The following is a 72,089-nucleotide window of genomic DNA, read 5'->3' as shown; positions in this document are numbered from 1 at the left end:
TCCCACAGAGCCCATTTAAACCAAATAATTCTAATATTTTGAACATGAGTGTTTTTTTGCTCTGAAATAATAAAACAGAACATTGTACTTAATCCCAGCTAAACCACATAAATCCATATTGGTGGCAAATAAAATCTGTTGGGTTTATATAATGTTTAAGTTTAACTGATTTTTTAGCAGTAGACTAATATGGTCATCCATATTATGGAAAGTGCCCTTATGCAGAAAACCCCAGGTCCCAAGCATTTTGCATAATAGATCTTATACCTGGGCTGGGGTTGAGACTTAACAAGCTCTAATAAGCCATAATAATTGTTAGCTATAAACATAGCAACTAGGATAAATATATTAATGCAAAGTAACTTTGTGACCTATTAGGCAACCTCTCTATACTGGGGTACTCTATACAAGGCCCCATATCAATTCAATTACTCAGTCATCAAGAAAGACATAACATTATTGGTTGGGACTTATTTGTTTATACCATCACTGCATACACTATTTTACCCTAAGGGGCACATTTACTAATCCACGAACGCTCCGAAGGCGTCTGAATGAGTTTTTTCATAATGATCGGTATTTTGTGATTTTTTCGTAAATTGACGCAACTTTTTCGTAGCCGTTACGATTTGCGCGAATTGTCGCGACTTTTTCGTAGCCGTCGCGCCGAGTACGAAAGTTTCGGATTCATTCAATCTTCAGTATCATGACTTTCCTTGGGCCGGGTTGGAGCTGCAGAGTGCCATTGAGCCCTATGGGAGACTTTCCTTGGGCCGGGTTGGAGCTGCAGAGTGCCATTGAGCCCTATGGGAGACTTTCCTTGGGCCAGGTTGGAGCTGCAGAGTGCCATTGAGCCCTATGGGAGGCTTTCCTTGGGCCGGGTTGGAGCTGCAGAGTGCCATTGAGTCCTATGGGAGGCTTCCAAAATCATGCAAAGTGTGAAAGTTTTGCCCGCCATTTACGAGCACTCAATACAAAAAAGTTGCAACAATATACGAGCAAATCGTAACGGCTACGAAAAAGTCACGACAATTCGAGCAAGTCCTAATGGTTATGAAAAAGTTGCGACAATTTACGAAAAAGTCGCAACGGCGACGAAAAAATCGCAAAAATACGAAAAAGACACAAAATTTTCTTTTTCAAATCTGAATTTTTCCCATTTGGATTTGTGGATTAGTAAATCAGCCCCTAAGTCTGTCGGGTTTTAAAAATAGACAGGTATGAGTTTTGTTATCTGGAAACCCATTTTCCAGAAAGCACCAAATTACAGAAAGGCCATCTACCATAGACTCCATTTTAATCAAATAATTCAGATTTTTAAAATTGATTTTCTTTTTCTCTGTAATAATAAAACAGTATCTTGAACTTGATCCAAACTAAGATATAATTAATCCTTATTGGAGGCAAAACAATTCGTTTGGGTTTAATGAATGTTTTAATGTTTTTTTTAGTAGACAGGGTATGGAGATCCAAATTATGGAAAGGCCCCTTATCCGGAAAACCCCATGTCCCAAGCATTCTGGATAATGGGTCCTACTGTACTAATAAAACAATAGGTTGCCCTTGGAGTGCTCTCTGATATATTTGACTACAGTATTCTTCTTCCAGTTTCTGTATAGTGGTGTAACAATGATCCATTATTGACTATTCTGTGACAGTTTGCTGCTTCAGAAACAATTGTCCCCTTTTTATACATAAATGTAAACTAATACAGATGAGAAAACTATGTAATAACAAAGTGCCAGACAGAAGGCATTGTATTGAGTTGCTGACCCCCATTTGATTGTCCAGGGGTTGTTGTCCTTTTTGTCATCAAAAATTAGCTTTTTCCTTGCTGAATTTCTTCCTTATGAGGATATTTATAGTTGTGTATTCCTTTTCAAGGAATATAATAGATAAAGGAATATATTAAAGAAATATGTACACCTACATAAGACCCTTATGCCCACTGAAGTGTTATGCTACATTCACAGTCCTATAATCCAAAACATAAAGTAGGCACTGGGTTTGGATTGAGTTCTGCAATGGTCTGGCAAAACAATGTTTAAATGGGGTCAGGATGTAAACTGAGAAGGCTGGGATTGAAGGTAAGAGGGAGACAAAAATCAGAAACATTAAATTACAAAACAAATGTCTCTGCCTGCAAAGGGTTTTTTTACCCATATGTAATTCATGCTTTTCCTGCTGTGTAAGAATGTTTCTTATAGGTCACTGGTTTCTTGTACGCCTCAGTCCTTAGGGCAATTATTGTGTGCTTAGGTTTCAGGCTACTCTTTTACTAGCATTTCCTAAAATGTTTTAAAGACAATTGGTTACTCATCATCATAAGGGAATTCATACATTCCAAGATTTGAATTTATAGTTCTTTACCTATGCCATTATACTGTATGTTAAACATAGTTACACAGTAAGTTAGTTTAAAAAAGACACCAGTCCATCAAGATCAACCTTTTATGCCTATATAAAACCTGCCTAAGTGCTAGTTGATCCAGAGGAAGGCAAAAAAAACCTTCTGACACCTCTCTAATTTGCCGCAGAAGGGGAAAAAATTCCTTCCTGACTCCAAGATGGCAATTGGACCAGTTACCTTTATCTGCCCAGCAGTGTCTGCACCCTCATGAAGGCTCTATAAAAATGCTCCTGTTGTGACTGTGCATTACAGTAACAAAGAATTAGTTAATCTTTATCTTTAAATCTCATCAATTTTACAAACTTAGGGTGGGGCTTTTGGGTATGGGTTCCTTATAGCCCTGGGCCAAGTCATACATTCCATGGTAGGCATAGGGTTTCTCTGGCAGGTTCCACAACTGTATTAAAGCTTGTCATTTCAGAAGTGTGTCAGCTGATACTGCCCTAAGAGAGAGTGTCTCTATTCACTATAGGTCACTTCCACCTGATCACTATTGATGTGAATAGTAATATACAGGAATAGAATTGGCCTATGACCTTTGTAAACCAAATATGAAGTTTAATATGCTCTGGTAAAGGTTATCAATAAGAAATTACAGTTTAGTTCCCCCTAAATTGAATTTTGTCTATAAATATAAAGCATTTGGATGCATGACCAGTATACACTGTTACACGCGTAAGTATTTATAATGAATATGTATGACATTCTAATCTGTAAATTGCAGAGGTCATAGAAGCAATTATTGGTGAAGCATAATGGGCACAGGCTGCCAGGCTAATTGGCCATGGACAGTGTCTGTATATACATTGGCACTGGAGCAATATTGTAGAGGTCCAAACCATTTTGCTTAAACCATTAAAGAATGCATTAATTTATTATGATTTCTTAAGAGAGCAATGCATCCCTAAAAATTACTTAGCATGCCATCAAGGACAAGGACCTACAAAATATATATTAAAATAAAGAATAAACGAAAATAGGAATTAATATAACATTTTTGTAGGACCCACTTACATAAAGCTCAGGCTAACTGCCACTTTTTACTGTAGCACTTCAGCACGTTTATGGAACACCTGGTTCAGCCATCCCAGCACTACTGGGCCACAGCACACCCACACTGACAATCTGTGGATTCTGGCAAATGCCAGAGGGGCTGCTGTAAGATGCCATTGACAGTCATTATTCAGTGAGCCGTGGGGGTTTGTTTGGGCCTCTTTACTTAAAATTCCAGGGCCTATTTTGAATCCTAATTAGGGCCTGGGCCACAGCAATGACACACCCCCCAGGGCCAGGGCCTTATTTATATATAGGTTTTTGGGGGCAGCCTATATATGTATTCATTTTTAAAATAAATAAAATATGACTCAAGCCTCTGCTGCAGATTTACAAAGAAAATCCGGCAGGGGGTAGGGGGTCGGGTTGTGTTGCAGAAATGGCATCACGCACACTCCCCGCGTAACATCATTGCCGCATGTGCATGCCTAGGGTAGCACCAGACCTAAAGCAGCTGCTGAGAGCTGCATCACTGCAAACCACTAAGGGGCACACTTACTTATCCACGAACGCTCTGAACGTTCGTTCGATCGGTCCAATCGTATTTTCCACAACTTTTGTTTGACATTTTCGTACTTTTAGCGCGAAAAAAATCAGTTTTGCCGATGTTTACAATCGGTCGATACGAAAATTTTGTGACTTTCGGATCACCAATACGATATTATCGTGACTAATACGTTTTTTTCATAAGCATTTTTGTGATATTTGCAATCTTCAGAAATTTTAGTTTCCAATGCGAATTTTTCCCATTCGGGATTCGAACTCGTGTTTTGATAAATCTGCCCCTAGGCCTTTCAACTTATTTTTTCGCTCCTCATGTCCGTCAAAGATATTGCATCAGGACAATCAGGCCTTTTACATGTCCACTACCAGGGGAATCCAACTAAAACTCAACCAAAGTGGTTGCTGCCCTCCAGTGCTTAAACCATAACATGCAAACTATAGTCTACCTTCTTACACTGCTCTTCAATAGGATGTAATGTTATGAGCAACAAATGTATGAAAAAAAAATGAATTTTATTTTCTTGTAGATCAATGCCGTCAAATTGTTTTGCTATTTCATATGTCTGGGGATCAGATGAATATAAAACATATGTCGTATGAAGAGGTCTGTGAAGATCTTGGGTGCACTACTGGTCATTAAAATCAGTTTGATAACCACATCCAGCCCATGGGCTCACCCTGTTTTATATGGTTTTATATGGCTGTACAGCCTGGAATTTGAAATACTGTCTTGCTAGGATCAGCCAGTTACCAGACAAAGATGTGCCCCCTGGTTACTTCGATCCAAGTTGCCTTTTTTCCACCCTACTTTCCTTTTTGCTAATCCTCTTTTTTGTTATTTTTGTTTTACCCTTTTGCACAGCTGCTCCTCTAACACATAATGTGCTTGGCTGGATACATCGGGGATGCTCTTACTTTTCTTATAAAGCTGCCCATGCACATATCATTATTTCGGGCAGTTTTGACAAACAAGCAGATATTTGATTTGGATCACATGGGACTACAGCAGAGCCATCAGCCGTCGCTGCCTTAGCCAACCCAAATTTTAATCAATATAACAATAAGCCCCAGTCTGGCCTCAACAGTGTAGTCGATTTTATAATTTTTTAGATTGCAGTGGTCAAGCAGTCGCTACCTCTTTGTGTTTATGACTGGGCAGCATGGAATGTTGTTAGCATATATGTGTCTAAAATAATGTGATACCTCTAATTATTATTATAGTATATTATAAGTCTTCACTATGTATAATGCTATCAGTCCAACAGCACACTATTATTTATCAACACTGGACAAAATTGCCCATGGGCAGTTACCCATGGCAACCACTCAAATTGTAGCATTCATTGTTCTACCTGCGGCTGGCTGAAAAAAAACCAATCACTAATTGGTTGCTATTGGTTACTGTCCAGGAGCAAATTTGCCCAGTGTTGATAAATGATCCATTGACAGTGTTTTCCTATTTAAGGTTACACATAAGGAATTATACATGTGTGAGGGATCCAACTGTATGTGTGGCAAGTGAGTGTGAAATTTAGTCTATAGTATGTTGTGTATACATGAGTATCATGCTGCGCTTTCTGCTATAAGAAACGGATTTATCAGTGCATATATGCATTTTTGGTAAATATACATATTGTCATTAGTTTTGGTATTTTTTTGCTCTGTAATATTTATTTAAGTTGAATACACTAGCAAATTATGGCTACCTAATAAAGTACCCTTAGGGGCACATTTACTAACCCACGAACGGGTTGAATGCGTCCGATTGCGTTTTTTTCGTAATAATCTGTATTTTGCGTTTTTTTCGGGAAAATTGTCGCAACTTTTTCGTTACCAATACGATTTGTGCAAAAAAACGCGAGTTTTTCGTAGCCATTCCGAAAGTTGCGCAAAATCTTGCGATTTTTCGTAGCGTTAAAACTAGCGTGAAAAGTCGCGATTTTTTCGTAGTGTTAAAACTTGCGCGAAACATCGCGCCTTTTAAGTTTTAACGCTACGGAAAAGGCGCGACTTTTCGCGCAAGTTTTACCGCTACGAAAAAAAAAGCAAGATTTTGCGCAACTTTCGGAATGGCTACGAAAAACTTGCGTTTTTTCGCGCAAATTGTATTGGTAACGAAAAAGTCGTAATAATTTCCGAAAAGTCGTAAAGTCGCCGAAAAAATCGCAAAAAATACGAAAAAGTCGCAAAATGTTCGTTTTCCAATCGGAATTTTTCCAATTCGGTTGGAATTCGTGTCTTAGTAAATCAGCCCCTTATTGTCAGTGCTAAGTGAGTGACAGGCAAATGTCACCTTCAGTTTACACCGACTTATACCTGCTCTAACTGCAGCCATAGGGACATCTTGCAAGGCAGTTTCTAAGGATAGAATGAGATTTTCACCTTTACATTAACTTTTAATATGTTATAGAATGGCCAGTTCTATTTTTCAACTGGTCTTCATTATTTATTTTTTATAGTTTTGAATGATGTGCCTTCTTCCTCTGTCTCTTTACAACTTTCACATGGGGGTCACTGACCCCAGCAGCCATAATTCTATTGCTCTGTAAGCAATTTAATTGTTATTGTTACTTTGTGTTACTTATTTTTCTATTCGGGTGCTCTCGTACAAATTTATCAGTGTTTTATTCAACCACTACGTGGTTGCTAAGGTAACAACCTAGCAACCAGATAACTGCTGAAATTCCAAGCCAGAGAGCTGCTAAACAAAAGGTGAAATAATTAAAAAAACACACAAATAATAAAAAATAAAGAGCAATTGTAAATTGTGTCAAAATAGCACTCTCTACATCAGGGGTAGGGAACCTATGGCTTGGGAGCCAGATGTGGCTCTTTTGATGGCTGCATCTGGCTCGCTGCCAAATCTTTAATAAAAAAAAATAACTGGGGGCGTGGCCTGCACTCGGCAGATAGAAGACGTGTTCTAAGCCTTAGAACACGTCTTCTATCCTCCGAGCACAAGCCACGCCCTCCTCCACATCGCATCCGGCATCCTTGGGACCCCCCTACCTTGACCCTGCGCTCGGCAGATAGAAGACGTGTTCTAAGCCTTAGAACATGTCTTCTATCCTCCGACTGCAGGTCATGCCCTCCTCTGCATCCGCATCCGGCATCCTTGTGACCCACCATACCTTGCCCCGCAGCATCTGCAGCCAAACATATTGTATGGAATTACACGGAATTACATTTTAAAATATGTGGTGTTTATAGCTCTCTCATCCAAAAAGGTTCCCGACCCTTCTCTACATCATACTAAAAGTTAACTAGAAGGTGAACAACCCCTATACACAAGCAGATTTTAATTGCAGATTCTGCTTCGAGTCGGCAGCTTTTCTGATTATGTATGGGGCACTCCTGTCCAATATCCAGCCAAAAATTGGCCAAATGATCATATCAGTACAATATCGCCCATTGGTGAGAATATTGGGGAAAGATCTGCTTGTTTAGCAACCTCATCAAATGAGGGGATCTTTCAATACAGGTATAGGACCCATTATCCAGAATGCTCGGGACCAATGGCATTCCGGATAAGGGGTCTTTCCGTAATTTGGATCTTAATACCTTAAGTCCACCAAAAAATCAATAAAACATTAATTAAACCCAAAAGGATTGTTTTGCATCCAATAAGGATTATTTATATCTTAGTTGGGATCAATTACAAGGTACTGTTTTATTTCTACATAGAAAAAGGAAATCAGTTTTAAAATTCTGAATTATTTGATTAAAATGGAGTCTATGGGAGCCTTTCCGTAATTCGGAGCTTCCTGGATAATGGGTTTCCGGATAAGGGGTCCGATACCTGTATAATGAAAGCTTTATGATGGGCCTGTTTGCACATATCTCGCAGCTGATCCATTATGCCTCATGCGAAATCACAATATGCCTTTCTGCCTGTCTGCACTTGCAAAAAAAACCTTTTCCTAATGCCATCCCAAGTACAAGGTCCCACTGCCTCTGGAACTGTCTATGATAGCTGGTCTTAACCCAGTCCCCAGGCCCACACAACAACTCTACTGATTCCTGTACCCTACATGGGTGCTTTGGGATTTTGGACTTCCTACATAAGCATTAAGTAAACATGATCTGTTAGTTTCACAGAATGTATATATCTTTATCTTCAAGTATTAAATGTTATCACTGAGCCTGATTTCAGCTATTCCTTTCCTTTCAGAATAACAGATTCTGTATTAACATTGTCCTTGCAATATGAAGGTGCAGCAAAGCCCTTCTTTCAAAAAGCCATTGTCTACTTTCATAATGCAGATAGGCTGTACCTGTTAGTATATTTCCATTGCAGTTTTGTTGTGCAAGCTATAGAGCAGGATTCCCCCAGGGTATTGCTGTAAGAGAAACAGCAGATGGTTCAGCCCTAAGGCAGATTCCCTTTCCCTTACTCATTCTCTGTAAATGACAAGAAATTTAATACATTTTCTCTCTTGTAAGCTTTAGCTTTTCAGCTCTCCGATGCTCTCATTGTGTGTATCTATATGGATTTATTATATTTATATGTACAGGATAGATAAAATCATTACATTCTATATAATAATCATAACTGAGAAACACAAATTACTAAGAAGTCTTGTGTAGTTTTATAAATCTATGGTATTAAAATCCATAGTTATCCTAATATATGATTATATTATCGTATTAGACATATTATGTAACATAATATGCTCAATATTCTATTCAATAGGACTGCTGGCATATGTATTCAACGTTGGTATAGTTTTGGTCCAATACAGGCCTATGGGCTTTCAGACTGTTCAGGAACTGGAAACCAATAACTGTACCACTGACTATGGGCACTGTAACATTTTGAACAATGTACACATACATTATAATTAAATGGCAAGTTACATATTTTCCAAGGCAGTCGACATTAAAAAGTTTACACTTAAACAATGTGCATAGTGGTGTATCATTTTGGGGCACACATCTGAGCCAAGGGGATTATCTATTTTTGTTATTGATAAAATTAGGATGCAATAACATCCACGTGGCATGGCATTTAATGTAGTTAATGTAGGGAAGATGTTAGGAAACAGTATTGCAGCATAATTCTCTGCCTGCTCCTCCCTACTACATGTATCATTGAACCCATGTAGCAGCTGACTGCTCCCCTCCAGCCAAGTCTCTGAATCCCACAATTCCTTGCATGTTCTGTTATGAAGGGACATATAACAAGGGTGTAAGGCGTTGCGGGAATGGAGTCTTGGCAAAACAGAGAACAGCGAAGGACAGAAGTATTTTGTTTCACTAGCAATTACTCTTACAAATAAATTAAATCAATTACATTTTGGAATTAATGTTTATCAAAATGTAAAATTTAGATAAAATGTTGATTAATCAAATATCTTTAATAAGGTTTGCTTCTTCAGGATTGTCATACAATTACGAGAAAGTGGAGCTCCCCATCTTGGAAAGTGTCTGAGACACACATGCTCAGTGCCCTCTGAGCAGCTGTAAAAGCAAAAGTAACACTAAAAAATTTTAAGTGAAAAAGCTATTCTACCCTGCACCAATAACTGCCCTATCCTGCAAACCCCTTAGTAATTTGAATGCTTTAAAAGAAAATACCTGTTAAAACTTGGCTTCCTGTCAATTGAACTAAGCCGATACGACATAGGAAGGAGCAGCAATCACTATGCGACGAGTCTAGCCTGACTCCTTCCTATACAGAAGGAAGGCTAGACTCGATCAATCGATCGTCGCATAGTTGATGATGCTCCTTCCTTCCCCGTATCGCCTTAGTTCAATTGACAGGAAGCCAAGTTTTAACAGGTATTTTCTTTTAAAGCATTCAAAATACTAAGGGGTTTGCAGGATAGGGCAGTTATTGGTGCAGGGTAGAATAGCTTTTTCACTTTAAAAAATGTTAGAGTTACTTTACCTTTAAGAAGCTAAGCTTAAGACCCTTAAGCTTAGCTTCTTAATTATGAAGCAGAAAAGTTTGTTTGTCATATAGGCTGATGCTACACGATTGATTATTAAATTCTGATGCTAATTGTACTGGTTTCTGAGCAACCATATAGTAATTATTTGTATTGATCACTAATAAGCCTTATATTGTGACATTTATATTTCATATATATACAGTATATTGTTCGTTAGACCCAAAACTTAGTGAGTGACAGCAGCACAGAGCATGTGCAGGGAATTAGCAGAACATAAGACGGGGAGCTACTGGGGGAATCTACAGGGGCACAGACCTTCCCTGCTAAAGGGCTGTGGTTGCCTTGGGCTGGTACAGAAGCACAAAACATAATGTACAACATTTCTGCCCTCCTTCTTCAGTTAGGCTTTAGTTCTCCTTTAAAATTTGAAAATCCACTTACTATAGTACTGAATTTTAAAAAGGTGTTACTAATGGGCAATTAATGTGAATATTTTATTTATTCCAGTATTTATATTTATTTTTTCCAGTAATTTATATTTATTATTTATTTATTTATTTATTTATTTATTTTACAAAAAATTCCCACAAGCCTACCAGGGAATTCTAAAGGTTATATATATATTTCCCCTGGTGATTTCAACTAAGGGTCAAATTTACTAAAATGCTAACTTTGCTCATTTTTTTTTCTAATTTTTAAATTATTTTTTACATTTGAATTAACTCATTTCCATGCATGTGTGACATTTACTAAAAAGTCAATAACAATAAGAAAAAACCCTGCACTACAGTTTTATTACAGGGTGCACAATGTGTATAGTGAAATATAATTTAATAATAATAATAATATAATTTACTAAAAAGTATGAACTGAAAAAGATGAAAAAACATGAAAAAGTGTGCACGAGAAAAAGGTCCCAGAAAAGTTGCAAAACTGCACCTTTTTCAAACTGTCACAACAAAACCTCTACTTTTACATATAGTCAAAAAACAGCATCAAAAATCCAAAAATCTCTAAAGTTTCAAAGCAAAGAAGGATCCTCCAGGGAAGGGGCATCTGCCATTGACTTCTACATGATCTCAGCAAGTTTTAGTTGGCAAATTGTCAGATTGTGATATTTAGCTGTTTTGTCACACAGTAAATCTCAAAAAATTTGCAGCTCTTTTTCTGTGACATTTAGCGCTAAAAAAATTGAAAAAAAAATCAGACCATTTGTAAGTGGCCCCCTAAGTATATTCTTTAACTAAGGTGCTGGGAAAATTAGAAATCACTATACACTCATTTGAATATTTTAGATATACCGTATATACTCGAGTATTCCATATTTCAACCTGTATGACAGCCCCCATTCATATATATATAACAGAACAGAGCAAATTAACCTACGTCATATAATTTACTGGGCTCTCATAGAGAAATATATTGATTTTCAACCCAACTTTTTTAAATAGTATATATTTTCCTTTAAATAGCAAATTGTGGCAAGACTGGTATATCTCGCTTCACTACTGGCACTAATAACAAGTCATTTACTGCATTCTTTTGCTTCTAGCATGTTTAAATTATTCATCAATTAATACATACCAGCCCTGACTTTTCTTCTGTGTAGTGTTACAGTAGAGATGTTAGTTAGCTCCAGGGGACACTTTGAAGGCAAGGTCAAGCCAAGCCACATCTATTACTCACATTTCATGAACTTGGACAAGTAAAAGAACTTTTTTTCAGAAGAAAAATAAAGAATAACCCCTGCACTTGAAATCAACCCAAATGACAAGGTATTTAGAGTGCTGATCAGAAGTTGGGCATTAGCCACATCAAAGGTGATGAGAAAACATGTTTAGTTTAAAACACATCAGTTAATAGAGGTTCTCCAGTAGAATCCTGCATTGAAATTCATTTTTCAAAAACACAGATTTTTTTTAAAATTTACACATGAGGCTAGCCATATATATCATTTCATGTGACCTGTGCTCTGATAAACTTCAGTCACACTTTACTGCTGAGCTGGGAGTTGGAGTGATATCACCCCCTCTCTCTCCCAGCAGCCGATCAGCAGAACAATGGGAAGGGAGCGAGATAGCAGCTCCCTGTAGATATCAGAATAGCCCTCAATAGTAAGAAATCCAAGTCCGGCTTGGGACTCCTCCAGTTACATGGGAGTAGGAGAAGCAATAGGTTACCTGAAAGCAGTTCTAATGTGTAGCGCTGGCTCCTTCTGAAAGCTCAGAATCAGGCACAATGCACTGAGATGGCGCCTACACACCAATATTACAACTAAAAAAATGGATTTGTTGGTTCAAGAATAACATTTTAAATGGTAGAGTGAATTATGTGCTATGTAAACAGTGTAATTTAGAAATAAAAAGTACATCATAAAAATCACGACATTTTCCCTTTAAGCTACTGACAAATGCATTGTATCTGTTATTATGGCATTACTTTACAGCATAAAAAATATAGAAACCAAATAATTCCCCCCAAAAAAATTAATAATATATTATTACCCTATTTGACCTGAACTTTGAGGTGTATCTAAAAGAAAAAATAGGCTTTAAGTCCAAGTGTATCTTGGAGTTCCAACATTTGATCAGGACCCCTTAGTTCATAGCACCGTTATAGTCATTCGAAAACAGCAGTGTATCAGCCATTCAGCCATCATTCCAAAAATGTCTAGGTCAGCAAATAGATTATAACCCCATAGCTCACTCTGTTTGGAATACTTTCAAAATCAAACTTTTTTTCAGACTGAGCACCCCCCACTGAATACCCCCAAGGTGTAGCCCCACAGATTTGAAACCACTACTTTACACACTCATGCGCCCACACATTTGCATCTGGTGCAAGACAAGTCTTCACCATCACACACTATAGTGGTAAGGCTGTAGGAGAGCACAGGATGCTAAAAATCACAAAGCATTGCACCATATTAAGTAATGAATGCCTCCCCTTTTTTTTAACTCTAGATAAATATATGCTTCGGTGGTCAGTACTACAGGTATGGGATCCCTTATCCAGAAACCCATTATCCAGAAAGCATGTCTCCTATAGACTCCATTTTAATAATTCAGAATTTTAAAACTGATTCCCTTTTTCTCTTTAATAATAAAACAGTACCTTGCAATTGATCCCAACTAAGATATAAATAATCCTTATTGGATGCAAAACAATCCTATTGGGTTTAATTAATGTTTTATTGATTTTTTAGTAGATTAAGGTATGGAGATCCAAATTATGCAAAGATCCCTTATCCGAAAAAACCCTTGGTCCCAAGCATTCTGGATATTGGGTCCTATACCTGTACTAGTTACCTTCAGTTTTTTATACAGGTATGGGAACCCTTATCCAGAAACCCGTTATCCAGAAAACTCCGAATTACAGAAAGGCCATCTCCCATAGACTCCATTATAAACAAATAATTCAGAATTTTAAAACTTATTTCCTTTTTCTCTGTAATAATAAAACACTACCTTGTAACTGATCCCAACTAAGATATAATTAATCCTTATTGGATGTAAAACAATCCTATTGGGTTTAATTAATGTTTTATTGTTTTTTTAGTAGACTTAAGGTATGGAGATCCAAATTACACAAAGTCCCCTTATCCAGAATACCACTGGTTCCGAGCATTCTGGATAATGGGTCCCATACCTGTATAAGGATAAAAGAAAATTCACTGGGAAACTTTGTGGTGACATTACTCATACAACCAAGCACTGAGTGTCAATGTTAATAATATGTGGAATCTGCAATTTAAAAAAAAAACTATTTGTTTAAACTTTGTGCCTCCCCCTAAAAGTGTTAGCATTTCCCATAAGAACCAGTTTATGCCCTAAACAGCATGCACACAGTTAGAAAGTTTGCCCGAGGAGATATTGAGCCAGAGGGGCAGAGGGCATGTGATTGCATTTATAATCACCTCAGATGCTTAAACACATTACATCTACCAGATTTATCATAAAAGAGGTGTAAAAACAAAGCAAAATGCTATTTTAAGGGTACCAGGCCATGGAAAAAATTGGGAATACATTTACAAATTCATCTAGAAGGGCTGCACAGATTGCAGTTAATTTAAGTGCAATCAGATTGTGGTTGGTACAGCCTAACAAATTGCATCCATTAGACATGTTCCTGATTTTGCAGACAACCTGGTAACGGTACTCAATTTAAAGAGTTTTGAAATGACTGGAAAAACACCTTATTAAATATGCTGTAAATTAACAATACATGTTTTATTATTTAGAAATACAGAAGCAAAAAAAGGTGCAGAATGCTTTAGATCAGGTCAGATTTAATAAGCACAATATACATTTAGAAGCAGTTCAGGGTGGTAAAAAACCAGTTCTATTTACTGAGGTCCATACAATTAAGCACCGCCACCCACGGAGTCCACTCAAAACCACCAAATGTGGGTCCCCCCAACCATTGAGGCAATCTAAGACTCGTACTGCACTCAGCTGTCAAAGGCACCCTGACCAGCAGTGTATGAACAGCAGCTGCCCTACAGAATTTCTGTGCACAACTGACATGCCTGCCCTGCCCCTGCATTATCTCTTTGGTGCATATGGCTATAGCAAATGCTCATACAGAACCACCTGCAGATTGGGAGGGCCACAGACCACCCACTTAAACGTCACCCTGTGTTAGAACTCAACGGGGGAAGAGTGTCAGACATTAAAGGAATACTGTCATGGGAACATGTTTCTTTCAAAACACATCAGTTAATAGAGCTTCTCCAGCAGAATCCTGCATTGAAATCCATTTTTCAAAAACACAGATTTTTTATTAAAAAATGAAATTTCACATGGGGCTAGAAATATTCTTCATTTCCCAGGGTGCCACAGCCATGTGACCTGTGCTCTGATAAACTTCAGTCACACTTTGCTGCTGAGCTGCAAGTTGGAGTGATATCACCCCACTCCTAGCAGCCGCTCAGCAGAACAATGGGAAGGTAGCAAGATAGCAGCCCCCAGTAGATATCAGAATAGCACTCAATAGTAAGAAATCCAAGTCCGGCTTGGGACTCCTCCAGTTACATGGAAGTAGGAGAAACAATAGTGTTGGAAAAGGTTTAGTATAGCTGCCATCTTAGCAGCATTAACAGTGTAATAGCAATCCTGCATAATCCTACCCAATCCAGCCCAGTGGAAGCATCGTTGGTAGGTATCATCCATCCCCAACCCCTAGGTTAATAATACAAACATATATCTTCCATGTTTATACCTTAATGTGGGTTCATAATTGTTTATGTGCAGTTATATCATGGCACATCTCTTCTTGCCCAGGCATCTAGGCCTTACCCCTCACTCAGATGCCTCTCATCTTTTATGTGTTTGTACATATATAAACCATAATGTTTTGTTTACTGTATTTGTCTACTGTATAGTAAATGCTGCATATTTCTCTTTCCCCAGTTTCACACCTTCCCCTTATTAATAAACTGAAGCCTATCAACCTGTCTCAGTGAGTTGATGAAGGGAGGAGTTTATCTGTATGTCGAACTACACACTGCCCCAGGGTAATACGTAGGGAGGACAGAACAAATAGGTTACCTGAAAGGAGTTCTAATGTGTAGTGCTGGCTCTATCTGAAAGCTCAGACTCAGGCACAATGCACTGAGATGGTGACTACACACCAATATTACAACTAAAAAACATACATTTGTTAGTTTAAGAATACAATTTTAAATAGTAGATTGAATTATTTGCTATGTAAACAGTGTCATTTAGAAATAAAAAGTATACCATAAAAATCATGACAGCATCCCTTTAAGAAATTTAGGAATCTTTTGCAAATTGGTATGAACATATCAGAAAATAATGCCTTTTGCATATTTTCTTTGAATCATCATTTTGTGGTGCTTTTTGCTGTCCCACAGTGACCACCTGACAGGAAATAATGCAGGCCGTAACAGGAAGAAGTAATAGACACGGCTCCATCCGCGCATTGGCTGATGTATCCTAGCATGAATGCCTTTGGTTTGTGTGTGAGCCCAGCGCTGCGCATGAGCAGGAACAGAATATATTTTATGCTTGGGACTTTTCCACATAAGAGTTCTTTTTGTAGTTTGGAACATTATACATTTAAGGCCATTTTAGTATGATTTAGAAAAGGTAATGTTGCTTATAAATAAATGTAGAGTGCGTTTATTTTTTCTTTTAGAGGATGAAGGAGTGTGTAAAGCAGCAATACTGTTTGTCTGACATTTCTCCTGTGACCACTTCAATTACTCCTTTCAACCCACCCCCCATTAAAGGTTCCCTGCATATAACTGATTAAAGCCAGACATCATCACACTTCTCACAGACCCTAAGCACAATAGAGGCCCTGGAAATCATCACAAAGTCTCTTTTTTTAAAGGACCTTAATGGACTGCAGCTTTTTCCTCATATAACCAGTTAATGGCCCTGACCTTTTTAGTGTGTTGTCGTGCAGGACTATATTTTTTTCTCCCAATCTTGAAAATGTAGTAGCTACTAGGGACAATGCCAGGCCTAGGCCTGATTTAAAGTGAATGGCCACAAAAAGTGGGGAAGCTTTTAGATTTCCACATAGTCATTTGTTCTGCTAGCTAACTAAGGTGCCAAAAAGTCAATCAGTCAACAAACCAATAGTGATTCTGCTTATAATCCATAATATTAATATTTGGAATTATTTTGGCAGAAATCGAAAAGTAGAATTACTACATTGATGAAAAAAAGGGAAAAAGGCGGCTATAAAATCTGAACGGCCAAATGGAGATTATTTACATAGGAAAAGAAATGCCCATTATTATAAGTTACTATATTCTGTATACTTTGGGATTTCCTTTCCCTTTTATATTAAAAATGCTGGTCGTTGTGCTTCCTGTGCAAAACAGGGCCCATGCTGCAACATGCTGCAGTATTAAGGTAAGCCTGGTACAAAGCTGTACACCTACTTTGAGCAAGGGGGTAAGGCACACAATTTAAATTACTGACGTCAGGCACATATTTTGCCCCAGCACTGGCACATTGGGTGCACCAAGGACTTGTGCAGCAAGTGCCATTTTCTTGAATTTTGGGAAAAAATGTTGCATTGTATTTGCACTCAACCTTATGAGTTGTACATGCAGTTCCATAGAGTGTTTGTTGCAGAAGAATAAACAACACAAAGAGCATATGTGTACATGAAAGTAACACAACACCAACATTCATGGGTTATAGAGCACAGCCCAATGTGTTTTATGTTTCACTCCCTGTGTACTCTCATGCTGCCGCTCAAGTGTGTCCAAAGAGTGCCTATGTGGATATAGCCTAAAGGATATAAGCATTTGGACTAATCTCTGGCATCTCAATAGCAGGGCCATCCTTAGTAGTGCAGGGCCTGAGGGCTCCATTATTTTCATAAAGTAGGGATGTCATACTTGCAGCCCCTCCAGCTGTTGTTGGATTACAAAACCCAGCCTCCCCCAAAAACAAGAATGCTTAACAAGAGCTACAAGGTGCAGTTTGGACATCCCTGATATTGTTACTGCACATATCATTTCTTATCATCCCAAAGACTATTTGTCTCACTGCTACTGCCACTTCCATTGCCTGTAGCCAAGGCAATTCTTTCCTCTCATTTTATACAGCTGCTGCTCTGAGGAGCCCCACTGGTAGTTGTCCCTGTTTTCCTCTCTATAAAGAGAGCTTAATAGCTGTACATTATGCTTATATTCCCCTTTCCACCTGTATGAGACTTAAGTGTATCATATCATCAATAATATCTGGCCCATGAACATAAAGACACAATAGATGCCACTTTCTAGGAATCTGTTAGCGTCCATGGGAAGAGTATTTTTGGCTGCGTTCTCTTGCGCTGGATCATCCATGCATTCCTGTGCAGGGGGATACAGGAAGAAATGCAGCCCTGTGTTTCCTATGTGATTAAACTCTTTGGGGTGCTGGCAAGTACCAAACAGGGGCTGTGTTTTCTCCAGCTTTCTTTCATGTTGGAACCCATGAATGACCAAGCGCAACAGAACGCAGGCAGAAACACTCATCTCTAAGAGCCCTTACACAAGGGATGCTCTTGTGTTTTTTTTTATTTAAGCAAAATATAAAAAATAAAGTAAAAAATAAAATTTGAGCAGTGATTTTGCTGCTTGCAGGGTATATAGTGTAATATTCACACTGGGTGCTGATATCAGTAATGTGTGCATATATAGTTGGGTGTCTCTGAGCACATACACTATGCTGCTGATGGCTGACTGCTCCTGACTGGCTCAAATCTGACAGACAAACATCAATCGGCCAAGTTTAAAATTCCGTCTGGAGCGGAAACCATACTGGCTCATTGATGAGTTTCTCCTCCCCAAGGCCTGTATCCCTGCCATTGTGATATGATCATTTGGTCCTATGGCCAAACCATTGAATCAGCCTGATATTGCCCACTTCAAGGTGGCCATATTGGTGACAGATTTGCTGGTTTTGGTAATCTTTTAATGTATGGCCACCTTTAAGGTTGCTCTATACATGGGAACACTTAAGCTGCTGATTGAGCCCATTCAGACCAAGTCACCAGCTTATCTACCTATGTGTGGGGCCCATGGATAGGTCTGCTCAACAGATATCTTGGCAAAATGGACAGATATAAGTTGGAAAGGTCTAAAAATCCCACCGGATGAGAAGTGCATGAGCACATTGATACAGTCTTCATCCAACAAGTCTACATAAGCACCAACTGTTGATCAGATCCTTGGTCATTTAATCTTTGCATTTATTTTCTATTAGTTTTAAATGATTAACATTCCTATTCTGATTCTTTCCAGCATCCAGCTGAAAATGCTGTTTGCCAGGAGTCACTGACCCCAGCAACCAATAAACAGATTGACTGTGAAGCTTCACTATTCTTTTTTTTCTGTTTCATACACTACTTGGTTGCTAAAATAGTTTATCGCTAGCAACCAAATAACTAGCTAGCAACCATGCCTTAGAGCTGCAACAGAAAAAAAATAATTATGCAAAAATTCTCTTGTCTACACTATACCAAAATTTCATTTTAAGCTAAACTACGTCTTTAAAGGGGTGGTTCACATTTAAGTTAACTTTAAGTATGTTATAGAATGGCCAATTCTAAGCAACTTTTCAATTGGTCTTCATTGTCTATTTTTTATAGTTTTTGAATTATTTGCCTTGTTTTTCTAAATCTTTCAGCTTTGAAATAGAGTTCACTGACCCCTGCAGCCAAAAACCTATTGCTCTGTGAGGCTACAGCTTATTTTTCTATTCAGGTTCCGCCCCCATTCATATACAGTCTCTCATTCAAACTGCTCCCTGGTTGCTAAGGTAATTTGGCCCTTAGCAACCAGATAGCTGCTGAAACTATAAACTAGAGAGCTGCTAAAAAAAAGTTAAATAAGTAACAAACTACAAATAATTAAAAATGAGGACCAATTGCAAATTGTCTCAGAATATCACTCCCTACATTATATTAAAAGCTAACTCAAAGGTGAACAGCCCATTTAAAGTGGTCCCTAATTTTCTTTTTTTTTCTCTGTTAGAAGGGGGCGGAGCTGTGATGCAGAAGGGGCAGATCAGGTGGAGACAGGGTAAGTAGGCAGGGTTAGAGAGCTGTTGGGCGGTAAAGGGAGAGATAGACTCTGGCTCTTATTTAACTGGTTAGGCTGGAAAAAAGGTTCAGGTGGCAATTGTAGGAACAGATCTGCTTCAGGTCTGTAACATGTTTAGAAGTCAGAGTCAGCAGTGCACAGACACATAATGCTTCTCCTAGAATATTTATTTTAACACACATTTATGCAGCGCTTTACAGAGATTTCACACATTTCCCTTCAGTCCCTGTCCCAGGGGAACTTACACTCTAATGTCCCTATCACATTCAATACAAACAAGGGGTAATTTCATCACAAACCAATTACTAAAAACTTTATAACCATTAAAAACTTTAAATGGATGCATGTTGTGGCCTGTAATTAGTGTTCCTGGTTGACCCATGTATGGCTGCCATAAGAGTTAAAAGGAGGAAAAAACAATATTCAGTGACGCAAAGCCTTGGCACAAACTGTGGGCCAAATTGACCAATTATTATGATAATGGTAACAGTGTCTAGCAGGCAGGGAGGAAGTCAATCACCCCAATGCTTTTACATTACTTAGTGTAGTTACAATAAAAGCAGAAAATAGAAGTTCTTCAATCTGTTTTGTGATTCTGCATGGTTGAACATTCGAAATGAGTTTGTGCATGGCCCCCGGGCACTGATTCAGACTTGATTGGGGTAAAGCAGCCTCCTTGTGCTTATTTTTCTACACGTCACCGTGGAAGTTCTATAGCCCAGGGAATGAAAATGGTGCTGTTCGGCTGCCAAACAATCGCACATGCCTTCATCAGGCAGGAGGTGATCGTTATCAACAAGTCGCACGACCTTAGCGCAGTGACAATGTCAGGTCAACTTGGGGAAGTGGAGAGAGCGACTCAGACACATCTAAATACAAATAATAAAAAAAAGAAACAAGCAACAATCCTTATAATTATCATCATCTGCTGCTTTCTCTCTCTTCTGGCAAAGAAACACTCCATCCATTTGCAGAAATCGCCCGAGGAAACGTTACATCAAAACTAATCACAACGATTAAAATCAGCTTTTCTGTGCAAGGGGAGAGTAATAAGCAAGTTGGAGACTGGAGCCACTCACACACACACACACTGGGAAAATAAAATCAGAAACAATACATGGCACATGTTAAATGTATATATATATATATATAGATGAGGGGCTTGTTGGAATAAGGAGATCGGGGATATTGTTGGCAGGGCTGGCTAATTTAATTTCATGTTTTTATGCTGAAGATTGATTTAGACTGGAGGTAGAGGCATGAGCTAATTGTATCCTGATCCTTTGCCTTGAGGGGTTTCAAAGCCCTGGAGCGACTATTCTCTGTATTTTGTTCTCTCTACCTTAGCCAAGCGATTGCATTTCTCTCTGGTGTAGTGAGCGGAGCAGATCGCTGGAAGAAATCGGCACGGAGCGAAAAGAGAAAAAAGGGGGATTTTCTAGAAAAGGAGAAAGAGGGAGAAGTAGAAGGCAGAGCCGCTCCGCGTTTCAGGTAAGAGCAGCCGCTATTATTCGCTATGGATGGGACGGCTGGGGAGTTTAGGGCGCAACTTGCTTTTACGCATGTGCCAGGTTCCTGCTAAATCTTTTCTCTTCCATCAGCAGCACTTCCTTGTCTCTCAGTCGCACACGGGGAAATGGCAGCGATAGGTGTCTGTGGGAAACGCTCGGAATGGAGCGATTCTATGCACAGGCGATGTGCTGAGTGCTGGTCTTTGTGCCTTGCGGTTCAGCCTTTAGAATCAGGCAGCCGGGTGCTTGGGGTCAATGAGCGCTGAATGAGCGCAGACAATGCCGGCGGGATGCGTGGGGCTTCTTACATTCGTGCGCAAAGCTGCGGAGCTGGCGCTATAACGCGCGATGTGGAAGGTATATGTTCACCGAGGTGTCCAATGGGGTTGCAACATCATACCTTTCACACTGGACACAATGAAAACCCACATGCATTTTTAGCGAATTAGAAATGATTCCAGATGCGCCCCGTGTAACCGAGTGGCTTGCCGCTGAGCTGTTACTAGTTGGGATGGCAGCTTGGCTGTTTCATAGGTTTAATCAGAAGCTAGCAACCCTGTGTTTGACCTGCAGCCTTCAGCTCCTATTGTGGCATTTATGTGAGAAATACAACAGTAAGAGCAGGAGTTTAGGCATCCCTTTACTTACAACTGTGTTTAATTCTCTGGCTTGGCACAAGCACTCCTTTCACCTCAAGTTTCTGCTGCTTATAATGAACGCCATTGTGGTGCTTACAATTGTGCCCTAGGGGGGCATGTTCTGTCATCTTAAAGGGAATTTCGTATCCTTCTTAATCACTTCCTTGCTGATCCTTTCATTTGCTCTAGTTGCCCCCCACCCAATTCTTCCTTCTGACAGGTTAAATGCAGTATTTTTTTCTGTCACTGTAGACAAGTAATCAGAACCTAGTATTTATGGCTGAGACTCTTGCAGTTACTGCCTGTGAACTGTAGGGGGCAGTGAGTGCCCATCAGCTGGAAAATACATCAGAGCTTTGCTTGTGCCCAGTCTGTCCTGGCATCTGTGAATAATCTTAGGAGGCCAAGAGTGCTGTGTGGAGCAGTTCATTTCTAACAATAGTATTATATATATAATATATACATATATTCCTAGCTAATAATGGTTCTAGTATATATATATATATATATATATATAACATTTGCTCATTGCTTCCTTCCTGCAGTTTTTCAGAGAAAATTGTATATTATTGTAATATATTGTAAATTTATTTTATATCATGAAAAATGTACAGTAAGTATTTGCACTGTAACAATTTGCATTTGTTTGTTCAAATAACTGGCCTGGTATACTCTTGGCACAGAAGAAAAGGAATAAAGAGCTTAGTGATTTCAGATAGATCCTTAACTTACATTGGAAGCATTCTCTTGACTTAAGGACTGCACTCTAAAATACAATTTGTAATAAGTGAGCATTACAGTTTACATTATTAGCATTTAACTCTTACATGTATATAAAGAGAAAGACAGAACAAGAGCAAGATTCAGTGAAAAAAGATGCCAAGTGCTGCTACAGCTTTCCAGAGGAATGTGTTGCCTTTGCAGCTGGCTCACTATGGCAGTGCTTAAAGAGGCATTTGCCCTCACATGGTGCCAGCGGCGGCTCTGCAGAACATTTACACAGAGAAATATTAAGACAAACAGAAGGGATGCATGACTAGCGATCTGAGTAGCGTATTCACATATGAGTAACGTAGTGATTTTTTACATAGTTTACCCCAGTTCCAACAAAGCAACCAATCAGAAGTTTTTTTTTTATCACAACAGACGCAACTACTTCTTGGTTAAGGATACAATTTTAATGCAAAGGGAACCATTAGTGAACCAATAATGTGTAAAAATGTTTTTCACACATCTTTTTGCCCTGAAAATTTAGAAAAAGTTTAACTTGAAGGCCAGCAAGCCACCTGCATTCTCATCAGATCATTTGGCCCACGGGCCAACATTTGGATCATTATAGGCAACTATGCAGGCCCGCTTGGGATGACCACATCAACTCTCTGATGTAGTGCCTGACTGACGCCATTTTCATATCTAATCAATATCTGGCTGATTTTTGGCCAGATATCTATCGGATAGACCATCATACCCATTGTAGCCAATACATAAGCAGATAAGCTGCCAACTCAGTCTGAAGGGGCTAAATCAGCAACTTAAATCTTCAGTGTATAGCCAGCTTAATACCCTCAGTCCACCCCTAGCCACCACTCTCAATACCTGTATGCTAAAATACCCCCAGTTATTACCTATAATGATAAAAGTATGACTTGAATGCTATGGACTAGGCTGGCACATATTCAAAGTAATATTCAGAGGTAACAAATGTACTAATAGGTTTTAGGCAAAAACACATTTTTTCAAGGGTCAACAGTTTGGTCCCACTCACAGACCTAAAATAAATGGCTGAAAGGAACCAAAGATGTCTTCTCAAATGCAAAATGTTCACCTTCTTAAAACAGAATGTATTTACATACCTCATGCTACACATAGCACTGCCTTTAAACCAAAAATTAAAGACTTTAACCTTCAGTTAAAGGAGAAGGAAAGATAAAACTAAGTAAGCTTTATCAGAAAAGTCTATGTAAATACAGCCACAAGCACTCACAGAAATGCTGCACTGACTCTAACAAAAGAAACACATTTCTTCTTTTGTGTATACATTATCTTCTGTGTCAGACTTCAGGGTATGGCATGAGTCTGCTCAGTTTGCTCTTCTCCCCCCTTCTCCTCTTCTGCTCCCCCTCCCATCATCTCTCTCCCCCCCTCCCAACTGTGCTGCGCAATCTGAAATACCAGCAGCCAGAGCTGCAGCACCAAAGCTACGGAGACCAAGCTAAAATGGCAGCTGCTATCTTAAATAAACAGGGGAAGCTTCTAGGGCTGTTTATTCAGGTATGTTAAAGTTTTCTACAGAATAAATATAGCGTTGTAACTTGTACTATTATGACTAATCTGTTGGCAATAAAATGCCAAAATTCCTTTAAGGGATTGTAGGCAAAGACATGCAAACGATTCCTTAATGTCCCTGTAGCCAACTATGCTTTGCAGCTATGCTGGTTTAATAGTTTGCAACTATGCTGGTTTAATAGTACAGTATAGCCTAATAGATCAGAACAATGTATACAAACTTGCAGACAACCTGTTTCTACCCTCATCAGTGTAAGATAATGAAACCTGGCTTCTGAGAGGGTTGAACCATGGATAAGTGTAGTAGAGAAACCATTCCGGTTATGGTGAGAGGGGTTAAAAGCAGCCAAAGAGCCCTTCTAAAATGTGAGACCTGCTTCAAAAGCCTTCATAAACATGCCTAATGTCAGAGAAAGCCACGATGGGCTACATTATTTTGCTGTTAGAAGGCAAGGCCTTAAGAGTGGGTGTCCCCACTCTGGGAGAAGAATGGACCCCTTATTTATGATGCTAACCAGTTTCCATGCTTTAGGCCCAGTGACACCAGCCTCCTCACGTTTTATAAAACCCACCGGGGGTTAGTTATGCTAGTAAGTATCTTATTGAATTTCAGACTGGCTAAATAATTTGAGGCCAATGTGGCAGCCTACTGGAATGGTCTGTCAGAAAAAACTAAGAATGTTCTAGTGTCTAGAAAAGTGCCTGAACAGCTAAAAGGCTTAATTACTCATAGAACTAAACTTGACATCTGCTTCCATGACTGTTCATAGTAGGCAAATGCAACTTTTACTGACCCTACAATTCTAAAGATTCTTGGTTCAGGATCCTGCTACACCACCTTCTTTCTTTCTATCTGAAGAACTTGTGCAGTTAGAAAGGGCACACCTCAGTGAGCAAGAAAATCAATGGTGAGTTTTTGCTGGCTTATATTTCTCTTAAAGGGGACATATAGGATAAATGGGAAAACCCTAATTTTGTAGGCAATTATGAATAATATACGGTGCTGGTTTCACTTTGTGCTAAAAATTCATCCTATCTGTAAAAATGGCCCCTTTATTGGAGCTCCCTATAGACCCTATCACTTCTCTGTCCGAGTTTGAAATGGAGAGTGGGCGTGTCCTAACGGTCCCTGCCAGAAGCACAGTAGGAGGGGGAGAGCCAATCACAGCCCTGCACTCACACAAGCAAAGACAGGCTTCAGTTCCCTATCAGGTCAGCCTAGCTGCTGATTGGTTCCTATCTTATAGTGCAGTGTACTGAGGGCCGCCGGCTCCCCTGCACATCCAGAGAATTCAGCCAGCAGGAAGTGGAACAGATGGGCAGGACTAGTGGGGTTTTTGTGGAATTTCTCAATAAATCAGTCAGAAACACAACTTTTTAAAGCACAATCCTTCTATATCTAGAGGAGTATAATTCACTGGTACATTCATAATTTTTATAGGATATGTCTCCTTTAAGGTAGTGAAGTTTACCTTGCCATAGTAGCCCAAAAAAACAGGGAATGCAGCCCCTGGTACTGAATCCTCAGAAAGCTGCTTTCAGCTTCTTATTCAAGTTTTGCTGCAAATGCAAAAAATTTTCATGGACACTGCCTTTGACAAGCATCAGAGCATACGAAGGGTTACCTATATCTACTGCATGTGGTGCCAACAGGCCATGCGTGACCTCAAGGTGGGCATATTGGTGACCTTACCATACCATTTTGTATGCCCACCTTAACACTTCCTTGAGTCTGGTGGTCCTAGATTTGACCTGACTCCGACTCCATAATACATCTTTAAACTGGTCTTCTAGTCAAATTTCCTTGTAAAGCCCATGTTTTTTCCAGCAGTGCCTTTCCTTCCCTTTAAGCTGTTGCCTGACAGTAGTTCCATATAAATATAGTCGGTATATATATACATACATATATATATGTCAGTATATAAATAATTTGCTGATGTATTTTTCAAGAAATCTGTCCTACCTCCCTTTCACCTATAGTACTTTTCTATTTAACACCTTCCTGGAACTTTTTGTTAAATATACTCCTTCATAGCCAATCTCCTTTTTGAGAAAAAAAACAATTCTTCAGCCCTATGTAGACTATAGAGGCTTGACAAAATAACAAGGGGCTTAAAGAGACCTTTAATTCCATTCAATTTTAGGAGGGCAATGATTGAAAGACAGCCTTCAACAACAGAGATGGGCACTGGGAAATATAATAACATTTGAAAGCATGTGAAAGCTGGCCAAATAGTGTAACTTCCCGATGGATTCTTGCCTCTGGGATGGTTATCCTATCCTAGAGGCAAGAATCCATTGGGAAGTTAGATTAGTGTGGCAACATCTAGTGGAAGGGTCATCACAAAATCTTTCAGGAGGTGCTAAGAGTTGTAGTATTTAATACATGAATGTCCATGACAGGTATATAATGAGTGCCCATACAGGTTTTTTGCACAGGGGTGCATCATGAAAAGACTGTAATCTTTAGCTGAAAAAGTGAAAATTTTGCTCTTAAAATTACTTGGGGCTAAAACGGCCATGGCCCATTCACATCTCTTCCGTGTATATGTGGTACCAAAATACAGGTAATCCCATTTCCTGCACTTTGCACCTTGTCCAGTCTTTGTCTTCAGGAACTACTAGAATGAGGTGGTAAGTGTTGCATTTCATTCAGCATGCAGTACTTCATATAGAAAGGAGAGAGAGGTGGACACCACATGGGGGAGGTGTTACACACATGGGGTGGTATAGGATTATTGTGGTTTGTGAGTGGTTTTCTGTGTTGGGCCACACTCCGGAGTACAGCATTTCAAAACAAACAAACAGTATAGCCAGATTAATGTATCTGTGGTCAGAAATGCTTTGCCCCCATATGGGCATCAAAGAGAGGTTAAAATGGAGAAAAATAAAAGCAACCAGAATCTAATTTGAAGGCAGTTTATCTTTAACTTGGCCCCAGGGGTTTTACTACCTCCTGTTTCAGGAATTGTTTGACACAGCTGAGTACTAATATGCTAGAGCTCCCACAATATTTTATGTCAGGATAAAACATGAAGAGAATTCTAATTTTCATAATAACACAGCAAATAAAAGGACAACACAGTGTGAGAATATCATTGCTTCATTAGCCTTAAAAAAGCTACTGCATAGTTCCTGTCAGATCCTGTCTGCTTCTTTTTACCACAGCAGGATGCAATGACATACACCAGTAATGTAGCAGTATAATAAGTAAGGTTCCAAATAAGTCATCCTACTGGCGCGGTAACTGATAAGGAGTTGGTTATATTCTAGGAATATGGGGAACCCAGTAGTAAATATTGACATAAATAGGAGTAATTTACGATCGCAAGTACAGTTGCGGTCCTCCAATTTTTGCCACAGTTTTTTGGAAAACCCCTTTCAGTAAAGGTACTTAAAATGAAAATGCTCTCCTTGCACTTCCCTATAGTTGTGCTTGTTGCCACTCAGTCCTTCCTGCCTTCCATTTGAATTGATTACTGCATCGCTTATTGACGCATGGGGACCCTGGAGTTACCAACGTTTGACCAGTCAGTAGCTCCGGGGTTCCCTTTGGGCCCAGCACCAATAACTGCAGCACAGTTGCACCTAAAGAATCGGGCACAATTGCATCCAATTTGCAGCAAAATGTGCATGCAAATAATAAAGCCTCTACTCTAAATAGTATTTATAACAAAGTAAATGTAAACAAATGACAAATTGAAGCCCCAAACAAATCAAAACCCGTACCAAATAAATATAAAGGTCTGGGTGTGAACACCCCAGACCTAGCGCAGTTGTGAAAAAACTCTAGGGGGCCCCAATGGAAATTTGTAATTAATGCAGAATCAGAAAAAGCTCACCAGAGTCCACAGTTGGTCCGGGTGCTCAGGGCCCCGAACCCGTAGCTGAAGGGAGAAGTTATATCATATACAGTTGAGCTTCAAACATCTCCGGACACGACATGCTGCTAAAACCAGGTCTTTATTGTTCCATCTAAAAACTAGACGCCTGACATGTTTCGTGCGCGAACGCACTTACTCATAGTATGAGTAAGTGCGTTCGCGCACGAAACATGTCAGGCGTCTAGTTTTTAGATGGAACAATAAAGACCTGGTTTTAGCAGCATGTCGTGTCCGGAGATGTTTGGAGCTCAACTGTAAAATGTGGATGCAGTTGTGTTTATTATGGTAGAACGGACACAATTCTGCCAATTTTGGCAAAAAACACTTTGTTGTTGGAAAAAAATGGCGACTGCACTCAGAATTGCAGTTTGCTCACTGCACTTAAATAAGGTAAATAAGCCCCAATATCTGGATGAAATGATTAAAGTATGTGAGGAATTCCCTCTACTGATACAAATCTAAGGAAACCATGTAGCTTTGAAAGGAGAAAATGCCACTAATAAGAATAATAAAAAGTGCAATGATTCCCCTTTAGTTCTCTTTTATGTTTCTTTGTAGATCTGAAATAACTCATGTATAGCAGTTGGGCTACCAAGAAATGCCCTCCCCTTTTCACAGAATGCCTTAATGTCCTATATATATTGCTATTGGGCGAATGTAGAGGATCTTTTGTTGTAATCTTTATGAGTTTTGTGGTCACAGCCTCATTGCATCCCCCACCTAATGGTTTAAAATTTAGTGGTGAGCACAGCTTTCCCTCTTTTGTTAATGAGCTACTTATTGCAAAGCTGTACAGCTGTGGGGAGGGGGATGTTTATACAGAGGGCTTCTCACTGAACTGCTAAATTGTTTGGATTGTGCATGTAGGCAGAGGATAAAGAATATGACTTCCTGTCTCAGGGATTGCACCATTTTCCCATGTTTACTTGTCTAAGCATTTCTCACAAAGACACCTGCTTTCAACATGCATATTCAATAGGAAAACATATTCCCATGAATGAAATTTCTTAATAAAATAACTAAATAAATAAATAATACAAACAGCTACACTTTTATGCATACATCATTCACGTCAGTCCCGTTCCGAGTAGAGTTTACAATCTAAGGTCCATATCACATTCAGCAAAAAATAGTTGACCGGCACAATGAGCCCTGACGAAGGGGTACGCGCCCCAAAACGTTGAATATACAAGCAGGGGATAAGCCTCGCTTGCATTACACTCATTGTGCCGGTCAACTATTTTTTGCTGGACTGTGCTGGGAGTGCCGACTCTCTGGGCTGTGCACCGAGTAAGAATTGTTGGAGGAGGTAAGGTTGTGCTGGGTGAACTTTATTTGTTGTATAGTAATTCACCTTCACACACACTAGTACCAGTTTTACAAGAAGCCAGTTAACCAGTTATATTTTTGTAGTGTCTAAAGGAAACCCATGCAAATAAAATAGAAATAAACTCCCAAAAGACTGACAGCCAAGGCATTAGTGCAGAAATGGATACGTAGTTTAGTAAGAATTAGCTGTGAAGCCAGTGTGTTGTATGTGGGGCACAGCATACTGAGAGATCAAACACTGAATTCTTGTCTCCAGGATTCTATTCTCCAGTCCTACTCATGGTTATTGGACTACATTACTTGGACCATGTCTAGCTTTCATTTGATTATTTCTCTAAATAGTATATAACCCAGGGGTGTCCAGAGAGTGAAATAGTGATCTACTGGTGGATTTTCATACAGCTGCACCAGATTATCCTTCAGGCTATGCATTTATTATTCAGATTTGTTTTAAAACATGTGAAAAGATATTGCAATATAGAAAAATAAGTAATAAAAATTAATAACAATAAAATTGTAGCTTCGTGGAGCAATAGGGTTTGGGGTGTTGGAGTTAGTGACCCCCATTTGAAAGTTGAAATTAGTCAGAAGAAAAAGGTAAATAATTTAAAAACTATCAAGATTAAATAATGAAGACCAATTGAAAAGCTGCTGATTTTTGGTTGAACAGCCAACCAAAATTCATGGTGAAAAAAGCAAAGTTCCAGTTGCTATGCACTTGCCGATGAAATACAGTGTTGGACCAAGAGGACGTATGACTGAAAACTGGGCATTTGAGAGAATGATTTTTTTAAACAACATCAATATCCCTTTAACATCTCATTTTATTAATATACTGTTATATATATACACACACACACACAGACTTATAATTTTAGATTTCTCCAGCCAGCTGCAGGTAAAACACTGAAAGCAATCATCTGATTGGTTGCAATGAGTTACAGCCCAGGTGCAAATTTGCCCAGTGTTTATAAATAACACCCACTTTCTAAAAATACAGTACACTTTCAATACTTTTACTATAATGTTTTACTTAAAGAAACAGGTGTCTGCCTAGTAGGAAAAAAGTTCTAGTTGCCGTTACTTTTTAAAGGAAACCTCTGGATAAAGGATATGTATTTTTTTTTACATTTTCCCCTATATTTTACTGGCATTATTTCTGTTTCTCTGAGTCTCCAAGCAACCAGAATGGTTATTTTGCCAGACTTGCATTTAGCAGAGCGTGTATTTGAGGTCTTGCAGCCTGAAGCTAAGCACTGAATATATTAGAGTGCATGTAATGGCACCGTCCCGGAGGGAGAATAAACTTTACACATACAATAACAATTACTATCAGAATTGGAACTACAAGTGCAATTACTGGACTGGCTATTTATCAGCCAATGGGGATGTTAGTGTTCAGCATGTGAAGGAGGAATCCATTAGATTTCATAAATCAGGGTAGAAAGCTCTTTTAACATAGAAAATATTTTGTATATAATATATTTCTAATGAAACCTGAGACAAATGATATTAAGTAACATTAATACCATCTTATCACATCCATAAACTGAATATCCCACTCATGTTTCAACAGCCATATTTCCCCATCCATAAAGCTTCATGGATCTTTTATAGCTTTTCATGGCTTCTCTCTATGGCTAAGTGAATAGAGTGACAGTTACTTGGAAACAACATTACATATATAAAGGCTTTAATGAAAGATGACAGTAATAAAGAGTGGAAGGGCTATTAAATATAAGCATATGAGAAATCCCCACAGAATTTGATGACCATATGAGGCAGAGTATGCATTACTCATGCATAGGGAGGCAGAAGGCACCCAATTGGTCAGGGAAATTTACCTGATGTAAATCATTTCTCTATATTAAGGACAAAACCAAGTTTCATAAAGTAGTTTGTAATCTGTATATAAGAGTATTTACTGGGGGCCATGGGGTGCACAGGGCCTAGTGGGAACCTTGAGTGGTGTTAAATTTGAGTTTCCTAAAATGATTTTGATGTGGGGTTCAATGGCTTCCAGATACACCACTGGGTTGTTTGTAGCTATACATACGTTAGCAGTTTGGATCCATTCCCTATGCTATTCACTGTTGTGCATGGCATGAAATGTGCCACTCTCAGTCAATATTAGACATCATTTCATCATTTCAGACATCAAGATCATGTCACCCATGATATTAAATGACTGTTGTCCAAACTAAGGTTTAGTATATCCTGTTAAATGGTGCCTAGTGATATAATTCATACAACTTACCGAAACTTGTTATAATAAACATACATGTTGTGTGTAAAATATGAGTATTACAAGTCACCTTGGGGTTACCTTGGAGTTCCATAACCTGTATAGAAGCACTCTGCCTTTGGACTTCTGCTCTTATATGGTCATAGAGCCCCTGGGTGACCAATATCCCTATATTTTACAACTTAAGGTACATTATTTACTATATATTTGCCATTCTCTAAAATCTCTGAATTACAAATATACAAAAAAAGGCACCTGTGGCCACCAATGGTGCTTTAAGGTACGGTCAGCATGAATATGACCCTTAAGTCGGCTCTGATGAACTATCCACAGGTACATGGAATTACTGCAAGCCCGAACCTGGCGGTAATCCTGGATTCCCTTAGAGAGATGTGTCAAATGCTGCAACTGCCTTAGGATGTTAATGCATCACACAGCGCACCAATAGTTGAATCCAAAACCACTGGAAATTACATCTATTGCCAAAACCAACACTATTTTGGTGCACCATTGGTGCATTACACACAAGTTGTGATAGATGCAACTTATGGGCACATTTACTAAAACAGTTCTCACTTTTTGGAATATTAAAATTAGAGCAAACTCGAGTCCACAAATGTTTTAAGATTACTAAAAAGTCTGAACTGAAAAAGACTACACAAGAATAGTCACAGAAGAATCAAAAGTTTCAAAGCAAAATAAGGATCTTTCAGGAAAGGGAAATCTGCCATTGACTTCTACACAATCTCAGCAAGTTTTAGCTGGCAAATTGTCGGATTCAGATTTTTAGCTGTTTGGCCACATAGTAATTCTTAACAAAGTTGCAAATTTTTTTCATTTTTTTTTTTACAAATGTCTTCCTCATTGACTTGACAAGGATGAAATGTCATTTTGTCAGAATAATGTTGGTGCTAGCATATAAGTATTGCTTTGTATAATTAGTGTGATTGCTTTTTGTATAATTAATGTTAGTGCTTATGGCCTCAATAGAACATTTTTGGATTGTCCTAAAAGTGCAAATGCCAGGACAGGGTTTGTGCCAAATGTATGTGAGCTGAAGTACCCTGGGAAATTTGTAACATCTTTATAATAGAAACATGCTTAAAGAAAACACTCTCCATTGCAAAATATTTGCACAGTAATCAAATGGACCACATTACAAAGCTCCAATTGCCCCTTAGGCATACAGTTTTTCCTTGCACTGCTCAGTGGTTCTTAGATGCTATGGCATGGCAAACTCTCATTGGTCAGATGCACAAGAGATTTTGGAGTAAATGCATGGTAGATTTAAACTCAGTATCAGTGTAAACCCTTAGGTATATTTTCTGTCCTTGGCTACAATATACAAGTTATAGTTCTTCATTGGTTATATAGGGCATCAGATACTGACAGAGTTTTACTGATTGTTAAAGTACTGAAAAAATCTACCACAGGGGTGTGAATTGCATCTGAGTGATTTTCTGTGGTCTAACCCCATCCCTATATACTACCTTCATGGCAATGTATTATTTAAAAATAGCTTAAATGTATATTTGTAGAGTTGCTTTTTATCTCAATTTAGAATACAATACAATAGATGCCATAGGCTTTCATATGCATAGATGGTTATCTTTCATAACAGGGATTTGCTATCCAACTTTTGCCATGTGAAGGCTCTTATCAAGTGTGTCATGTTTGTTTGCTAAATTATATTGAAAATTATTAGAACAAGGATCCATTGGGTGGGCTGGAGGGATAGAAGAGGGCAGGCAATTGCTTTCACTTTCCATTCCTCATATTCCCTCTCCCCTCCTCATTGCCTGTAATTGTGTAGCCTGTGCTTGGGCATCAGGCCCCCATTCTGGCGCATATACAAAGCTTGCTTTAATAACAGTGCCCACAAAATGGCGCCTGCCTACTTGCTCTGATTGTTAGTTCCAAGATTGAAGGAACAAGATTTATATAATTTTTATAGTGTAAGTAAAGTTTATTTTGCTCAACTAACATGATAGAATGGGATTTAAAATCATTTCTTAGAGTAAAAGGTCCCCTTAAGCATTTAAGATTTGCCAACTCTGAATTTAGTGGATCCCTCAGTGGCAATGATCATCAAAATTAACCAGTGATTCCAAATCTGTGGAACTGGTCCACTTGGAAAGGTTTGGATCAGTGGCGGGGCTCATTCTAATGGTCAGTAAATTGCCAGAAAAGCCTACTTGCTCCTCTAGATACACCTGAAAGCCTTGCTTGAAGATCTATAAGGCCAATTTGTGGCAAACAACTTTATTTGCAGTCTGTATATTCTTGTAACTATGGCTGATACACCACTGTTTGTCAACATCTGGGGGGGGGGGGGGTTGAAATTCAAAAGCCTGACACTTTATTTGTGTTTTGTGCATCACTGGTTATTGTATAGTAGCAGTCACTGAGATGCAAATTGTAGATGCGCTGAAGAGAAACATCTGGATTAATGAGACAGATATTCTTTTCATCATGTTTCCCTTATTAGCAGAGATATAAACAGTTCGATATGGGCAGATAAAGTCACAGAAACAAGAGAAAATATTTAATTGTAACTATTTGGAGGAGTGTAGGAAAACTGTGATTACATTTACCACATTTCTATAGGGTAGGCAGTGTCCTAAAATGATTAATGGGGTAGTATCATCAAAGCAAACATTTAATATGAAAATATGAAACTTGCTTAATAGAATCACTTAAACTTTCTGCTCTCTTCCTGTAATAATTAAATTATTCTTGTATGTCAACCAGATACCATGTAACAGATAAACATAAGGTTAGAAAAAAAATTATTCATATTATTTGGTGGTTTGTTTTGAATACAATGATACAAGTTATTTGTGAAATGTAAAATCCACTAGTCTGCTGCTGCTTCCTTATCTGCTGTAGAGTAATCTGAGATTGCAGATCATGTAGGAGTATTTGCTTTCTGTATTTGTGAATGAACAAGCCAGGATTGTTGTAATTTTGCCTTCATTTTTGCGCAAATGCAGTAAGCAGACAATGGGCTAGCTATAATAACACATACTATAATGTTTAACCTGGGGATCCATTCAAGTGCAACACAAATATTTACAGCTTACAAATACATAGGCAACTATATCATTTCACTCATGACAGAGCTCTGGGCAGTCAGGGGTGCACTCAAAACAATTTTTCAGAATCCTATTTTTCCTGGGGCAAAATTCTCTATTGTACAGTAAATTATAGTGTGATAACCAGTCTGATAATACTATGTAGGAGCTTATATGTACAACGTCATTTACAATTGATTATTACATTGACATTATACCTACTGTATGCTATCTGTTTGTTATATCCCTCATTGTAGGGTTTGAGGGAACTGAAAAAAAATCTGAAATGAAAAAGCACATGTGCAAAAAGTCACAGAAAAGTTGTGAAAGCTTTAGAATTTTTCGACTTGCATAAAAACTACGACTTTTTCAAACTGTCACACAAAAACTAGTGTCAAAAGTCCGAAATCTTCTAAAGTTTTGAAGCAAAGAAAGATCTTCCAAGAAAGGGAAGGGACATCAGCTATTGACTTCTACATGATCTACATAGCTGGAAAATTGTCGGATATTTTTGTTGCACAGTAAATCTTAGTAAATAACCCCTAAGGGCACTGTTTGGCTATCCATGCACCCCGTCAGATTATGTCATACCTCCTGGGCTACAAGCCCACAATATCTTTATATCTTTTGGCCTCTTTTGATCAAATTGACAATACAACAGAAGTCCTAGGGGATGTGGTACACAGTGGCTGCCTAGGCAAGGCTACAACCACTGCCTGAGCCAGAAGTTTGGTTAAATAAAGTTCATGAAAAATAAATGTACCCTCAGCTTTTAATATTTCCCCTAGGCAAATACATAAAGAAATGTTCAACATATGAAAGTATGATGGCCATTTAATGTGTGATTGATTCCTTCCATAAGTCCTGTGAGACTTCAGATCTCGGCCATAAAGACAGGGCTGCAGTATATTGTCAGTAAGAATGCAGAGACAGATGAATATTAGAAAATATACTACTGCATGCTTTTTAGAGTTTCATTATCCAAATTCAGAACAGAAATAATATAATAATATAGTGATGTAGTAAGACACAGTAAACAGTGTACTTAGAATAATTCTTCGCCATCTAATAGGATCTCTTACTGTATCTCCTATAAGAAAGAGTTAAAAGGATAAGTCAAAATCAGCCTAGCCCAATCCCTAACCCACCCTGATCCTGCCCCCAATACACCTAATAACCATTACCCTGAACCTGGGTCCCCTTGGAATTAAGGGCTCCAGGTGACTGCCCAGATCTCCCAAACAGTAGTGGATTTACAAGGCATCCACATCCACAAACATCTGTGCAGTTTCCTGGACCCCTTGGGGGGCCTAGCACCATTGTGGTGCTATATATATAGTCCAGAAAGCTTGTAGTATTCCATTTTTCTCTATAATAATAAAACAGTGCTTTGTACTTCATGGTAACCAAGATGCATTAACCCATATATTTGGAAAAACAATCCTATCCTCTTTTTTTGTAGCCTTAAAATATGGTGATCAAAATTAGGAAAATACCCCATATCTGAAAAACACCAGGTTCCAAGCATTTTAGATATGATACAATTCAATAAGATTGGACACAACTGCTCTGGAAACGTGTAAGGCAGGTTGCTGCAATTAGCGGTGCTTGCCATCAAATCCATGCCTGTCTCTGACTGTTTAGGTTCAAGCCCACTGCCTTTATTTACGCTGAAAAAGTTTGTGATTATACTGAGTGCGGATGCCTAACCTCTTTGCACCCCCGGTGAATAAAACTTTCCTTATCCTTTAAAACCCATTTAACTAAAAGTGATCTTTCCCAGAATTCCCTTTACTTTTTTAAAGAACAGGGAAATGTGGATTCACCAGTGTTATGCACCTCCACTGGACTGGTGCTCCATTTAGAAAAAAAAAAGTGCACCAGTTAGGGGAAATAACTAACAAAGTGCTGAGCCACCTACCACCTTACTTAATTCCAAACAACCCTTAGATTGGGCTTGCACAGGCACAGTAGAGTAAATATGTTGAGTAAAAATTTCCCTTTGCTGCTCACGTGCAAGTGTCAGGGATACCTGGAAAAGGTACATAAAATGGCAGTGCACTGTTTTTTTTTGTTCTTGGGTTGGTACAGTTATTTTTACATGGAAAACACTGATTGGTTCACTAGGGGGCCCCAGTTAATCCAACTTTGTCTTGGTACCTTATACTGTACATGGAATTTACTTGCCTTGCTACCAAGAGTCAAGTGTTTGATGATGATAAAAAAAAGTCCTCTTACAAAACCAGAAATGAAAATGAAACCAGAAATACTTCTGGAGGTAGATGTTTTTTTTTATTTTCATTGTGAACAAACACACTACAGATCCATTTTTTTATGGCAAAAGAAAGCAATTGTGTTATGTTGATTATTAACAACATGGCCACAGGTTGCGGTAGTTGCTAATAAGAGAATATGCAGTTGGTTCCACCAGGGCTACGGCAACTGCATCATGCATTTTCCCTCGCACATTATTTGGTAAAATATGCGCCCACAGTAGGCAGGGCACAACAAGCCATATAGCAGGCAATTAGGTTTGAAAATTTCCATGGCGCAAATTTGGCTATTTGTGATATTAGAAATATATTTTGTTATTTTTGGATCACTTTGCGAATCTCTGGTTTTGAAAATCTGACTTGGCAACCCAGTTGCAAAGTGAGTGTAAATACCAGTTATTATGGCCACCTTTTCTGAAAAAAATACTAGGCAGTAAAGGTGTGCAGCCCCCCCATGACATCACAGAAGGGGCAGGCACTCGTATATAAATAGGGGTGGGGGGCCAGGTGTGGGTTAGGTTACTGTGGGTAAGGGTTGAGTATTTTTCCTGCTCCTCACTAATGGGTAACCCAGGCAGAGTGTTCTATGTGAAGCATTAATAAACCTGTATATTTAGAAGATAACTATGCTTTGTAGCACAAATTTAAATTAAATGCCATATATTATTTATCTTGAGGGTGATTTTAAAATAAGATTTGTCCTCTTTAAAACAGTAATCAAGCATTGGCTATCGTGGTGCTGTGACCCCCATGGGGCCCATAGGGAATGCCACAAATTTTGTACCTTGGCCCAAGTGTCTGTACTTAAACTACTGGCATCTTGCATCATTTTTCCTGGCCAGGGGCATCAATATGCTGGCAAGTGGCAAACCTGGTATCAAGACAATAATCCCATTTAATTCTATACACAATGATGCTAACATATTTAGGTTTATAGAACGAAGAGCAGCACTGGATTCTTGAAATTCCTGTGCAGTTTTGTCAGTCCGAGTAGAACCACAGGGAGGGGGGAGCTTTGACTCTCTCTACTTCCTCACCTGTCCATCCACACACCAACAAGGTGCATCATTAGACAAAATTTTCAGTCTGGACAAGCCAAATGCATACCTCCCAGCTGCCCCATTTAAGCCCCATCCAGATGTCCCGGCTTTAAGTTTTAATGTCCCGCTTCTTTGGCATGTCCTTTAAGTACTTTTCCACTTTCTGCCCTCTTCACCCAAAAGCCTTAGTCTTAATTTGGTACTTTCTGCTGCGCTCTCCTATAAGTTTCCAGAGGAAGCTGCATAGCTGAGAAAGCAGTTGCATGGGGTGGCAGCTCATCTCTCAACTAATCCAGTTCTGATGTCTTTGTCACTAGTGCAAGCGGACATTGCCTTGTACCTCAAAATGTACTGTGTGTGTAAAATGGACATGGTACCAGGGGCCATGGGCGCAAAGTGGCCGCCACGCTTTGTGTAGCAGATCTTTTTGTCCCTCCTGATTCAAATGTTGGAAGGTACGCAAATGTGACCTGGCAGGATGGCCGGAAGCTGCCCACTATGACACATATGTCCAAATAGCAAGTTTTTATGACCAGCTTTAGAATAACCTGCACTGCACTGATTTCAGTGCAAGTCTGTATCAGGGGTCATTTATACACACTGAGCAAATTTGCACCTGGGCAGTAACTCATGGCAACCAATCAGAAGATCTTTGCTTTCAGTGTTCAACCAGCAGCTGGCTGGAAAAAACCTAACCGCTGATTGGGTGCTATGGGTTACTGGCATGGTGCAAATTTGCTACAAAATGAGCCCCACATGTGAGTTGTGTGTGCGATTGTGAGCAGTCCCACAGGCAGGACTCCATGGCAGACAAACCAACACTGCTGTGCGCCCATCACTCCTCTTGGTCTTGTTACACGGAAAGTTCTGCGGCCGGCTCACAGGGAGCACAAAACACTGGGGGAGGGACAAGATGCAATAACTTGTGCGAAGGTCCCATTCCCTTAATCACAAGAGCCCGCTACAATGGGAGAGTAAGCGGGGCAGAATTGAGTGCGTACCATGATTTGCTAGCAGCGACACAGACAAACCCCACAGTGTGTGACAATATACACATTGTAAGGCACAGTATAATCTGCCGGCTGCTTCTCCCCATTCCTTCATACAATATATTCGCCTTCCGACCGAGTCCAGTGTGCCTCCCAGTGTGCCTGTAGCAGCCGCCTCCCCCCGGGCACAGTCTCTAGAGCCGCCTCCCTGCCCTCCTCCTCAGCCCCCTCCTCCCGGTCTGTGAAGGTCATTACACCGAGCCAGTCGCGGTCCAATATAGCGCATGCGCCCAGGCCCAGGGACTGGCACAGTGAGAGAGAAAGGCGGCACACTCTCGTATCCTGAGCTGGGAGAGGGGCACAGAAAAGAAATATGGCGAGGATGCCAGTCACCGGGGACTGCACCCCGGGCACGGCCGATACAGACCACCTGCATGCGGCTCCTAGGGCCGCCCAGCACCGCCTGCAGCCGGGCAGCGCTGGAGAAGAGGAGGAGGAAGAGGAGGATGATGATGATGAGATCCAGGAGGTACAGATCACTGGGGAGGAGGAGGAGGACGACGACGACGACGAGCTGCTTCTGCTGGAGGATGAGGATGATCTGGAGGATGACATGCAGCTGGAATGGGACCCCGAGGAGGGCGCCTTGCTGGAGCCCCCCTACCCTCACACCCCATGCCACCCTGCCCAGCGCCCCGCACTCCCGGCCGGCCCCCGCTCCGCGATGGTGTTAGGCGAGGACGTGTTGCTGCAGCTGGGGAGTGCGGGGGGCGGCGGGGATGGAGGAGGAGGGTGCGTGGGGTCCCCATCGGAGCGGCCGGAGCGGGCCCGGCTGAGTGAGAATACCCGGCTGGCCACCCGCTATGCCGTGAGAATCTTCCGCGAGTACCTGAGCGAGAAGTCGCAGAGCCCGGACTTTGAGAGTATGGACAAGGAGGCGCTGTGCCGGGTACTGCGCTCTTTCTACGCGGAGGCGAGATCCAAGAGTGGGCAGCTCTACAGCAAGTCTTCCCTGATCAGCATCCGCTCCTCTCTCAACCGTTATCTCAATGAGCCCCCCTACTGCCGCACGCTGGACCTCACCAAGGACCCGGAGCTGCGCAGCGCTAACTTGACGCTAGCCGCTGTCATCCGCAAGTTGGAGGAGCAGGGGGCCGGGCCGGTGGTGCAGAAGCAGGCTATCACCAGGGCAGACCTGAGGAAACTCTACACTTCTTGTGTCTTCAGTTCCTCCACCCCATTTGGACTTCTTAACAAGGTCTGGTTTGAGACCTGCATGTACTTTTGCACCAGGGGTAGGGAGAATCAGAGGGAGCTGGAAGAGGATTCCTTTGGCCTGGCTATGGATGAGGATGGTCGCCGCTTTGTCTACTTTAAAGCACTGGGCCCCTACCACAAATCACGTTCTTCATCCTGGGGTAAGAAGCGTAGTTGCCCTGGAGGCAGCACAATGGAGAGCGATGAGGAGAACCTGCCCCGCATGTATGAAACTGGCACTGAATTCTGCCCATATGCCAGCTTTGTAAAGTATCTGTCCAAGCGCAACCCACTCTGTAAAGCATTCTTCCAAAGGCCAAGGGACCATGGTAGCGAATCTGATGTCACCTGGTATGAGAACAAAGCCATTGGCAAGAACTTATTGGGTACCAGAATGCAGATGTTGTCAAAAGCAGCCAAACTGTCTAAAACATATACCAACCATTGCATTGGCGCAGTCTCAGTGGCCACGCTCAACAGCATTGCTGGCATTGGCACAAAGCTTGGGCCTCCATATCTTACGGATAGCCTTAATGGATCTAGACATAGACCTGCAATGCCTGGAAATACTTTTATCCTGCCTAAACCTACAGGTGGCCTTTCAGAGGCCAAAACTGAAACCACCAAGCGGTCAATATATAATTCAGCCCACTCAATTTATGCCTCTGGTGACATGGGCAGCCCTCCTTCTCCCAAGCGGCTCTGCATCAGGCCTGCTGACCCATCGGACTGTGTGCATGTTGTCTCTGTCAAGAGTGACCCTCAGCCGTCCTGCCCAGAAACCAATGGCCACATGGTGCTTGCTGCCTCCCCTGCTGTCACGTCCCCCTCTGTGATGTCCCCAGTCCAGGTAACTAAAGGCAAAGCTATGTATGTGTTTCATACTGTGCTACATTTACTCACAGATTGAGTAAATCAGGTTTAAATCTAATCCAAAAATATCATGACATGTCCTTATTTTTACTTTCCTTGGAATGTATTTAGTAATTATAAAGTTTTTTTTAGTAAAACTGAAGTTTTTATTTTAAAATCTTATGCTGGGAATTACAGAATTCCCGTTGTGATTTTATTTTATTATTAATATAGACAGTAGCACAGAGTCCAAAGTGCAAATGCAGATTATTACAGTTCTGTAAGATACAGAAAACTACCTTTATAAGGATTAGTGCTAGGAGAGGGCAAGTGAGTACTCAGGTATATAGATTTACTGGAATTGTGGCAGTCGCTAGTGCCAGGCTGCAGAGTATCTTGTGGGTATGTGAGTACAATTTAACGCTTTAGAGCAAAGGCACATGGGATTGTTTGTCTGGCAAATTTTTAGTAGCCCAAAGACGCAGTCCAAAATGTCCTAAACTGCCTTGTGTGAGAATGGCATGGAAGTGCTTGTTTGACTGAGGGGGTTTGTTTATATGCTTGAACTGCCTGACTTAAAAGACAATAAAAGCCAAATATACTTTGGGTTCCAGTTAGTAATGTACCCCAAGTACTATAATCAGTGCTTCTTGTCTTCTCCAAAAAACCAACCAGAGAAGTTTTCATTAAATTGCAGCGGCACCACTTTCCCAGAGATCCCTTGCCCTGGCCTGTCTCAGGGACAGTAAAGTTACTTTTCTGCACATGCGCTGGCTTAGGATGTTACACTGTTTAAATGAGAAGCGCCAGACAGGGGGCCCAGCTCAACAATTAGAGAGTGTCTAACAAATTGGAACCCACAGTGAATTTGGCTTTTATCATCCTTTAAACAAGTACTTTTGGTTGTTTTTCATAGAGGGCAATGATACGCCATTTTGGCTTGAGTTACTTAAAAAAATGAAGGCAAAGGGCCCCAAATCTCCAAATGGCCCATTGCCCTTAGTCTTTTTAAAGACATGAATCACACTCACTGGGTTTGAGTCATGGTTCCAAGTAATACATTGGTTCAAGGTGTAACGTTACACTGAGTGGCGTTTGCGAGAAGTTGTCTGTATACTGCAACGGTGTAAACAATAGAAGCGGAGCGGCTATCATTGATCTTGCAGTGATACTTGATCTGTAGCAGCCATCAAAAAGAAGAGAAGGAAGCACTAACTGTCATATGATTACTGGCAAATAACATTTCAGTGTCCTTTCATTTTACCTGACATGCTTTTTATTGGTCTTTATCTGCTTTTTCAAAGTAACCCATATCAAATTTTAGTGCAGTTTGGCTCACTTTTTTCTGTCTATGTATCCCCCCTGTCACATAGGTATTATACAGTATAAGGGCAGTGGTACACGGGGAGATTAGTCGCCCCGCGACAAATCTTGGTGGGATGGCATACATGTCGCTGCGAAGTTCTGCAGTCGCCCAAACTTTCCTCCGAAGACAACTTCGGGTGACTGCAGGACATCACAGCGGCTCGTATGCCATCCCACCCACGATTTACATTCCAGCAGGTGGGATGGCATTGCGGGAGATTAGTCACCTGCGACAACGAAGATTTGTTGCAGGGCGACTAATCTCCCCATGTACCACTACCCTAAGGGCCGTGGCAGACGGGAGATTACAATCTCCCTTGTAGCGGGCGCCTAATCTCCCCGAAATGCCATCCCACTGGCTGAAATGTAAATCGCCGGTGAGATGGCATATGCGTTGCCAAAATCGCCAAAGTTTCTGGAGTTTAGTAGCCTTCAAAAAGTAGCTGCTACTAGTAGCCCAGTGTGTCTTCACCCCAAGTGACATTTTATACTAAGCTGCTCGTTTCTTATCGTTGTGGTGTTTTCGCTTTTCACATTACTGACCTTTTGTAGATTTATCTAATTTCATTTGGACCAACTGTCAGAGCTGGAATCAGAACCAAGGGCTGGATTAGTTAGGAAAATGTTTGCAAAAAGTACTGAGATAGTAATAGTAGTAATAGTTCTGGAAATGTGGACATGTATGGGAAAATACTGCTCCTAATTTGTCTAGGGAGCATGTGAACTATGGAACTTTGGTCTGGGCCCATTACCTTTGAAGTGGGCCGACTGGCATAGGAAGTGGAAACAGCATCTGAATATGGTAGCCCTTTAATCAAAAGTGGTAACTTTAAATTCTTGTGCAGATTGGTCTTCGAAAGTGAGTGAATAATATGAAAGTTTGGCTAATGAGCAAATCTACCTTAAAGGAACAGTAACACCAAAAAATTCAAGTGTATAAAAGAAATTCCAATATAATGTGCCCTGCACTGGTACAACTGGTGTGTTTGCCTCAGAAACACTACTATGGTTTATATAAAGAATGCAGCTGTGTAGCCATGGGGGCAGCCATTCAAAGGAGAAAAGGTACAGGCACTTAGCAGATAACAGATAAAACACTATTGTATTCTACAGAGCTTATCCATTATCTGCTATGTAACCTGTGCCTTTTCTCCTTTTTTCCAGCTTGAATGGCTGCCCCCATGTCTACATAGCAGCTTATTTATATAAACTATAGTAGTGTTACTGTAGCAAACACACAACTTTTACCAGTGCAGGGCAACAGTACATTATATTTAATTTACTTTAAAACTCTTTAATTTTTTGGTGTTACTGTTCCTTTAATGCATGCAATCAAACCCTTTTGTTTACCAGGAGACATTTAAGGCCAAGAGTGATCTTGGGATAAAGGTGTTCTTTAAGATAAATAATTTCCATTGACTTGCATTGCAATCAGACTCACGTTGAAACTATGCTGAGCAACAGTAAGTTCAGAGCCATATTTTGGCACTTTGTTTTGCTGTACAGATATGGGATCTGTTATATGGAAACCCGCTATCAAGAAAGCTCCTAATTATGGGTAGGCAATCTCTCTGTACTGCAGCTATATAAGTTGTGTTTTACTTTAATTTTGTTGCCACTTTTTCATATATCTGTTATATATCATGATATCATATATCATGTTTCAAATACTAAATATCAGACTGATTAAACCACATATATTTTGTGCCAAATCACCAGCAGGGATTTATGCATTGGTGCACAGTCAAAGAAATCTGTTGTATATTATTAAAACCCTGAATAAAGTCAATATGCATGTGCATACTTACTTTATTGTTTTCGCCTAAAAATTATTTCTCCTTTGGCTGCAGGGAATTTCTTTCCTGTGCATGGATTGACATTCACATGTTTTGTTTTTCTTGATAAACATTCTAAAACCTGTACTTGCAGAAATAGCATCTGTATTGCAGGTATAAATGATGTCTTCATTCTAAAGAAACAATAAATTTTTTCTTGTTTTTGTAAAGCTCAATGGACCTACATACACCTTTTTACAACATGAGCAAATAAAAGAATGTCACCTATTCTTTTCATTTAAAAAGCAGATTTCTTTGTTAAGTTTGTTATAAATAGTAACAAATCATTATTTTGGTTTTATATTCATTATCTTACCATTAATCTTACCATTAATTAGCTGAATCGGTTTAACTAAAGATCCTGAGCTCTGTATAAACAAGCTCTTCCCTTCACCCTTTGGTGTGACTGTTTTGGCTCACACATAAGCAAAATTGCATTATGAAAGGGAATTATGTATGTACTGGTAATCTAATAACGTACCTGCAAGTTGCAAACATGAAGTAGCTTCAGTTTCCCTGTTGATCCTGTTTAGCTGAAGAAATAAACTAATAGCATCTAAAGATTCTCTGCTTAAAACAATAGGCAAACAGGCCCCTGAATGTGAGGCTAAGTAGTTATTGTTATAATTATTTATTATGTCCTCTTTCACTGTGGGCGTTCTCGGATCACCGCAGCTGCCTTGTTGTTAGGGATAGTAACACTGACAAGATGGAACTTTTAATGTGAAAATAATAATGTATATTAAAAGCCTTAGAACCTCTTTGTCTACATCCTATATTTTAATTAGTGATAATATTTCCCCCTTCGAAGGGGCAACATTATTATGCGGACAGTATAATTCATGGTCACCAGTAATTGTGGAATTAGATAGCTGCAGCAGTGGCAGTCTTCATAAGAACTGCGCTTATAAAATGGAAAAAAATGTATTGCAGTAGCAATATTTCGGCTTAAAAGGAGACATTATCAAGCAAAAAAGTCAAATATATTGTTTTGATATTTGGACTACTTTATTCTGATGCCTCCAATATGAGGTGAAACGTGGCTGCTGCAATAAATATGTTTCCAGTTTCATAGTGAGTGGTGGTTCTGTAAAGGATTTCTATGTATGCACTACTATTTAGAGACCCTCTTATAAAGTGGACTTGGTGGTTTAATTCACACCTATTGATGGTACTGGTGTATAATTAAGCAGCAACCATTTGCCAGGGAATTCATTGTACTGAGGAGCTCAGTGATAATGTAGTACTATCACCTTTCCAGCTGGTCAGCTAGATCTGCCCCAGTCAAAGTGAAGTTATAGTGGACTGAAAACTTATAGGAGCAACAAGAGTTCAGTCATGTCCTAAGTTGGATCACTCTCTGCCAGGTTCCAAACCGTCTGGAAGCAACTTTATGAGTCTGGGCTTGGCAGAGGCTAGGAGAGCACTACCTGTCTGAATATGTAATGCCTACTGTAAAGTTTCATGCAGGAGGGGCAATTGTCTGTGGCTGTTTTTCATGGTTTGGGAAAGGGTCCCTGAGTCTAATGATGGAAATTCCATGCTGCTTCCTGAATTGAGGGAAGTATTGAGAAGGTCTTTTACTGTTTTCATGGAATTGCTTGGGATGGCAACGGAAGGACTTAACTGACCTTCAGAGAGCCTTGAGCTCATCCCAACTGGACATCTGTGAAATGAACTTAAACCTGAGCCGATCTGACTTTCCTTATGGCTACAGTTACAATACTTAAAGGGGTTGTTCACCTAAGAGTTAACTTTTAGTATGATCTAGAGCAGAGGCAGAAGAAGGCAAATAATTCAAAATAAATGAATGAAGACCAATTAAAAATTTGCCATTCTGTAACTTAAAGGTGAACAACCCTTTTAACCATGCCTTTAAGATGTTGGACAAGTTGTTTATGGCATAGTACACATGGAACATGAACAAATCATGTATTAAACACATCTCCCTAGAATGCAAGCCGACTGGAGAAAGCACAGGACTAAATTATTCCCTACTTTTTCCACCTTGCACAGGAATTTCTCTTCACCTCATCCAAAACCACCATATGGATAGAACTGAAGTGGGGTTTTTTCACTGGCACAAGTGCCACTTGGCTTAACATGGGTAGATACCATCTTCTATAGATAACTAGTAGGCCTTTCTGTGTCCAGTTTCCAGGCCAGTTGCCAACTGACAGGATTTATACAGTCTGTCACAAGAAACATTATTTTCATATATATGTGCATATAAGAGGTTCATGTAACACACTAATAAATGTATTTTCTCTCACACTATGGGTTTAGATGCTCAGTTCATTTGTTTGTAGTTGAACATGGACTAAATGAGGCAGCCGCTAAAGTTTCCAGGTGTCTTTAACGGCAGCACTGAAAGTGAGAGGATCAGGTTGCACTGTGTGCCTTCCCTCTGCAAATTGGCTTTCATGTGCTATGTCCATGCGTCTGATTGGTTCAGCTGCAGTCACATGGTAGTTCATTCGTTTACTGTTCACCTCATTTGACATCAGAGGTCAATGACTGAAGTTGTTGTTGTTCTTTTTTTTTTTCTCTTGACGTCAAATTCCTTCCCTCAGGCACCTCTTAAGCCTGAAGAAACTACAGCAAATCATTGGCCAATGGATCCTCTATGTGAACATCTTGTTATGAACATGTGCCTTTGTCTTCCTGTTTAACTCCTGCAAGGCAAAATGGTGAAGCCATTTCAATTGCAAAAATCCGGTACTCCAGGTATAAGGAGCATGAAACTTTGTAAATGGAATGTTGGAAATTCATGGCTTCCTCCTAAAATTCATTATATAGCTTATTTTGATCCCTCCTCCCCCACAAAAAAAATTCAAATACATTTTAAATACATTTATTTGTTAAATGTATTTGCAGCTACCAAATCTTAACAATGTGAAGCTTGTTCTGGGATAAACAAATAGTGTACTGCTTTTAAATGCAATTATAGGACTATTAATCAGATGGATTGTTTCAGGAGTCAGAACCAGCAGCAATTTATTCAGTCAGACAGACGCTGCTTTCAATGGCAATTACAGAACAAATGGTTATAGTTACACAGGAATAATTATTCCCACATCTTATGCCACTATTACTCACATGTGCTTTATTTCCATTATTTTTAAATGGAGACAGTTCCTGATGTTTTGCTGACACTTTTAATAAGGAACAAAACACCACATGTGCTACTGACATCTTGTTAAATTGTGTATTTTGTGGCCCAAATGCATGCTGGTTTTAAGCCTGAGTACCTGAAGAAATAGTTTGGCTTCTACTACTGTTAGGGTTATTGTTCCAAGACCTCCTAGGCATTAAAATCCTTCTGTCTGGTAAAGTATATGATCAGGTTCTGTATGTGCTCCATAATTGTTGCCATACGCACGTCTTCCAGCTGGGTAAGTGGCTTATTACAAGCTGGTCATACGTGTTATGATCTGCTTGTTTAGATAGGTTGCCACATGACTGGATCTCTGCCCAAATGACCACCCACACCCTGAGCATATCAGACCAGCAGTTGGCTCATTAAGCAGGTCCATGGAGACCCATCAAACAAGTACCATTTAATTGTGCACACACAGCCCCTGATGACTGGATTTTATCAGCCCATGTATAGCCAGGCGAATTTCACTTTGGCTGTAGATGTGCATGAGCAAGTAGCACTAATCCACTCGATTAACCTGTTTTTTAATAAATTAGAGTACTTTGTAGAAAATGAGGCCCATGAGGTTCTATAACAACCATTGTTGGCCCCAAACTGGTGGGAACTGGGTAACTGGTTAGTCCAAGTTTTCCACTTTGATTAAAGCACAGATTAAATAGACCTCCCCTGATTTTCATGTGTGTGAAAATGTATATATACATTTTATATATATATACTTGGTTCAAACAAAAACTTTTTTTATTGAAAAAGATCCATGGTTTTAAGCACTAACAGTGCTCTTCATGGAAAAATCTGAAGAAGTCCCTGAAGAAGAGCGCTGTTGTGTGTGTGTGGCACTCTTCTTTTCTTTTCTTTTTATTTTTGACCAGCACCTAGGGCAGTTGCCTTTCTGAATGGTGTGTTCCTGTTCCTCTAGTATATACAGTATATATAAGAGAGAGAGAGATACTGTGAATATATATATATATATATATATATATATATATACATACATATACATTTTAGCTTTAATTTTAAGCCCTGATAACTATTAATATCATTGGCTTGTTCCATTGAGGAGGTTAAAGCACTTCTTAGCACCATTGCTGCTCTGAGACACTAGGGCATTATGCCACAGATGTTTGTTTCCAGATTGCCATGGTGCCATCTGTGCCTTCTGCGCCCAGAACAAGTGCTTACCTATTCCCACTCTAACTCTTGGCATTAAATTCAGATATGTTCTATTGCTAAAATGCAACCAGTTCGACTGGGTTGTGCCACACAAATAAGATCAGTTGACACGCAAACAAAAAGGAAATGTGATACTTGGTGCCATTACTGAGCATTTGCTTGGCAGGCCTATAGCAAGGGGTGTGGATAATGTTCACCTCCTTCTGGGCAAACTCTCTCCTGCCTGCTTGGGTAGGTTTGTTCTAATGCATTACATGGATGTCTATGCTCACACCTATTTAATTTTATATATATATATATATATCTAACTAACCAGGCATTGTACTGTTGGGACCACCCGCCTGCTGCCTTGTAGGCAACACATTTCATTCATAGCAGGGACATCTCATTCCAGTTATTAATTGTGTTGTACTGTATGTTGCTGTGCTTTCTTCTGCTTCTCAGTCAATTTCTATGGACTGGAGTGACACCCAACAACATAGTATAGGCAGAGCTTTATAAAAAGTTCCATAAGCAAAGCCAGATTATACCCTTTCCCTCATGCCAGTGCCATATATAAAGGTAGCGTCAGTCGACACATTGAGCAATATTACAAAGTCTAACATGTACAATAACCTTTAGATCCTTCTTAATGAAAGGAGGTTTTAAGATTTTTTTACTTACAGCTAAAATGATTCACTGATATAAATATAAGCTTGTTAAATTAGCTTCAATGGTTTAATTAGCTGTGCCCCTCTACCTGTAAAGAAGGCCGCAAAGAAATCTTAAGCTCAGCATATAAACGAACCTGTTGTTTTCACTGTCCGTACACGTCTGATTGGAAGAACTTGAAGTACACTAATCATACAGATTCAGTAAACTGGCTCTTACATGTTATTTTCGCTATTACTCATACTTACCACAGACATTCTTATGCTGCGGTTTTGTGACTTTACTGCTCCAGGTCAGACATTTCATACGTAACTATTTTTGTGGCTAGTACCGTTCATCATCACTTTCCTTCCTTTGTGGCTTTGACTGTGTGTTGTTTATGGGGACAGTGAATTAGTAACCTCTGCAGTAATAGGAGGACACTTGGAGCAAAACAGTTGGATTAGGAATAAAAACACTATAGCAAAAGATATGCTAAAAGAGTAAGCCCTCTATGTAATAAAAGGTAATGTTGCCCTGGTACATTAACTCATAGCAGCCTATCAGATGGGAGCTTTTAATTAACTAACCACTAAATGATACCCGTGGCTATAGTTGTGTGTTACAAAATCCTATATATTTGCATTTTGGTAGAGATGGTAAAGATCAACCCTGTAAGGCTACGACCACACAGGTCAGATTCTTATTTTTCCATAGACCGAGAATAGGGTTGCCACCTCACCCCTTTAATACTGGCCACATATTGAATCCACATTCTGCATGGCTAATTGGCAATTGATTTAGATGTATGCTGCATGGCTGAACTGATTTATGTGCAGCCATGCAGCATGGACCTAAATTAATTGCTAAATACCCATGTAGATGTGGATTTAATATGTGGCTGGCATTACAGGGGAAAGGTGGCAACCCCAGTCGGGAATCATTACCTATGTTCCGATCCACCTACCCTGTAGGTTCACAGTCACAGAGTGGATTTCGGTGATCCTTGACTGTGTGCCTGCATCCATGCTGACACACTGGCCCCAGGTTCCGTGGCAGGGGTAGGCTGATCAGGGCATAAGGGCTAATTCTCGGCCTATGTTTATCCACCGGCTGAAAATCAGCCCTGTGTGGCTTTAGTTTTTGCCACTGTGCTGGTGGCTGTTTCCAAGAGTATGGGAAGTGAAACAGAGAGAGGAGACTGTAGAGTACGTATACTCATCAGATACTGGATGCCAACTTGGCTGTTCTTGACTATGTTAAGAGCCTTTTGGCCTATAGACAGGCCCAAAATGCTGGCCAAACTGAATAAGACGTATTCATAAATCAGTAAGTCCTGTTGAAAAATGCTGGAAAAGATCCACTCTTTGGCAGCCCGGCCATGCCAGGGGATCTAGCTATGAGTATCCAGTGTACGCCTACAGAAGAAATACATCTTAAGAATATATTGCATTCATTTTGCTCATGTAAATAACCTGCACAACTTCAGGCCTTCCTGTCCCCTACACCCTTGGCTCAATTTTGCTCCCCTTACCTCTCCAGCAATTGCATTTGTTCTGCTGGTAATCAAGAGAGTCTAAAGAAACAAATGCATCCCCAGGATATAGGTGCAGTAAAAAAAAAAGTGTCAGTATGCCATTGCGGCCTTTCTATTATGATCTTGTGGTCACAATAGGGTTAATAGTCATTATATTCAGTTACTAAATATTTTGTAGCTTTTAATATTTCGTTCAGCTGCTTGAATTTGCCGTTTGTTCAAGACACTTGCAAGTGGTTTATCAATGATAAATGCAATTTCTGACAAGTCAAATAAAAATACCATAGTGTGAATGATTCTTTTTTGGTAAGTCTTAGCCGGGCAATTGGACCGTGAGCCAGGAAATGTGGATTTCTAATGGATTGTATTGATTTTAGAGCTCAGAGCCAGGGGCTTTTGCCAATATATTTATGGACGATATACAGGATTTATGAACAGACAAAATGCCTGGCTATAATCATTTATTGATTGGAGTCTTTTGTTTTAGTACTAGGGAGTTTCACACAGCTCTTCAGAGATGAGGTACTGTTAGCACCCAGTGCTTAGATGAGTCTAGAAGTAGATGATTTGGTGCTGGCTATAATCATTTGATTGTAAATAAGGGGCAAATATATTGCTGTAATAAATTCTGTACAGTGGGACATTTTCTAAGCAAATGTAAACAATAGGCATGTCCAGGTAACTGGAACACCTTGCCTTTGCTTCAACAATCCTATTTATCCCTCTGTCTGAGCAACTGGCTTAGTTTGTACAACTGTACCGGACATAATAGTGGAGACCTACCACAGGTATGAGAAAAATACTACAAATTCACACATTCAAGTTGCTGCTAACATTGTCAGTGCTGGGATTGTGTCACTTCCAGCTCTCAGAGTTAAAATAACACTTGTGTATTTGATTCGCCTATTGAGTCAAGCTGCTCTGGGAACCCTGCAATGATAGCTACATTCAGGGTGGCAGTAGCTTCAGCATTCCACAGAGCCAATAGGCATACTTGCACACAATTCAGCACAGTCAGCACTTTAGAAACACAAGACTGAGGGAAGAGTTTTGACAGCTAGGAAAGATTTTGACCAATAACATTTTTTTTTAAATGATAAAGGTGTGTCAGTTCATCTGAATGTGTTTTGGCTTCTTTGAGCATTCTCATAAGGGGCTTCTTAGTGCTGTTCTACTGCAGTGCGAGCACTAACACCTGTTTAGATTCTTAATTTCTGACACAAATTGCATGTGGGAAAAACAAATTCAGGTCAACTGTTTTAATTTGTTCCTTTACACAAAATAAATTGTTAAATAGGAGAACTCTGTTGTTCTTTAAACAACTTATTAGTATTGTGCTTTAAAAAGAATAATACTGTAAGTAAGCAGCTATATTAATAAATAGTATGGATTAAAGTTGCATGTTGGTAACTATCCTAGTAAAATCATATATTTCACTTCATTAAAGCTGCAGTGAGACCCTTTTTCTTAATTAACTTGCACAGATGCTCTCGCCATGCCTTAGCTACTGGTTGGGGATTACTGGTATATAGTTTGCTGCCATGCTTCTTTTGTTTAATTGTTTAGACTCAATGTACTAAGGCTTAGTACATTGGGTCTAAACAGTTAAACAAAAGAAGCTTGGCAGCAAACAATATACCAGTGATCCCCAACCAGTGGCTCGGGAGCAGCATGTTGCTCACCACTCTATTTAATGTTGCTCCCAGTGGCCTTAAAGCAGGAGCCCATTTTTAAATTTCTGCCTTGGAGGCAAGTTTTGGAAGCACAGAGACACAGTTTTACTCCAAGCAGAGCCTCCTGTAGGCCTACAGTCTACATGGGGACACCAAATAGCCAATCACAGTCCTTATTTGGCACCCCCAAAGAACTTTTTTCATACCTCTTTGGCTCACCAAAACATTCTACATCTGCGTGTGGCTCACAAGTAAAAATGGTTGGGGATCTTTGCATTGTACCCTGCGTAGTAGGGACAGAGCAATGCACAGATCGAGAGGATGTGGCCATAACAAGGCTAGGAAAGGCCCAGTAGAGTTTTTGTTAAGTGATTATTTCTGGGGTCCAGTTGACTGGTGGGTGGCTGTAATAATTTTAATTAAGCTGAGTTATAGTGAAAGGTGCCATTTTACCTTAACAGCTCCCACCTATTGTCAAAATGTTATAATATTTGTAAAAAAAATGGTTGAGTCTGAATTATGTTTAGTGTAAGGGCCATTAAGGGAATAGGGGTAAAGTGAATGGTTTAAAGGGGGCATTCATTTTATGTTGATAAAGTGGTTAACTGTAGTATAGTTTAAAACTAGTCAGTGACTACCAGTATGACTAGGACTGACCAATGACTTCTCCGATAGATTTGTCAGATGGCTGTCATGCAGTTCCATAGATTACCTTTATTGAAAATCCGATGCCTTGGCTGACCCCAGGAGCTTTGACTTGTGGTAGATAGCAATAGTATCAGCCTGTGCATGGGGACACTTTTACTTTATTCACCATAGAAACTGTTTCTTAATAAATCTAAGTTTGTTGTACTTCACTCTCCAGCCTGACATGCCCGCTATGCCCTTGTCTCCTGACTTGTTTGTCCTACAGCTGGCTATAGTAACATAGCTGCCAAGTGAGAGCCTGGATGTACTGTTCTGTAAGGCAAATTATTGTGCATTTAATACGGTGGCTTCCTTCTTCCCCAGCACCCCAGCCATGCGAATGTGTAATTTGTAAGCACGTCAAATTGAGCTGATACTTGCTTGTTTGTGCCAAAACTCAAATGCTGCATATCAAGCTGTGCTGCCATTTTACCCCCAGCATCCCGAAATGATTCCTGGAGGGCCAGAATGTGCCTTTTACAGCTGGATTTATTTCTTATCTGAGATGTACAGAGAGCAGGAAGCATTTCCAAGACCCTCTCATTACTCCAATTAATGCCTGTTGTTCTGTAAGATTTATCTGCTTACACTCCAGGATCAGATGTAATTGTCTATGATCTACCCCTTGCCAGGGCGCCTTCAATGAACAACACTCACTTTTCTGTCACTTTGAAAAGCACATAATAATAATGTTAGTGACTTCTTTCCTGTTGGAGATGTATGTACACAACTACTCTCATAAACTAAAATTCATGGCTGAGAATTATTATTTGTAACTGTAACAACATCTTTTCTTCACTAGTCAATGGTCAATGAGCATGACTGGACTGTTACCTGGCACCCCCCATGGCATGGAAACTTCTAGTTATGGGGTATATTTATCATGCTGTGTAAAAAGTGGAGTGAAGCATTACTGGTGCTGTTGCCCAGGGCAACCAATTAGCAATTAGATTTCACAGTTAGGAAACCAAAGCAAAGCATCTTATTGGCTGCTATGAGCAACATCACCGGTAATGTTTTCCTCCACTTATTGCACAGCATGATAAATATACTCTATATATAGTCTCTACCAAAGCAGTCCCTTGTAGCCTTGAACGTACAGCAGACTAAACCTGTCATGTTTTCAGCCTACTAAAAACTGTAGGGCTTGAAGCACCCATTGTTTACATATGTGCCATTATCTTTACAGGATAGCAACAGTAACAATTAATTATGTCTTGTGGAAGAAGTAGAATGTTTTCTTTTAAGTAGACGTTAAGTAGACGTTCTTGTTTCATTACAGTGTTACAGTGCTATTGTCTCAGATACATTCGGCCATGTTTATCTTCTGTATGAACTAAGCCCCACTCAGTCTGTTTAATATTTAATGGAACCCTAGTTAATACCCATTAAATTCTAACTCAGAACTTTCTAAAAATGCTATTTGTGCTTATTTTCTGTAGTCACTTGTTCTTTTAAGGTGAACCAAAACTTGAGTAATAGAGGGCCCCCCTCAGTAAATAGAGCTTGTGCTGAACATATCTCTTGCCTATTGGTTTATGGTCTATGGTTTCTGTTATTTTTTATTCTAAACAAGACTATGACGCCAGTTTCACTTTACTACTTCCTGTCACTTCCTCTCCCAAAGAACCCCAGAGGAGCTGATAAAATCAATTACCAGTTCAGTGTGAAGCCCCTGATAATGAGCTGCTCAAAGGCTGCTGCTTATATAAGAGAGTAAATGAAAGGGGCGAAATTCAGTGAAAATAGGCCAACTTACAAATTAGTGCTTTATAATGGCAAAAATATATGAACTTTTTTAAATTAAAACAATTATCAGAATGTAATCTCAACACTATTTAATGTGCTTATTTTTAGCAAAGGTGTTTTTAGGTGTATACTATTCTGTCCCGTTGAAGATTAATTCTTTTTTGGGCTAAACTCCATGGGAGATTTTGTAGGAAGGTGTCAGATCAACAGATTGCATCCTACAAGTCAGATGTAGTTGCATGGATAAAAATATAATTGACCTGATCCAATAATCTGATGTGTAAATTACATGAAAGATATGCTTGTCGGAAGGGAACACTGAATGCTGCATTATCATCCAACAAGATAAAATCTGATGGTGTCTGACCGACTTTTTTTTCCCATCTGTCGGATGTAGATGCAGGAACAAAACACACCATTTGATTTCATCTGATCCAACTTTACATTACAACCTGTGGAGATCAGATTTTGTAGGATCTTACAAACTCTCATGCTGTTAAAAGACAACATCAAATAAAATCTGACCCACAAAATCTGATCAAAGTCTCCCATGGAGTTTAGCCCTTATTTCTTCTCTCCTTCATAAAGAGGCTTTAACATTTCTAGGTAGTTCAAGGCAGCATAAAATCATCATAATCATTGATTTATATAGCACCACCAAGTACATTCATTTATATCAAATGTTTTTTTTTACATTTGTAAATAAAGTAAGGTTTTGCTAAAAAAAAAAAACCCTCTCTCTTTTGCAGGATACACGACCCAATATGTCAAGACCTCTGATAACCAGATCCCCCGCATCTCCATTGAGCAATCAAGGCATTCCTACTCCTGCACAACTCACTAAGTCCAATGCACCAGTTCACATTGATGTTGGTGGACACATGTATACTAGCAGCCTGGCAACCCTCACTAAATACCCAGACTCCAGGTAAACACTGCAGATTGCATGCATGTTGTTAGCTCTCTGGCTCATCAGTATGAATGCACTAACAGTTCCTGCTAGTGTTCTCTCTTTATGCACCACCCTAGGATTTTGCCCAGTGTTGGCATTATAAAGACGGTAGCACCAGAAATGATTAATAATATTGTCCACTCCTCTCCTGAAATAGGGGATGGAACAAGGAGCCAAGTCAGCACCAAATCAGTTTGCAATTGATAGTACATTTGTCAAGAGAGCATCCCTGGCAAATCAGAAAGCATGATGACATTAAAGGGGAGAATAACAAGGTAGAAGCAGTGGTGTAGGCACCATAGAGCAGACTGCGTGAGTGGAGGGCCCAGGGAAGAGGGGGCCCAGACCATGGTGTCTGCTGTATGGTGCCACCTTGTATATGTGCACATACTTATATGTGATGGGGGGGGCACACATCTCATGTAATGGGGACCCCAACTTTATTTTGGCTGGGGGCCTTGGTGAGACATGTTATGCCACTGTATATGAAATATTAAATATACTTTATACTTTTGTGTCTGCTTTGTACATTATAGGGTATAATTATCAAAGGGTGAAACCACAATTGCCCACAAAACTGCCTGAGAAATACTGCTTCTACAAGTGAGGGAGGTTTATGGCTATTGCCTTCTCACCTTTTGATGCTGCCATATAATCCTGATAAGCTATTCAGACCTTAATGTTCCCCCTGCAATTAGAATTCCAATGAACCCAGGAAACCTATGGACAGTGGTGCAGGTGTTGCTGAGGCTGAGCAGTCCCCACTGCAGGAGCCAATTAAATGCTTCCATTAAACCCTGCGGCTACAATTTAACAGCTAATAGACTGCCCCTATCAAACACACAGTCCGTTTCACTTGCATAAATACAGGGGTAAAAGCTTTGCTTTAAATAGCATTCTAACAAAATCTCTTCATATTTTTAATTTTGCTACACGAGTAACATGCTCAGCTAACTGTTCCTCTCCTTCCTCGCCAAGCACTAATTAGCTGTTTATGGAAGCACACGTGGATCTATTTATATTTATTTCTCTGTCACAAAGCCTCAGTGTGAATTTAGTCAAAGGGGAATACACAGAGTAGATAAATAAGATTTATTTTCCCTTTCATTCCTAAAAATGATCATAAACCCAAAAGTTATTTTATCAGAGAACTGCCTATTTCTATAAATAAGATCTGCATGTTCTGCTTGCTACTTGTAATACAGAGATCAGTTATATAGATGATGGAAACCGTTACAAGCAATATATTTCATATCACAGAAACATGTGGCTAGCAGGGTCTATTTGATGTTTAAATGATTCAAATTACAGAAAGACCCCTTATCCAGAGAACCCCAGGCCCCAAGCATTCTGGAAAAGCGGTCCCATACCTGTAAATCCTTTATATTTCCTTTCAAGAGAAAAGAATAGTCGTATAGTAGCCCTTTAACCTTGATTAATTGCTTAGGAAGTTGTTTAGATGACTTAAGCTGGCCATACACTAAAAGATACTCTCGTTTGGCAAGGTCACCAAACAAGCGGATCTTTCCCCAATATTACCACCTTGAGGCGGGTGATATTGCATTAATCTAAGACAACGCAATTCCTTGCCCCGATGGGTTTTTAAAACTTGCCCGATCTGGCTGATTTTCAGGCAATTATAGGTTGGGGAGGCCTGTGTGAAAGCCCCATACACAGGCCGATAAGTTGCTGACTCCATTGGCAGCTTTTAACGGCCCATGTATGGCCACCTTTAGAGCAATCCTGTGTGTCCTTGCTGTTACTATACTTGGTATCTCTTAATTACTTACATAATGGGGCATATTTATTATAATGTGTAAGCCAACATTGCTGGTAATGTTGGCCATAGCAACCAGTCAGCAGTTAGATTTGAATGGTCACCTAGAAAACAAAAGCAAAGATCTGATTGGTTGCTTTGGCAACATCACTGGTCATGTTGGCTTACACACTATAATAAATATGCCAGAATGTGTTTTTGCTATATTGCCACTTGTATGTAAAAGGTATTGGATTCTGAAAATGTTAACACGGCCCCGTCATTGCTGGATCCATGTCTGTAAATAAAGGTTCCACACAAGCAGGGTAATGCCACGCCTGCCTCAGTAACATGGACGTGTTTGTGAGAAACTGCTGGCACCAGCTGAAATACGATGATTTGGCTGCCCTTATTATACAGGGCAGTTACTAAGCAACTTTTGGCACCTTCACAGACTTGCACAATGAAATGAATTCAGGTCTTTTCAGTTGCTTTATACCCCAGGAAACATTCAGGGTGTGTGAGTAGCTCAGAGGCATATATGGTGTGAATGTGATTTCTGTAGAGATTCCCAGAATTTCCATCTATAGAGATGTACGTACATGCCTGCCTACAAAAGCACTGCACTCTTAAAGCTGCCAATGCTGTGCTTTAGAACGCTTAGATTGTCAGTGCCCAGCATTGCCCATTTTTTCTTGTATCTCATTGCTCTTTTACTAGATTGAAGCACCCCAGAATGTAGATTGTTTGGTTTCCATTTGTATTCCTTAAAGGAGAAAGAAAGGTAAAAACTAAGTAAGCTTTATCAGAAAGGTCTATGTAAATACAGCCATAAGCACTCACAGAAACGCTGCACTGACTTCTCTATTAAAAGTTTTCTTGTGTCTGTAATTCATGTGCCAGAGACACACAGCTTTCTCTTTCTCCCCTCTCCTGCTCCCCCCTCCCTCAAGAATGCTAAGAACTCACTCCCCCTCCTTAGGAATGTGGATCTGAGCCAATCAGCAGGAAGCTGACTCATAGTCTAACTAACTGAGCATGTTCATTTGGTCTGGGTGTCTGTGCAGGAGTGAGGCATTATGGGAACTTTCTTTACACAGCTCATCGTGAATGTAGAATGCCTCCACTTTTACCTTCCACCCCTCAGGCATCTGTGAAGGCACATAAACATAAACAGATAAAAGGGGCAAAGGATTAATAAAGGCATTTTAAGCAGATGTTGCATCTCATATCTCATGATTCACCTAATGTCGCCTTACATGAATCAATCCACAATGGATACTGTACTGAGGACCATACATGGTATAAACGCAGGAAAAGAAGCTGCGGCTCCTCTTTACTTCCTCATCTGATGGACTTTTTGAATAGGTGGAGAACAATGAAGTTCTAAGGAAGCTCTGCCTTCCCAAAAAGAGACCAGCAATATATACATTTCTCCATTAAAAAGATGCTTACTGGTAGACTCTCTAAACAGAATTTTACCCTCCTCCACTGTCTGATGCCTGTGTGTTTCTTAAGTTGGCCATACGTAAGTCGATTGGGACAGAGAGCATATGAAGGACCACATTGTATGGCAAATACATGAAAGAGTAGGCAGTGAAGAGGGGCTATGTGTCTGATTGGCAACATACAATGGGTAAAGACAATGTAAACCCCCAGTATGAGAACTCTACTACTAATACTATGGAGTTAGCCGGCTGACTTATGTACAGTGTGTTTCTAGGCACGTGTGGTGCTGGAGAGATTGTCGTACACTGTGTTTTTATATATATATATATATATATATATATACGGTATATAATATATATAATAGAAAGAGTGCCGTACACACAGGGACTTGATACAAAAGAAAAAGTGTTTTTATCGAAAAATTCCAACAAACCCTGAGGAAGAGCACTGGTTGTGCTTGAAATGTTGGAATTTTTTCAATAAAAACACTTTTTCTTTTGTATCAAGTCCCTGTGTGTGCGGCACTCTTTCTATTATATTTTTGTTTTTGACCTGCACCAAGGGCATTTGGACTATTGGGTGTGCTCCTCCCTGTGTACTATCTATATATATATATATATATATATATATATCTATATATAATATATATATATATATATATATAGTACACAGGGAGGAGCACACCCTATAACTATTATACACAATGAAACCTCAATTTTGTATCCCCTGATTGTACTTTTTTTATACCTTTTTTGTGCTCCCACTAATGTCTAATGCATGATACATTTCCCTGATTTTATATTTTCACGGATTTTACATAATGTTTTTCTGGTCCCCTGAATTTCTATGCTACTGTATGTGGCAGGGGTTTTCTGGTTGGTAGGACCATTCTATTCAACCCCTTTTTTCATTAAAATATCTATATTTTGACAATTAGTTTTTTCCTGTGTTTGTGGCACCTCAGTATGTTTGCGCACAGGCAGTCGGCCGGCACGGCTTGTTCCTGTAGCTAATGACACACTGCAGAGGGGATAAAAGAGCGAGTCTCCTGTAGGTGCCTGAAGGCTCAGCCACAGAGCCAGCCAGTGTAGTGTCTGCTTGTCCTTATATGACTCCCGCATTCCTGACAGGCAGCTGCACAGCTCCAGGTTGAGGGATTCTGAGGTACGGCTGCTGTCACGTGGCTGCATATCTGTGATTTGCTGAACGTTCCACATTCCCACAGCGAGGGGGAGAGTGGCTGTACCTTCCCTGATACATTCCCAACATCTCACAGGCCCAAAATGCAACTATTGCTAATTAATACAACAGCCACAGGCAGGGGGTTTATCTATTTTTTATTTATTTTCTGGTATTTATATAGCGCTTGATACATTTCTGCAGCACACACCACAGAGATTATACATTATTCACATCAGTCCCTGCCCCAGAGGCGCTTGCAATCTAAGGTCACAGACTCTATGGTCAGAAGCCAGTTGACCATGAAACCACTGCAGTGCACCTACCTGTTAGCGCTGCAGCATAGTGATAAATACCATGCTCCCACTACGCTATTTGTGTCACGTTCCATGTTAAACTCTTCATGCCATTATAATATGAAGTGTACAACATTGTATTTTAATCCCCAGCCTTATATCTGACCTACCTACTCCTCTATGACCTGATTGCAACAAAACCCTGCCCTAAATGTGGCCACACAGAACGGATTTTGGTGCCAAAATGTGTGAGTATGCATTTCAGCCCCAAAATTTGCTCTGTGTACCTGCACTAGGGCTGATGCAGTGGCTCCAGGTGCAGGCACATGAAAAGACCGGTCAGAGCGTAGAGGCTGATTCTGCATTTATCTACAGGCCACAAATCCAGTAGCTTCACCCCAGCCACAAAGTACTTCAGCTGTTAATGTTTAGCAATTTTTAAACCAATCAAGATTTTAACTGCTTCACTGGAATACCCCTTAAGGGGTATAGAACAAAAACCGTTTGGATTATTTTTATTTTTGTGAAGATCCTTGTCATTTTTTCTTTCTTTTACTTTGCTAGCCATGAATTTAAAAAGTAGGGTTGCTACTGTAACCCCTTCTTGGCTGTAACCAAACCAACGGCACGGCTAGTGTAGGTTTAGAGCATGGGGTACATGCGTATAAATCCTTCAGGTTTGGCCTTCACCAAGTGGAAGTGACCAAACGGAGCTATGGTGTAGTGAAACTACCACCCACTGTAACTGTGTGCAGTGCAGAGTAACAAATGGGTGCCAGAAGGTTTGTGCAGTTGAACAATAGAATTGGTTTATTGTCAGAGACAATCAATATGCAGGATTATTGCAATATACTCACACAGAGGAGATATCAAGTAATTGCACAGAAGGTAGAAAAATATGGTGTCCACCCGTATAGCCCACCTCATCCGAGGGTGGGGAGGATAAGGACCATCAACCAGCACGCCCTCCCTGTGGAGAGTAGCCTGGCCAAGTATCTGTAGAAGGTGCTCTTTCTAATTTTTCCTGATCGTCACTACTCCTCATTCATGGGGTCCCTGTCCCCGACTTCACTAGAGCTAGATGCAGCCTCTAGGGTACTCACTTTACTGGGGCCCTGTTGATCCCAGGCTCAGTGGAACTTCCACCTGGGTCAGCAGATGCAGAGAAAGAGGAAGACCCACCGCCCTGGTAAGCACTAATCAGAGTGCCAAGGGAGTGGTCTCCCTGTTAACCAATAAAACACATATGCAAAACTATAAACTGATACATGGGACTTTGCCCAGTAACAGCACAGACTTAGGAAGTTGTAGGGTTTAAAGCCATAGGGACATGTTAACCTTATGGGTCCCTAAACTACCATTTTTGTTGTTGAGAGTCAGGACAGGGGGCAGACACAGGCAGCGTCAGGGGCAGAGCTGATGAGGTTGGGGGCGGGCTTATAATGTCAGGGGTGGGGCTGGGGGAAGGTATGAACTTATTTATACAGAGGCTTTTTCATACCTGATTTGCTTTTCCTTGCTCATTGGGACAAGGAAGAAGAATGGAACTTATGTTTAATTTTCAAATTTTGCTCATTAGTTAGTTAGGAAAACAAAATTGTAGATTTTTTCCAATTAAAACAATAAGCAAAATGTGTTTTTAGCACAAGCCCTGTTCATTGAACTCATGTTGAAAAGGGGTGTACTGTCCCTTTATCTTTTTTCATAAATACATATTTTAATCATTGGTCATCTGAATTAAGTTTGTATATGTTCATGGCCAAATAACTAGATTGCTTCAGGTTTTCCACAGCTAAAAGGGAAATTGAATGGGATTTTGAGACACTTGCATATTTTAGGGTATTTTAAGTAATGAGTAGGTGAAGGAGTTAAATGTCTGCCGTAATAGGCGTGAGAAGTTCAATATGTCATTTAGAAATGTCCTGTTCAAAAGTTGGTGTATTATTTGTCAAAATGGAACTGTACAATAAAATTTAAGGTGCATGAGCGAATGAATCTGAATGCCAGCAGAATGGGTTCTAAATAGAAACATCTGGCCCAAAATATGGGCTCCTACCAAACCAGAAGTAGTTCAAGTCTTGACTGTTATAGAAAATCAAGCAATCAGTGAGCCCCTCTATAGCAACTAAGAGCAAAATGAGTATTGTCTCTTTGCTAAGGATACATCATGTCCAGCCTATCCATGGTCTTTTCTTGCCATGGAATCCTTTGGTAGGAAGCCCTTTTTCCCCCACTTACACTTTTACTTCAGAATGACTAAATGGGGCAACATTTCTAAATGATTTTGCACCTATTTTTCACTTGGGGGTGTCTAACATTTTGGCACCCCCACGTGACTTAGCCTTTCCTTTTCCTTTAAGAGTTAATGTTGCCCAGTGTTTTACTCTTGGTTCAAAAATGCTGCCATGGTATCTATGATTTACAGTCTGTAGGCTGTTGACACACTGGACATTTTTACCACCATAGTATTCTACAGGGAAACCATGCAGTCAAAACATTCACCCCTCCTGCAGTTGCTTTCCATTCAAATAAACAGGAGATGGGCACCTTATATAATGGTGCTGTCACTATTGGGATTAACAGAGAACACTCTATTGGTGTTCCCAATAACAAGGGACAGGAGGTGGTGAAGGGCCCTATAAAGTTGTCTAGCATGAGGTCAGTGGGAATAACTTTTATTGTTTAATATTAATATATTAACACACATATAAAGCGCCAAAATAACCCACAGTGCAGTACAACAAAAGGGTGTATACATACATTAAAGGAACAGTAACACTAAAAAATAAAAATGTTTTAAAATAATTAAAATATAATGTACTGTTGCCCTGCACTGGTAAAAGTTGCGTGTTTGCTTCAGAAAGACTACTTTAGTTAATAGAAATAGCTGCTGTGTAGCCATGGGGGCAGCCATTTAAATTGAAAAAAGGAGAAAAGGCACAGGTTACATAAGAAGATACCAGATAAACTGTGTAGAATACAATGGGAATCTATGCTACTTATCTGTTATCTGCTTAGTAACCTGTGCCTTTTCTCCTTTTTTCAATTTAAATGGATGCCCCCATGGCTACACAGCAGGGTATTTATATAAATTGCAGTAGTGTTTATGAAGAAAGCACACAACTTTTACCAGTGCAGAGCAATAGTATATAATATATTAATTATTTTTATACACTTTCATTTTTTGGTGTTACTGTTCCTTTAAATCCAAAAGCTGATAAAAGAGGTAAGGAGGACCCTGCTCAATAAAGCTTACAATCTCACGGAATGGTTACGTCACACATTCAGATTCATAGACTCTGTAGCAAACAGGCTGGCCTGTTACTCCTTAACCAAAACTGTTAGTGCTGCTCATATACCGAGATTTGTCTCTATCTCTTCTTATTCTCAACAAAAACGTTCCAGTTAAAACAAAACTTGTGTGTCTGCTTACAGAATCGGGAGACTGTTCGACGGCACAGAGCCTATAGTTTTGGACAGTTTGAAACAGCACTATTTTATCGACAGAGATGGGCAAATGTTTCGTTACATTTTGAACTTTCTGAGAACATCCAAACTTCTCATTTCAGATGATTTTAAAGTAAGTACATCTTTTATAAACCTCCATTATAACTAGTTTATATATACGTATATATTTTAGATGGTGTTGGTTATAATATATATACATATATATTCAGAGTTTTTGCTAAATGTTGAATAATAAAAAGAACGTGTTCTGAGAAGTTGTAAGGAACTTGTATGAAAGTTGGGGATACCTTTGTAGTCTTGGCTTGTAGTCATGGAAGAAGATAAAAACGTAAAGATAAAGATCAAAACCTCTCTGCTATGAAGGCAATGTCACATGGACATCAGGATATCCTCTGCTTGCTGCAGGTTGTCCCACACCAGTTCCCATTGATGTAAATGAAAAGCAACTTAAAGCAAGTGGCTTGTCATCAAAAGTCAAAAGTTTTCAGTGTATTAATGTGTTTTTCTGCATCCATCAACTTTTTGCTAACTGCACAATCAGTCATTAGAATGCAGTAGCACAGGGATGTCCATATAGAAGTCTAAATGTCAGATGCCAGTTCTTGGCCTGCCCATTAGCTCTGTGTAATTGTTTGTATAATGTCATCCTTTCATTTAGCTCATTTATTGTCTAACAGAGCATTACTACATTATTTCTGACGGTACGTGCTACAGACTTTTTTTTAAAACTATCCCTGTTCCCTGTGCTTTCCTTTACATGGATTTATTCCCCAGCACTTTCATAAACATCAAAGGCATGTGAATGCATTATTATTTTATATTATTGTACACTATACTTTAATTGTATTAGGATTATTCTTTACTGTACGAAGAGGCCAAGTACTTCCAGCTACAGCCGATGCTCCTGGAACTGGAGAGATGGAAGCAGGATAAGGAGGCCGGGCGCTTCTCGAGGCCTTGCGAGTGCTTGGTGGTCAGAGTTGCACCGGACCTCGGCGAGAGGATTACTTTGAGCGGAGACAAGTCACTGATTGAGGAAGTTTTCCCAGAAATTGGGGATGTAATGTGTAATTCTGTCAATGCGGGCTGGAACCACGACTCTACACATGTCATTAGATTTCCTTTAAATGGCTACTGTCACCTCAACTCAGTTCAGGTAAGTTAGAGCTGCAAAGGAAGGAATCTGTGCATGATGTGTAGATGATTTGTGTACTTTTATCTGTGTCTACCCATATATACAGTATATGACTTGCCTTGAACAATTGCACTTATCTCTAAGGAACTGTTTCATTATATGTATATTGTATACAATATTTGCCAAGCCAAGTAGTTAAATATCCTTCCTTCTCTCATACAATCTTATTGTTATTATTACTTTTTATTACCTATCTTTCTATTCACGTCCTCTCTTATTCATATTCTGCTTTGTAGTTCTGCCCTAGACTTGTATTGGAATATTGTGTTCTCTCTTGGTTTTTTGCTTTTCCTTGCTATGTTTCTATTTCACTTCATTACTTGTATTCACACTTACTTTATTTAGCTCTCACTGATATAGACAGCAACACTTTTACCTATTTATATTTCCACCTTTTAGGGCTGATTTGCAAACATAAATCACACCATTGCAGTTACCAATAGCAACCGATATTTGCGTTAATATTCTCACTTGTAGAAAATGAATGTGCTGATGGGATCTGTGCATTTGTAGATGTGTATTTGGAGGCCCATGGACCTTCATGTAAACCACCTTGTACAGTAAAGGCCCATGGCCCACTATTATGCTGCAGATGTTGATATGCTCATTTACTAACCTTGGACCATTTTGCAGGTAGGCAGTAACCAATAGCAACCAATATGTGATAAGCAAATTTGACTGACTGTCATAGGTTACTGCACTAGTGCAAATTGCCCGTTGTTGGGAAGTTAGCAATACTTTATATACTACATGTACTTTCTTTTGTCAGGCTGGCAATTTGTGGATTTTGACAAATGCCAGAGGGGCTGTTTGAGATACCATAGACAGTGACTATTTATTGGCTGGTGGTGCGGGCTTTGTGGGTCTCTGTGTACTTGAAATACCAGGGCCTATTCTGAATTCCAGGCCCAGTACACTCTGTATCAGTAATGTGTTAAGATTGTACCAATAAGCAGCAAATCCAGGAAAGGAAATCATTACATGTTCTAATTTTGCTCTTTTCCAAATATAGACCCTTTTACGAGAAGTAATGATCTCTTCATCCCTTTTTTCCCCCCATCTAGGTCCTGGAAAGGTTGCAGCACCGGGGCTTTGAGATCGTAGGCTCCTGTGGCGGAGGAGTTGACTCTTCTCAGTTTAGTGAATATGTACTAAGGCGAGAACTGAAAAGGACATCTCGTGCATCTTCCGTAATAAGAATAAAGCAGGAGCCGCTAGACTGAATAAACACTTTTCTTATTCTAAACGGGACAGTTGACTTAAGGCACAGGTCCGGAATCCAAACTGATAACGACATTTCCATCATCTCAAGAGACTTAGATGTTACGACAAAGCAGCAGCATCAGGAACACACGGCAAGATGGCAACCTCACCATGGATGTTGAATTGTAGAAAGTAATATGTAAATTACAAAAGGGTACTGTGGAGACTACACATTAGCTAAATACATAACAAAATACATCAAATATACCATAATAAGATATATATGTTCATAGTTTTTATTCCATACATTCTAACCTCTTAGCCGCTGGGAAATCCTTCCACGTCTGAAGGGCTTAAGGCACAAGACAACCACTACATTTTCTATGTGCTTTGTTGGAAAACGAACATTGAAAATGGCAGTCCTGCAGCAATGTAACCTAAAGGCTGAGGTGGCTCTTGGCTTGCACTTATTCTCAAAGCCAGGGGTGTAATACCTTTTGCTAACAGTAGGGTCATCAAAGCGCTGCTCTCCTTCAGGTAGTGAAGGAGTATTAGAGGATACATATCACATTAGGATGACAATTTGTACTTTTTTTTATACCTGTATATTTCTGTCCGCCCTCTCTAAATTGCTTTGGAGGACTAATAGTATCTATAGATCTTTTGGTGATAGGGTTGTGAAGCCTCCTTTTCTAAACTGCCTCCTTACATTGTCCTTCCTTCCTCATAAGATCGTATAGCATTTGGTTCTTCAATAAAAATGCTGTCACTGGATTCCTGGAGACAGTGATTTTCCAAGTCTTGGTTTCTGTGGACATCCTTGCATCAAACTTGGGGGAGGGGGGGCATTGTTGATGAGTATCAATATTTTCAGCATATATGTATGGGCAGGGGGTTGAGCCCAGAGTATGGATTCAATTTTGATGCTGGCTGTAAATATCTAAATGTAGTGCTAACATGTCCAAGACCCCCTGGGGGCAATGGCCCGTAGACTGTTGCACCCAGCTGGTATTTTGTGGTAAATCACCAGCTAGGGCCGGAACTGGAATTACAAATTTAGTAGCAATGTAATTGCCCTCTACACTGACAGATTACCATTTATAAGGCCAGACCCGCCTACTCTCCACCCACTTCCCCTCCCCATGTGACACCCCCACTTGTTCTTCCGCCCCAAAGGCCGGTATAAGAGTAAAAAAAAAAAGTTAGCAACCCTATCTGTTGCCAGCCCTTTGGCACTGTGTTAGAATGCTGTACGCTAAAGTCTTGCCTGCGTCTGTATGGATGTGGGGAATATCCCACATCTTGAAAAAACTCCCAGTCTGTAGAAAAGTATCTTTTCCTGTTTACAGCAATGACTAAGCGTTAAGCAAATCAGCAGAAGTTACAGGGCCACATTCATGATACAAAATGATACTGTAATGTTTTAGCCTAAAGTATCAATGTATGTTGCTTTTATATTGACCTTTAGTAAACTCCCCCCTCATCTACAGAAATTGCTTGTATTGTTGGCATTAAAGTACCTGTACTGGATAGCTTGCTGCTGAACATGAGCCATCGATCCCCAAATCATTAGTCTGTGTCTAGGAGATTTCCCCCCTATTGGGTTCATTGTATGCAGGGTGAGCACCAGTAAGTGGCCATTGCACATCTGATGCTTCAGCTGTTATGTGACCTTGGCACTTACAGATCATATACATTAATATTACTGATGCAGTATACTTAGCATTGAAATGCTGGGCTGGCATAGACAGGTATGGCATACGTTATCCGGAAACCTGTTATCTAGAAAGCTCTGAATGATTGGAAGGCCATCTCCCATAGACCCCATTTCAATCATATAATTCAAATAGTTTTACATTTCCTTTTTTTTATGTAATAATAAAACAGTACCTGTACTTGATCCCAACAAAGATATAATTAATCCTTATTGGAGGCAAAACAATCCTACTGGGTTTATTTTTTTTTTTTTGTAGATTTAAGGTGTGGAGATCCAAATTATGGAAAGACCCCTCGTCCGAAAAACCCTCAAGGTCGCAAGCATTCTAGATAACCGGTCCTATAACTGTACTTCTGTGTAAAAACCATGAACTAACTGATCTTCTTACTGCAGTTATGCCTGTGCAATTCCATGTTTGTCCCTTTTGGGCTAGCAATGCCCCAGTAACATTAGGCTATGCACTTTTTAGGCTAATTACGATAATAATTATAACAGTAGGGCTATGAGAAGCAGTATGGAAGCCATACACCTAGTGAAAGATGGAGGCTAGGCTAATGTTACAGTTCTCTGCAGAAAGCTCCTAGTTGCCTAGGACAGTGAATTTTTCTAGCCTCCGTGGTGAAGGGTCAATAATGGTCAGTTTTTGCCACTCCTTTTAAAACCACACCCATATTACTACAAGCATTTTTAAGACCATACCCACATTAATTGAGGTAGCACACCAAAAAGACAAATGGCTGGTGCTCACTGCAGGGATATCACCCATCACTCAAAAGTGATGAAAAAAGTTCATTAAGTCATAATAAGCCACACCCTTAAATTCTCCTCCCCTGTGGATAGCACAGCAAACCTATTCCTATTAAAAAAAATGTCATTTGCAAAGTAATTTAGCACTTAGCAACCCCCAATACAGGGGCATTTTCAATCAAGAATGTATTGGACTGCTTTGAGCAGTTAAAAACATTCAGTTTTTTATAGGGTATTAATGCTTAGTACAGCTCAGCAGCAGCCCTGAACTCTAACACCCACTTAATTTCTTACACTCCTGTGCAAATCACATGTGGGAAGAATGGATTCATTTTCTGCACTGGAATAAAGCACTTACATGTAACACTCGAGTAATATTTTATGAAGAAGGGGGAAAAAGGAGTTGCCATTGCTAAAGTTCCATGCCCAATATTAAAGAATAGGAATTACCAGAGAAACACATTGGCCTATAAGTGACCTGAGAAACAGTAACTGAGCTATTTTCTGTGTTTTCTGACAAGAACATAATATTAGTAGGGAAGCATTTAATCCCAGATTAGACTGAAACCAAGCATTTTTTTTTTTTTTTTGCAGGATTTGAATTTGGCAGAAGCCTTAGTGGGGGGAAGCAAATTGAAACCCTAAGTAACATGTAACTTTACACCATGTGACAACTGAAGGTTACATTTATTTTCCACATGCTGTTTTTTTTGTTAGGGTTCTGGTAATTTGGACATGCAAATTGGGGTTTGGACTTGGTTCAGCTTGATCATTTGTGATGAATTAGTTATTATGCCAAATTAAAAATTCCCTACTCCCAAACTTGAGCCAGTAGTGGGTTTATATGGCCATTACATGTGGATACAGTATGAACAGAGATTCTTTGGCATACTATTCCTTATATCAAGTCTGTTCCTTGGGACCCGCAAAAGTACTGTTGCCTTGGAAAATGTCTAAAGACTCTGCTGAAAGAACTATGCCTATGCCAAAGTATCCCAAAAAGGCCAGGAGGAGCTCTGTGTTATGTAGCTGTTTATATACAGTGTACACGATGCACCTGTTTGTTTTGTTCGCCCAATGCCTTGGCTACATTGCCAGTGGCATCTGCAGGTTAGTGGCCACTCAGAGGCAAATGCACATGTAAAGTGGTTTTGGATCAATATCAGTAACAGGGCAGTGTACAGAGCACTCTGTTGCACAGGGTAGGACAGCTTGGCTGGAGGTCGGTTGTTTCTAAACATCCGATCATGCCCTAGATCAGTTTATCTGCCAATTTTGGATTCAATTGAATAATCTGAAATTAAGTGTATGGTAAAAATCACGCGCACAAAGCCTACCCTTCTGCTGGTGCTCCTCCAACTGTACCTTCAGGCTGTTGAGATACAGATTATGGAGAGCTCTATCAATTGGGAGGTTTTTGTTCTTCCTTCCACTCAAAGTTGTAGCCTACTGCAAGGGATTTCTAGACATTTTAAAGGTGTAGTTGACCTTTAAAAAAACTTTTTGTATGTTATAGAGTGGCCAGTTCTTAGCAACTTTTCACCTGGTCTTCATTTTTTTTATAGCTTTGAATTATTTGCCTTCTTCTAAAGCTTTCCAGCTTTCAAATGAAGGTCACTGGCCATGGCAGCCCAAAAACTATTGCTCTACAATTGTATTGTTATTTTTTACTTTTTATCTTTCTATTCATCATTCAAACCACTTCCTAGGTACTAGGTTAATTTAGACCTTGGCAACCTGAAATATTGGTGAAATACTAAACTGGAGAGCTGCTGAACAATAAGTTAATTCAATAATTCAAAAACCACAAAAAATAAAAAAATGAAGACCAATTGCAAATTGTCTCAGGATGTCACTATGTCATATTAAAAGTCCCACATCAAATGTAAAATAGTACATTCTGGAATTAAATTAAATTGATGCAACATCTTTATGGCATTTTACATTCTAATTAGAACTCTGTTTTGTCAGTGACTGTGTAACCACCATTACATACACTAGCCCAGATACAGATTGTATGGAATCTTGTGTGTAATATTAATAGAAAGGAGTATATTTGTATTGGCTCACTTTGCCTTTGCCCCAGTAAGGGAGGGGTAAAACATGTATTTCAGTTATTTATGAAATGTTATTTTCTTACATCTGTCAAAAACAATACAAGCAATTTCCATGTGTCATGTCAGAAATATAGAATGTTTCTTATAGTTGGACCTGGTTTCTGGACCAAACTGGCTGGAAGGATAGTTAAACCTGGGCTGGGCGGATGGTTAATTAGCACTAATTCTGTTTCACAAAAGAACGCAAAGAACCTTGGTAAAGGGAAATACAAATGTAAAAAGTCACCAATTGGATTGCATTGAATAATAACTTTTTTTCTTATCTGGTTAGGTTCTGTTGCATTACTGATTCTTCCATTTCAGAAACCTTCTTCCTGATTTAATTGTTACAGAGCAATTCTTTACTTGACTTTTGTATACATTAAATAATCTTTACTGCCAGCCAGTAGATAGGTGTTTTGGTCTTTTTTTTCCTCTATTGCAAAACAATTGGGGGACAGAGACAGAGGAGACACTATGGGCCCAAGCCATCACCTGCTTCTCCAGATTCACTAGAATTTAGATGAAAATCCTGTACAGTTATTAGGAGCAGATTTTTAAAACTTTTGTAATGATAATCTGTCGCTTCTTCATATTCTAGCACTATGTATGTGATGTGCAAAAATGACTTCACGCAATCTGTGCATATTTAAATATAGAACTCCTGAAGGGTTTGTATTTATGGTGTTATGAAATACAACCTATTGGACACTATCCCCCATAAATAATGAAAGCAGCTTAGTTTGCCCAGAAGCAGTAACTCATAGCAACCAATAACATGTATGCTTGTAAACAGTAGTCCCACTGGAGGAAAGGGCTATATAAATGATTATATTGCCCATATATATATAGGTAAAGGATCTATTATCCAGAATGCCTGGCACTGGTGTTTTTCTGGATAAGGTCTTTCCGTAATTTGGATCACCATTCAAGTCCACTAAAACCTCATTTAAACCCAGTGTGATTGTTTTGCCTCCAATAAGGATTCATTACATCTTAGTTGGGATCAAGTCCACGGCACTGCTTTTTTTTTTTAATAGAGAAAAATGGATTAAAAAAAAAAAAAAAAGAGGGAGATGGCCTTCCCGTAATTTAGAGCTTTCCGGATAACAGAACCCATAACCTGCATAGGTCATATGTGATAAAAGGCATAACAATCTTTCTGAGGTACTCAGAGTATTTTAAAGGGATATTGCCCTACAAATAGTGATTTCTTTAGTTGTAATAACTGTATTATTATTTGTTTGCCTGCTTCTGAGACATCATCATCTGCTCCTAATCCTTCTAGAAGAGCATTTCTTTGTTTTACCTTGGTTAGAGCACTAATCTTCCAACAATATGCTCAAGTGTTAATGACCAAAATTATTAGCAAAGTGATAGCCAAAACAAGAGGGGAGACATCTGGCTACACATTA

At 39.7% G+C, this 72,089-nt stretch overlaps 1 protein-coding gene across 2 annotated transcripts; it reads left to right on the top strand.

Annotated features, from left to right (window-relative positions):
- The first annotated feature begins 20,653 nt into the window (after window positions 1–20,653).
- Window positions 20,654–66,913, top strand: kctd1 (potassium channel tetramerization domain containing 1). Of its 2 annotated transcripts, none has more exons than XM_004915207.4 (5): window positions 20,654–20,923; window positions 55,366–55,544; window positions 63,684–63,828; window positions 64,567–64,872; window positions 65,976–66,913. In XM_004915207.4, exons 2-5 carry the CDS (start codon window positions 55,381–55,383, stop codon window positions 66,132–66,134), a joined length of 774 nt encoding a protein of 257 aa, XP_004915264.1. In that variant the 5' UTR covers window positions 20,654–20,923; window positions 55,366–55,380; the 3' UTR covers window positions 66,135–66,913. The 2 variants fall into 2 exon arrangements, with proteins under 2 accessions (XP_004915264.1, XP_012820753.2); XM_012965299.3 differs by lacking the exon at window positions 20,654–20,923 and adding an exon at window positions 38,472–40,808.
- The last annotated feature ends 5,176 nt before the right edge of the window (window positions 66,914–72,089 follow it).

Source organism: Xenopus tropicalis, chromosome 6 (assembly GCF_000004195.4).
Source record: "Xenopus tropicalis strain Nigerian chromosome 6, UCB_Xtro_10.0, whole genome shotgun sequence".
In the NCBI taxonomy this organism is placed as follows: domain Eukaryota; kingdom Metazoa; phylum Chordata; class Amphibia; order Anura; family Pipidae; genus Xenopus; species Xenopus tropicalis.
Note: the sequence above shows the minus strand (reverse complement) of the source record. Positions and strands in the feature narration are given on the sequence as shown.

Coding starts and splice junctions, on each gene's coding strand:
- kctd1 (XM_012965299.3), top strand. CDS start 39,075: ATGGCGAGGATGCCAGTCACCGGGGACTGCACCCCGGGCACGGCCGAT. Junction 40,809..55,365: donor CTGTGATGTCCCCAGTCCAG/GTAACTAAAGGC, acceptor TCTCTTTTGCAG/GATACACGACCCAATATGTC. Junction 64,873..65,975: donor GTCACCTCAACTCAGTTCAG/GTAAGTTAGAGC, acceptor CCCCCCATCTAG/GTCCTGGAAAGGTTGCAGCA.